The sequence below is a fragment of the Clarias gariepinus genome, chromosome 9 (genome assembly GCF_024256425.1).
Source record: "Clarias gariepinus isolate MV-2021 ecotype Netherlands chromosome 9, CGAR_prim_01v2, whole genome shotgun sequence".
NCBI lineage: Eukaryota > Metazoa > Chordata > Actinopteri > Siluriformes > Clariidae > Clarias > Clarias gariepinus.
Genome location: NC_071108.1, coordinates 18559550 through 18618308, shown reverse-complemented (window position 1 = coordinate 18618308; position 58759 = coordinate 18559550). Strand labels below are relative to the sequence as shown.

The 58759-nt window shown below is 36.1% G+C and overlaps 6 protein-coding genes across 13 annotated transcripts; 4 read left to right on the top strand and 2 right to left on the bottom strand.

The window, feature by feature from the left end:
* The first annotated feature begins 7233 nt into the window (after positions 1-7233).
* Positions 7234-8706, top strand: LOC128529704 (protein FAM240B). 2 transcript variants are annotated; one of them, XM_053503178.1, is made up of 3 exons: positions 7234-7258; positions 7632-7777; positions 8539-8706. In XM_053503178.1, the coding sequence occupies exons 2-3, from the start codon at positions 7656-7658 to the stop codon at positions 8648-8650; spliced, it is 234 nt and encodes a 77-aa protein (XP_053359153.1). In that variant the 5' UTR covers positions 7234-7258; positions 7632-7655; the 3' UTR covers positions 8651-8706. The 2 variants fall into 2 exon arrangements, with proteins under 2 accessions (XP_053359153.1, XP_053359152.1); XM_053503177.1 differs by lacking the exon at positions 7234-7258 and adding an exon at positions 7338-7426.
* Positions 8707-9786: 1080 nt separating this feature from the next.
* Positions 9787-17151, bottom strand: srp19 (signal recognition particle 19). Of its 5 annotated transcripts, XM_053504707.1 has the most exons (6): positions 16997-17151; positions 15830-15905; positions 15082-15153; positions 14823-14931; positions 10334-10382; positions 9787-10234 (listed from the first exon to the last, which is right to left on the bottom strand). In XM_053504707.1, the coding sequence occupies exons 1-6, from the start codon at positions 17032-17034 to the stop codon at positions 10207-10209; spliced, it is 372 nt and encodes a 123-aa protein (XP_053360682.1). In that variant the 5' UTR covers positions 17035-17151; the 3' UTR covers positions 9787-10206. The 5 variants fall into 5 exon arrangements, with proteins under 5 accessions (XP_053360682.1, XP_053360685.1, XP_053360680.1 ...); XM_053504710.1 differs by lacking the exon at positions 10334-10382 and having other exon boundaries at positions 14819-14931; positions 16997-17150; XM_053504705.1 differs by lacking the exon at positions 10334-10382 and having other exon boundaries at positions 16997-17150.
* A 15-nt stretch (positions 17152-17166) lies between these two features.
* zgc:101664 (uncharacterized protein LOC450064 homolog) lies at positions 17167-18629 on the top strand. Its single transcript, XM_053504704.1, has 2 exons — positions 17167-17311; positions 17542-18629. Exon 2 carries the CDS (start codon positions 17595-17597, stop codon positions 18321-18323), a length of 729 nt encoding a protein of 242 aa, XP_053360679.1. The 5' UTR covers positions 17167-17311; positions 17542-17594; the 3' UTR covers positions 18324-18629.
* Positions 18630-21065: 2436 nt separating this feature from the next.
* Positions 21066-34826, top strand: LOC128529865 (interleukin-31 receptor subunit alpha). The gene is made up of 15 exons (XM_053503433.1): positions 21066-21115; positions 21964-22080; positions 22163-22277; positions 22701-22834; positions 22965-23098; positions 23339-23498; positions 23579-23664; positions 28905-29127; positions 29624-29800; positions 30925-31026; positions 31701-31841; positions 31936-32076; positions 32168-32252; positions 33079-33160; positions 33604-34826. Exons 2-15 carry the CDS (start codon positions 22002-22004, stop codon positions 33862-33864), a joined length of 1920 nt encoding a protein of 639 aa, XP_053359408.1. The 5' UTR covers positions 21066-21115; positions 21964-22001; the 3' UTR covers positions 33865-34826.
* Positions 34827-40257: 5431 nt separating this feature from the next.
* On the bottom strand, positions 40258-46793 carry nudt12 (nudix (nucleoside diphosphate linked moiety X)-type motif 12). Of its 3 annotated transcripts, none has more exons than XM_053504744.1 (7): positions 46736-46793; positions 45906-46121; positions 44995-45563; positions 44637-44804; positions 44434-44547; positions 43888-44087; positions 40258-41819 (listed from the first exon to the last, which is right to left on the bottom strand). In XM_053504744.1, exons 2-7 carry the CDS (start codon positions 46109-46111, stop codon positions 41709-41711), a joined length of 1368 nt encoding a protein of 455 aa, XP_053360719.1. In that variant the 5' UTR covers positions 46112-46121; positions 46736-46793; the 3' UTR covers positions 40258-41708. The 3 variants fall into 3 exon arrangements, with proteins under 3 accessions (XP_053360719.1, XP_053360718.1, XP_053360720.1); XM_053504743.1 differs by lacking the exon at positions 46736-46793 and adding an exon at positions 46319-46721; XM_053504745.1 differs by lacking the exon at positions 46736-46793 and adding an exon at positions 46319-46720 and having other exon boundaries at positions 45906-46046.
* A 2015-nt stretch (positions 46794-48808) lies between these two features.
* On the top strand, positions 48809-53867 carry LOC128530686 (GRAM domain-containing protein 2B). The gene is made up of 13 exons (XM_053504746.1): positions 48809-48945; positions 49432-49551; positions 49682-49769; positions 49898-49967; positions 50145-50248; positions 50612-50707; positions 50785-50856; positions 50954-51031; positions 51125-51239; positions 52798-52879; positions 53018-53122; positions 53209-53284; positions 53408-53867. Exons 1-13 carry the CDS (start codon positions 48836-48838, stop codon positions 53447-53449), a joined length of 1158 nt encoding a protein of 385 aa, XP_053360721.1. The 5' UTR covers positions 48809-48835; the 3' UTR covers positions 53450-53867.
* The last annotated feature ends 4892 nt before the right edge of the window (positions 53868-58759 follow it).

The following is a 58759-nucleotide window of genomic DNA, read 5'->3' as shown; positions in this document are numbered from 1 at the left end:
CCCAACGTCCAAAGATATGCAGGTTCGGCTAATTGGCGTTCCCAAATTGCCTGTAGTATGTGTGTGACCTGCAATGGATTGGCACCCTGTTTAGGGTGTACCCTGCCTCGTGCTCTAAGTCTCCTGGGATAGGCTCCAGGTCACCGCAACCCTGAATACAGGATAAAGCGGTATAGAAAATGAGTAAGTGAGTGGCTCCAACCAAACAATCGATTGGATGAAAAGCAATAGAAGTCACGTTGTGGAGATAATCATCTTATGTACAGTCACACCCAGGCGCTGTGGAGATCAACCAAAGAAACAAGGCTTCTGTTATTTAAACCTTTAAATCTATATACACCTTTTTGTGCATAAAATTTCAATTATTATATTTGTAGGTTTAAACCTTCCATCTGTATAGTCTCATATCCATAAATCAGTAAGGAAATATTAGTGGTTTGTTCATGCTAAGCTAATTAAACATATTTGTTATCCTAAAGGCTTCTAATAACTCTCATGGCAAATTGAGAAGAGCCGCTTATTTCTTGTCCCCTGCTTTTTCCAGTCATGCTTTTCAGTCAGGTTGTTATGGTGTGGTTATGTAATTAGTAATAAATATCTAAATTAGACATATGTCTGACATTATGACTTGTTTTGTAGACTACTGAAGTGTATTAAATACAAGACTTTAAATACTTGTTCTTTACACTATCCATGATCTGTGAGGCTGAAGTAGAGTGAATGTGTCATTTGGCACAGCTTATACACATAAACCATATACACGGCCCAAAAAGGTAGTCTTTGAATTTAAATAAGCTTGTCAAAAAAATTATGCACCTTTGGACAGAAATCAATGCTGTGATGTTGCATAAGGTTGTTAAAACAATGCTACAGTGAGTCTGTGCCATATTGAACCAAAATTGAAGGCGGCCTAGTGAACCACTGTATTACAGTGTGAGCCTTTTTTTGGCTTGGCAACGTATCAGCATTTAGATATCTTATAGGAACCCCAAAAATATTGAAGTGGCAGAATGTAAACAAAATATGTTAATGGACTGGAAAACCTATAAGTATTGATAATTTAATTCATTTGAGTTAATGGAAAAAATCAAGAGCAGTTCAGAATATGAAAAGACAATGTCGAAAAGCTGATTGTACAGTATGTGGCGTGCTTTCAATGTGGAACTAGGCACAGCTAGACAGACCGTCTTCTCAAACATTATAAACAGCAACATAAACAACACTCGCACTCTTTTTGCTACTGTTGAGAGACTGACAAACCCAACAAGTCAGATCCCCATTGAAATGCTCTCCGACAGCAAATGCAATGAGTTTGCTTCCTTTTTCTATGAGAAAGTTGTGCAGAGATCTTATTTGTACAGTTTGTTTATTTTACTAGTTTATTACTACTTATTTTCTTTTGTATTTCATTTCTTTTTATTAATATTTATTCCTTATATATAGTTTTTATTTTCTTTTTAAGGTCACCGGCGGTCGTACACGCATTTCACTGCATATCGTACTATGTATGACTGTGTATGTGACAAATAAAATTTGAATTTGATTTGAGATCAGAAAAACTCAAACACAACCTCAAAAAAACAGTTACTATGTGTGTCTTTCAAGCAATTGAAAGCAAAATCTGCTTTGAAAGAAGCAGTACAGCACCTCAAATTGTCAAACTGTGACCTTGACACACTTCCCACATCTTTTCTCAAAAGTGTGTTAAACTGTTTGGAAACAGATCTATTAGAAGTGGTGAACACCTCACTGGGACTTTATCAAACTCTCTGAAAACTGCTTGATAATTTCATATTAAATAACTACAGACCAATATAAAATCTTCCTTTTATAGGCAAGATTATTGAAAAGGTTGTCTTTCATCAGGTGAACAACCACTTCAACTCAAATGGATACCTGGACAGTTTTCAATCTGGTTTCCGAGCGCATCACAGTACAGAGATAGCGCTCATAAAGATAATAAATGATATTATGACTCTGGAAAAATATCATTGTTGGTACTGCGTTTGACACTGTCAATCATAACATACTAATAGAAAGACTGGAAAACTGGGTCTGGCTTTCTAGGATGGTACTCAAATGGTTCAGGTCATACTTAGAAGGGAGAGGTTATCATGTAAGTATAGGAGAGCAAGTCTAAGTGGACGTCCATGACATGCGCAGTCCCACAAGGCTCAATTCTTGCACCGCTCCTGTTTAGCCTGTATATGCTCCCACTAAGTCAAATAATGAAAAAGAACCAAATTGCCTATCACAACTATGCTGATGATACCCAGCTTTACCTAGCTTTATCTCCAAATGATTATAGCCCCATAGACTCCCTCTGCCAATGCATTGATGAAATTAACAGTTGCATGTGCCAAAATTTTCTCCAGTTAAACAAGGAGAAAACTGAAGTCATTGCATTCGGAAACAAAGATGAAGCTATGCATACCTTCACTGTAGGGGTCAGATAACTAAAAATCAAGTCAAGAATCACTTGGGGTGATTCTGGAGACAGACCTTAGTTTCAGTAACCATGTCAAAGAAGTAACTAACTCAGCATACTATCATCTCAAAAACACTGCAAGAATTAGACGTTTTGTTTTCAATCAAGACTTGGAGAAACTTGTCCATGCCTTTATCACCAGCAGGGTGGATTATTGGAATGGCCTCCTCACCGGCCTTCCCAAGAAGACCATTAGTCAGCTGCAGCTTATCCAGAACGCTGCTGCCAGGATTCTGACTAGAACCAGAAAATCTGAGCACATCACACCATTCCTCAGGTTTTTTTTTTATCCCTTTTAGGATATTATATATTAGGATTTTTTTTTTTTACTGATGCCTGACAATTTTACTTTCTCTACTTCTTTCAGGGGCTGCAGCACAATGTTTCCTGTAGTGTTGCTGCTTTTCTGCAGCAGACAATGCCGCCATTTCCTAAAAGATACATACTACTTAAACTACATAAAGCTTGTAAATAAATAAATATATTAAAATAGATCAAATAAAAATAAATATAAGCTGATTAGTAATCTGCTCAATATACATAGGCAGTGTATTTTGGATATTCATTGTGCTCAATTGCCGAACATTTATTTTATGATTACGCTGTCTGAGATAAAATAGTCACAAGTGCCAGTGAATTTTGCTCAGGGTTATCCTTCCCTCCCTGCTGGACGACTAAAAAACATTTCGCTTTTCTTTTTGTTAGTAAAAACCTGATGAAACTGTCTCAAATGTTTTTGGCCTTACCATCATAAACCCTCACAAAGATTTTCTGACAGAATAGTGGCATCGAGTCTGACATCACATGTTAGTAGGGTTAGGGTTATTATAACATTAGTATAGTGAAACACAACATTTATTATAGTTTTTTACTTTAACAGCTAAGACGTTAAATATTCCTATTCCTTAAAAACCCATAATGATGCTAAAAAAATATGAGCAAAGGTACAAAAGGTTGATCAACTGAGACAACAAAACAAGTGCATTGCCTATAGATTTCTTTTTCATTTACCAGAGTGACTGACCTTTAGTTTTGCTGTGGTTTTGCCTTAGTGTTGATGACTGAGTCGTGACCTTCTACAGGAGCTTGCAAGCCTTGAGAGGTACATAATGATTGAGACAGTGAGATGTGTAAGAAAATATAAAACTGTTAAGGATATTTGAGCAGTATGACTTATGTTCAAGTTCAAATGCTTGTGCTTTTATGTCCTTGTTTTTGGTCAGTATATGTAACCTTTAGATTCGCCACTGCTTCTTTCATAGTGTTTACCACTGAGGTAAAACTGGAGTCTTTCAGTCTTTCATGTTATAAAATACCACCACAACAGAAGTCAACTTGAGGTTTTATTTCCCACTGACTGAATGATCTTAAATAAACAATAATCAGAAATAAACATAGTAAAACATCATACCTTTACCTTTTTTGATTGGCTCCATTGTTCTCTGCTTCGGTCTTTCTTTTAGCAGCTAGTATCCTTCATCAATGTGTGCATTAGTTTATATTGTAAACATTTATTTTTCATTAGAATAAGGTACATTTCATGGTGTTTGTTAGGTAGTTAAATATATTGTTTTAACTAGATAATGTATTGTTGTCAAAGGTTTTATTCATAACCAGCACTAGTTCAATATATTTGGACAGGCTAAAAGTCTCATGAAATTATAATACTAACCTAACCGAAATTAACCCTTGGTTTACCATGAGTGACATGTTTTAAAGCATAGTTAGTTTGCTTTCTAATTAACATTAGACAGAAACTTCACTGCACAGCCAAAGAAAAAAATCATCACCTGGATTTAACTAAGCAAACAGTTAAGAGTCTTCCACTGGATAATTTCTGCAGTGATTTAACATGGTTCAGCTGGCAATAACTTACTCAACCCTAACTGATGCAGTGAGTAGCTTCTCTTTTTTAAAACAACCATGGCAGAAGACATATCCTGTGGTCATGGCAAATATATTACTCAGTTTTAAAAGGTTTAAATTACTGGCCTGCAACAAGAAAAAAAAACAAGGTGATTGCTGAAAGTACTAAAATTGGATTATGCCTGCCTAACACATTATTAAACCTGGTTGGGTAGTGGTGAACCATCAATTTTAAGGAAGAAATGTAATTAGAAAAACATCCTAAATGAGCATGATGGGAGATCACTTCAATGCTTAGTGAAATCAAATCGTTAAAATAAAAATCAACAGTAGAACTTAGCTGTGTTTAATAAAAATAAGAACATTCCCACGTGTACAGTGTAAAGACAACGTAAGCAATTAGGGCCACTGACTTTTGAAGTTGGCTAGGGAGCATATGAATTGACTGTGGAGCATTGGAAAACGGTCATGTGGTACGATGAGTCCAGATTTACCCTGTCCCACCATGTCTAGTGACTGCAGGGGCAGTGTTATGATCTGGGGTTGCTTGCGAAATGACAATGCCAGGATTTATCTGGCTCAATTTGTGAAAGACTAGTTTAGGGAAAATAAGACCCAATTATCACACAGATTGGCCATTACAGAGTCCAGACCTTAACCCCACTGAGAGTCTTTGGAATGTGCTGGAGAAGGCTTTACACAGCAGTCAGCCTCTCCCATTATCAGTATTAATACAAGAAATTAATTAGACTCTACTAAATTGGACTGAAATAAATGTTGTGACATCACGTAAGCTTATCAGTATAATTCCACAGCCGTAATCAAAACAAAAGGCAATCCAACAAATTATTAAAGTGTGTGACTTTTTTGGCCGGGAGGTGTAGAATGCAGCCAGAAAGGATATATTCCACAGGATATCTGGGTCATGAGTTTTAAGGTGATATGATATTGAAGTGATTATTATTAGTAGTAGTAGTATCTCAGTGTCACTAAGTACTCTGAAAGGCACTTAGAATAAATTCTTAAACCTATTTGATTGATGCAGGTCTTAGTATATTTGGCAAACCACAACTTCAGACAAACAACAGCATATAACATTTTTCAACGTGCCATTATTTATTTAACAAAAATTAAGCCGAAAAGGAAAAAATAAAAATAAAAAAACATGACTCAGTAGTCTGTAGACTCACCTGTAGCAGCAATAACTTGAATTAATTGTTTCCTTCACTTTATCTGTCTCTTCCATATGATTATGGGGGGATTTTGGCCTATTCTTTCTTCCAAACCTCAGTGACATTGACTAGGCCATTCCTAAACCTTGATTTTTTCAGCCATTCTGATGTAGATTTACTAGTGCTTATAATCATTGTCCTGTTGCATGACCCAATTTTGATTTAGCCGTTGGACACATTTGCCTCTAGAATACTCAGAGGAAGAGTTGATTGACTCAATGACTGCAAGGTGCCCAGGTCCCATGGCTTATACCCATGTTTGAAGGTGGGTATAAGGTTTTTTTTTCTTTCTATAAAGCTTTTTGGTTTTCCTTGAACATGGTGCTGGGCATTAAGGCCAAACAACTCCACTTTGGTCTCATCTGTCTATAGGATGGCGTTCTAGAATTTATTCAGCAGTAGGACAATAATAACCCAAAACATACAGTCTATGTCATTAAGGATTATCTTTAGCATAGAGAAGAACAAGGTGACCTGGAAGTGATGGTGTGGCCCCTTACAGAGCCCTGATCTCAACATTTTCAAGTCTGTCTGGGATTAAACAGAGTGATGTTAAAGATGTAATAAACTGGTAACAATTCTATTTTTAAAGCATTCTTATTTATTATAATCGTATCTAACTTTACAGCATTTTTTACATCTGCCTAAAACTTTTCCACAGTTCCATATACTGTGCATATATACAGTATGATATATATTCATGAGTCTTCACCTCAGTGTTGCCTTAAGTTCTAATTAATATTAGGATCATTCAAGAGCACTGCTCAAGAATAATAAAAATAGAACACGTTAATCTCTGTTGACCTCTAGTTAATGCTCAGGACTTATGACATCGTATGCTCTAAGGAAACGAAATGTCAAGCATGTGCTAACAGATTTGTATGGCACTCCATATTTTCCAGAATACTGTTGGCCGTTTCCACTGAGATGATCCTAGTGATAATGTGACTTAGATCAATGTCAAATACAATCTCAGACAACTCCCCAGTGGGTCTCCTCAATAAAGACTCAGTTATCGTATATGGTTATTTGCCTACTGCTTGATTGAGTTTCTACGGTAATCCTAATGTAAACCTTTTAGTCACAAATTAGGGCTTAAAGGGCTTAAGTACTATTATTGTTTGTGGTCTTCTATTACAGTATATTGTTATAATCTTATATTCCTATAAAAGTATGCACCATCCGCAAAGTGACAAACTGGTCTCATCTAAATAACACCATAGGTTCAGGAAGTGGCGGGATAGTGAATGATTGGCTGCAGACAACAACCTGATATAGACATCAGTTGTTCAGCGTTAGTAATAAGATCCACGGCTGCCAGTGTTGCTTTGCTGTTTGTGTATTCTCATTTGTCCTGCCAGCTTCTTTTGACATGATGTATGTGTACATTAAAAGCTGATATTAAAAATCTCCTGTGACACTTAACAGAACGTGCAATGCTAGCACCCTGATACTGTACAGTGTGCATAACTTTGTGGCACCTGTTGAGTACCGTAATACCGTTATAGGCTTTCACTAAACTAAGTATCAATGAATGTAACACACCGCACACCGGGAATTGTAGCACAATTCCACTGAGGTTTCCAAAATTATCTCAGTCATTTTAGTCCTTTGCACAGTTAATTCCCTGCACAGTCAATAAATAACCTTCTCTGAGCAAAGAGCTTTAAAGGTAATCTTCAACTTTAGATATAGTATTGTTTTCAGTATTAAAAATTTGTGACTACGAGAGAGAGAGAGAGAGAGAGAGAGAGAGAGCGACAGAAAGAGAGAGAGAGAGAGCGACAGAAAGAGAGAGAGAGAGAGAGAGAGAGAGAGAGAGAGAGAGACGCTTCATAAGGTTCACAATCTCATTATATGTTACTGCTGATTTTAAACCAGCAATAGTGTTTTATGCTAATATTCGGAGATTACATAGATAATGATTTATACTTACTATCTAGCGAACTGGACATGCGTGAATATTTTCTATAGCTTAGTGGTTTGTTTTCACTCGTCTTGATTTTAATTTCTTACATTATTTTTGTTTTTCCTCTTTGCTTTAGGAGTGCAAGAGCTCTAAATTGGACATGAATGCAGCACTAATCCATGACAAATTATTTATCAAGTCATTCTGGGAGAAAAGAATTTCAAATCACACCCAGATGACAGACGGTGAGGAAATAAGGATGAAGAACAGTGCTCTGTCAAAGTAAGAATGAGACTTTCTTATTTATTTATTTATGTTGTATAAAAAAACCTTTTAACCTAAACATTTTAATTTCACATTGACATGTTTAATAAAACATTTTAAAAATTAAAGTGTTTGAAAAGACTAGAACAAACGATTTGGAAATGGCAGTTTAATAATCTATGTGCCATTCTGCTTTCTCTTTATAACTAAAATTTTAGAACCTTATCAGATGTATTTTTTCTGAGTATGAGAATTTTTTTTAATTACATGCTACTTATTATTATTAGAATTATATATTTTTGCTTTTGGTCAACATTAAAATGCAACAACTAAAATGCTGCACTGGATTTTTAGGTGCAGGCTTTTTTTTTCTTCTTTTTTTTAGAAAACCACTTGAAACATTGTGATTTGTTTGATTATGATTGTTGTTTGGTTACTTTTGATGACTTGTGCTCTGCTGGTCACAGTTCCAGTGGAATCCAGTGCATTGCAGATGGGAACAGACAATTATTATTATTATTATTATTATTATATTTATTTTTATATTTAGTTTGATTATTATTACACATTATTGGACGAAAATAATTAAAATATTAAAGGACAATGATTACTGTAATGTTTATAATAAAATTTATTTTCAAATAGTTTCAATTGGCTATACATAGCATTTGGCAGCTAGAAAACTGGCTAACAGTCGATATTTCCAGTTAACATCATATGTTCCTAGATACATGTGACACCATGACCTAAATGTTTCTTTTTATTTGTTTTTTTCATAGGCTCCGTGATGAATGGATAATAAGACTTGAAAGTCGAACAAAACATATCAAGAACTTGAATGACAGAAATGCCATAATGTCAAGAGAGGTCAAGCAAACTGATCAGGCCTGAGGTTTCACATATGTATAATCTGTGTTTTCTTTTGTCATTTGGATTCTAAAGCAATATAGAAAATGTATTAAATATAAATAAAATATATTAATACAGAAATGTTAAGTATATTTTATTGATTTAATATTAATGTGTTATTTATTTTAATTGATGCATTTTTTATACATTATTTTCTTTTTCTGATTTTTGCCATAAATGGCTATCAATCAAACCTGTCACATTTAGTTTTTGCAATGAATGGCTATCAAACTTGTCACGTTTAGTTAGTTTATTATTATCTCATTCCGTTAAGATGATTATTGTGATTACACAGAGTGACTGTATATAGCTTGGTTTAGCACTGGCTGCTATGTATAAGTAATATACAGGACTATACAGCAGCACTATTCATCATGACAATCTCTCTATTACAGTTAAATTTCTTTTACTGCATTAGACTTTTACATAATGTGTACAAGGTTACTTTTACTTTCCTAAGCTCTGAAAGATTTAAAGGTTTGTTAATCTTATATTTCTAACTTAATATATTCCAGTTTAGATGTTAGAACTGTTTTCCAGTTTTAACTGTTAAAAAAAAAAAAGACAAAGATTAGATTAATATACATTAGGTTCACCTACACATAACTAATAAACATTCTCAGACTGATGTTAATGATCCATCACACAATTACTGTATATGTCAAATTATGTAATCACAAAACTTAAAGGATGTTTACTGAGCTTAATTCCTGTTTATTTTTTCCATAACAGATGCCATAATTTAAACTAAAGAAATTAGTAAGTGTTTATGTTTCACAAAAGGCCCAAGCTTTAGGTGTTAAACAAAAACATTTGTCATTTCCATTATTTTTTTTTTTTTACCTTACAGCAAATAAATTAAAGAAAAGAAAAAAAAAACATAAATTTGAAAATACTGTTATTACAATTCCCCCCGAAAATTTGACTGTTATGCCACATGTCAAAGAAAATCTAAATATTGCAGAATTAAATGAAGGGCATTAACACTAACTGTTAGAATAAGAAGACGTATAACCAAATGTCTTTATACACATTTTATATTAAGGTTTGTGGCTTCTGTTAGTACCTAAACACACTACTAAATAACTAAATAAAAGAATAACCACGCAAAACAAAAGCAAACGTAATGATGCATTTTAATTTTATTTGTTGCTGAAAAGGACAAATTTATTGAAATTTAATTAAAAAAAATTACTTTCCAAGCAAAGCCTTTCCAGACTGTTTGCAATCGTTACATCAACAACAAACAAAAACTTAAATCGCTTTTTTTCTGAAACAGGCCTAATACTGTATAACTAAAACAATATAAACATCAAAAGATTTTAAATAAAATTCATTTTCTGGTGTAGTATCTGGTTCTGTAGTATCAAGATGATCAAACTACAAAAATTAAAGTTCCAGTTTGTATGAATGGACTATCTTCATGGGCATAAAGCTACTTCTTCTTCTTCTTTCCTTTCTTCCCTCCCTCTCCTTGTTGTGCTCCAGTGTCACTTCCTCCACTTTTCTGCGTTCTTGTTTTTAACTTTGGAATCATCTCAGCCACATAGAACATAACATCTTTTTCTGCCAGAAAGAAAAAAAGAAGAAAAATAAAAAAAGTAAATACTCTAGAGTAACAAGTGTTGCAAACTATCTATAAATGGGTAAATGCTGTATTCATACTTTGAGTACATCTGAAATTCTTCTAGTTGGCACCCACCACAGGTTTGTCCTATAACCATCATAATAATCCTTTTAGACAATGATTTGGCCTTTATCTTATCTTTAACTAAGGACATCAAACACCTTGGCAAAACCTCATTATTTACCTTAAGAACAAAAGAAAGCTATGTCCCGCTCTCAGTTTTGCAGACAATGAAAAACTAGTCAATGCCTTTATTTTCTTTAGGCTAGACTACTGTAATGCATTCTTTAATGGATCTCTGGCCAGAGGCTTGTTTAACTCCAATACATGCAAAATAGTGCTGCAAGAATCCTGCTGAGAACAAAAGAATTTAAATCACAACTGTTCTGCAGTGTCGTCATTGGCTTACGGTTTCGTACACGATAGACTATAAAATTCTACTTCTGACCCATCAATGCATACATGGGGCTGCCCCCCTCTTTTTGAAAGAACTGCTATCTCTACTAAGCTCCAACAGCAATCGGCAAGTGCAAAACAGTTAGCTTTTCCATATCCCAAGGACTAAGCTATGTTCAAAGGGACCCTGTTGTGTCCTGCTGCTTCTCGTCTGTGAAAGTCTCTCCCAGACCATTTACGCTTCCTGCAGTCCCCATCTGCTTTTAAATCAGGCTTTAAAACTTACATGTTTCCTAAGACGTGTTTTTTTTTTTTTTTTTTTTTTTTGGGGGGGTGAATAAAGAAATAAAATTTATTATTAAATTTATGTTTTTATTTCCAATAAATTAAATGACAAAATGTATACAAATGATCACAAGGTCACTTAGTTGTGTTGTATTACTCTGACAGAGGCAGGTGATCCCTACTGTTGTTAATCTTTTACCAGTAACACTGAACATTCTAGTTTATTGCCAGATCATTAGTAAGTACACTGCATTTCCTCACCACTGGTAATAGGAGTGTGAATAGATTTAGTTTTGGTAGTGCAGATGTGTAATAATTAGAAGATCAAATATCTAAAAATAACACCTTATTTAGAACTCTGGAAAGAAGCCCATTTTGCACCCCGACACCCTCAGTCTGCCCGGCATGGATTTCACCAGATATTAGGTAAATATTCCACTTTTCTAGTCTATGTTAACATGAATGCATCACATCTTTGATTCGTCAGCTGAACATTCATACAGCCAACACCTGTTCTTCCTCATCGCAATGGTGTTTAGTACCAATGACTGAGAGGTTGCTGAAAAAAAGTTAACTCATCGTCATGGTACCATTTTAAAAATTACTTTTATTTCATGCAATGTGCATTATTATGCTGGAAGCAACTTCTGGATAGATGAATAAATTGTGGCCATGAAAAGACACACATGGTCAGCAATGAAACGCAAATAGGCAATGACATTCAAGCAATGCTCAACTCGTGTCAATGATGTGTGCCAAGAAAACATTCCCTAGACCATTACACCATCACCACCAGCTGAAACTGTTGACACAAGGCAGGCTGTATCCATGGATTATGCTGTCATCTTGATATTCATCTGACTAGATGACAGGCTGTACATTCTGAAACACCTTCCCTCTCACTCAAGTTGTTAAGAGCTTATTTGTATTCTATTTCAATGAAAGCAGGGATAGCTTGGGAAGTTGTAAACATAGCATCTGATAAAATGACATTAACTATCGAAAAAACGGTTAGGTAATTTAAAGATTACATATTTTTGTGCTAAAAGTATTGTAGCAAGCCCATAAAAAATAAAAAAAATAAGAAAATTATTGTTATACAAGCTGAACTACACAATAATAAGTTCCCATTTCAAATTCCCTAATTTCAAATTATTAGCCTGTATCAAACACTGAAAACTAAAGATATTTGAAATGACTGGAATTGTGTTAAGAACTGTCCAACACATTACTAAAGCCTGTAAGGACTGTGCTAAACCTTCACCTACGCCAGATGAAATGCGGTCACAAAAAAAAAAAACTGAATGAAGTTCAATTAAACACTTAGTAAAAACTGATGGTAGAAATCATAGCCATGTTTAGTATGAGCATTTCCACATGCACAATTCATGGCCTAAAAAAAAAAAAAAAAAAAAAAAAAAGAACTGTTAGTGAGATTATTCAAAAATGAACATGAAATAAATACATTTTTTTGGAATATTAAGATATAGACTTTGTAGTAACAAAGAAAGTGAAGCACACTGCACAGGGTGTTCAGCCATGTTACAGTAAGTGTGATTTCAAACCGCTGGGGGCGAAACTGCTCAGTTCAAAGGCATCATCATCATCATCATAGAGAACGTCATCATAGTAATAGGACAATAATTAATTTTTATTTTGTCAAGAAATCCCTGCCATTATATTGGCTAGTAATCTAGTAAAAAATAACTAAAGCTCTTTACATAATGTAAATAAATTATTAGATTAATTTACAAGTTATATGGATTTCAATTATGCTTAATAATGGTATCATGTTTCAATTATGCTTAATAGTGGTTTTTGTTTCAATAAATATTCAATATTTAATGTCCTTAATGTGAAATTTTCACAGCAGCAGCAACATGTATTTAAGGTGCTTATGTTACCATGGTAACAAGTGACGTCTGTGCTGTTACAGGGTGTTCCGAATGATGGAATTTTGTCGAGGGAATTTAACTTAACCAACATTCCCTGCACACGAAACAGAGAGCACCATGTGAAGTACACTTCAGAATGAAACACAGCTATACGCCAGAATTCAAATTGTGAAAGAATGGTTCTGGGAGAATTAAGAATGATTTTTACACATGAACTGGCCACCGTATTGTGGACTGAATGAAATATTAGAGTGTTGGACATTTCTTTGGGACACGTAGTGCAGCTAACTAATGTTGATACACACGCTTATTAATAAATTAGAATATCATTGAAAACTTGATTTATTAGTAATTTACTTCAAAAAGTGAAACTTTGTATATAAAGTCATTACACACATACTGACACAAAAAATCTTTTCTTTTAATTTAGATGGTTATTATTTACAGCTAATGAAAACCCAAAACTAAGTACTGTATCTGAGAAAATCTGAATATTACTTAAGACTAAAAATTTTAACACAGAAATGTTGGACTACTAAAAAATTATGAACATGTACAGCACTCAATACTTGGCCAGGTCTCTTTGCATGAACTCTGGCATGGAGGCAGTTAGTCTATGGCACTGCTGACATGTCATGGACGCCCAGGTTGCTCTTATGGTGGCATTAAGCTCTTCTACGTTGTTGGGTCTGGTGTCACGCATCTTCCTCTTTACAATACCTCATAGATACCCTAAGGGCTTTAGGTCGGGCGAGTTTGCTCGTCACTCATGCATAGAGATACCATGGTTCTTAAACCAGGTATAACTGCTTTCTGCTGTGTGCGCAGGTGCCAATTTCTGCTGGAAAATAAAATCAGCATCTCCATAAAGTTGGTCAGCAGAGTGAAGCATAAAGTGCTCTAACTTCCTTGTAGACAGCTGCACTGACCTTGGACTTGATAAAACACAGTGAACCAACACCAGCAAATGACATGTCTCCCCACATCAACACTCACTGTGCAACCTTTACACTGGACCTCAAGGCACTTCTGTGCCTCTCCTCTCTTCCTCCAGACTCAGGGATCTTGATTTCCAAATGAAATACAAAATTTACTTTTATCAGAAAAGAGGACTTTGGCCCACTGAGCAACAGTCCAGTACTTTTTGCCCATGCCCAGGTACGACGCCTCTTACATCGTTGCCGTTTCAAGAGTAGCTTGACATCAGGAATCCGTCAGTTGTAGCCCATGTCCTGAATACGTCTGTGCATGGTGGCTCTTGAAGCACAGACTCCAGCTGCTGTCCACTCCTTGTAAATCTTCCCCAAATTCTTGAGTGGCCTGCTGTTCACAATCCTCTAAAGGCTGCGGTTATTCCTCTTGCTTGTTCACCCTTTTCAACACATTTCCAACTTTCCATTAATGTCCAGCCTACTGAACCAGACTGAGAGACTATTTAAAAGCTCAGAAAAACATTGCAGATGTTTGGAGTTTGGAGATTTTTCTCTGTGGTTTTCGCCTTTCGTCCACACGCAAACACAGTTTTGGCCATTAAAAACTGAGCTTTTGGAAAACTCTGTTCAAAGTGAAGATTTTTCAAAACTCTATTTTCAGTGTTTATGAGGCTATTTTGTGCGTGCACATACACACGTAGTTACTCGCACATTAATGAACAGAGGTGCCTGTACTACTAAGCTCACTGCTGCAACATACTGTACAAAACTCTGACGACACAGATCTTGCAGACAGCGACGGCAGTTTCGGACGAGAATTCTCTATGGGCTTTAGGTTTTGCGAGTTTGCTAGCTACTTCTACAATGGAAATGACGTTTTGTCCAGGCTTCTGATTGGCCCCCTGTTGATTAAGGAGGCTCCTAACAGCACTTAACATGGTGTTTTGCCTCACTCCTATAGTCAATGGCTGGAAAATACAGTAAAAAAACTGTTTTAAAGAAGCTCCATGGACACTTACTTGAGGTAAATTTCTCCTGACAGAGACTTCCATCCTCTTGTTTGATTTGAACTCTCACTCTTCCTCTAAACTGTACATCTCTATTCCATTCCCTTGGATATAGTTTGTTCTGTATGAGAAAAGTCAAATGAAAATATATTTACATCTGATTACCGAATGCTTATATGAGTAAATATTTAAGAAATCAAGCTTTAAACCAAAAAACAGAAGCTTAGTAAATTGAATTAAAGATGAGTGACCGAAAAAGTTGAACACACACCTCAACTCTGACATTCATTCCTGCTGCAGTTAAAACATCCTTGATTTCAGCACATGAAGGGTTTTCCACAGCCTAAAAAAAAGGAATTTAGACAAAATTAAAATTCACTGAGGATGGTGCACAAAATGAGACCCGATGCAAAATTAAGTAAGGAACAGATCAAAAGTACAATATACAAAAAGACTGCTTATTCGGTTAACATGGGTTTTAAAAAATTTCAGTGGCCTATTACCTTAATCTTACACTCAAATATGACTGAAAAATAACTACTACTTGCAGTACTTTAAACAAAAACGACATGTAACAATTATCAGCATATCAGCACAAGGAGTTTTGAATTATAAACAAAATGTAAGTGAAGGATCACTTATATTTACATCTCAGTGAACATCTAAAAATAAATCTACTGAGACATTTCATTTGTCATTTGGTTAAATTGGAAAGACTCTACCTGAAAGAGCATAAGTGCATCTCACCCTATGCACTTTGAGAAGGGTGACAGAGAAAGACAGTTTTTTTTCTTCATAAAACAGTATCTTGGGGTCACCAGTTCTCTAATTCTACAGTCTGTTGCCATCCCCAAAACAAAATAAATCCTTTGGAAGGTATGCTAGAAAAACTCCCTAATCTTATGTGAGATTCTGTATTCTGGAGTAGTCTCTTAAATGAATTTATCATAAAGATATTTTTCAATGCCACCAATTATGACAATAATTCTGGAGCTGACTGCATTATTGTTTTGCCTCACCTTCTCAGTTGGTATTCTTCGACCCTCCGCTAATGTCTTTTTACTGTTAATGTAAGATGGATATATGCACAGGTACCTGTAAGAAGTAGAACAAATTTGCTCAGATTATTCATCTGGTGTCTGTGAAGATTCTGAGAGAAGTTATGTAAATTGGACTTCTTTTTTGTTGGGTAGATATGCTTCACTACTCATTCAAGCTACATTGAGTAGTGAAATGTTTCTAACTTGCATAAAAGAAGTCCAGTTAACATTACTTAACTCCCAGGTTATTCATGAGCACTAAGTGCCCAGAAACATGCCTGAGGGAGGTGTGGAGCAGACCAATAACTGCAAACAGAATAGTGTTAGTCTTTGTTATTTCTAATGTAAATTTTGTCCCCAAACTTTTGCACATCTGTATGGATTTCAATAAGATTTGTACAAAGATCTGCTTTAAAATTCTGTAAAATTCCCTCCTAGATCAATTACGCTCTCTTTTATATTCAGGCTTGAAAACTTAATTTCTTGTGTAAATTTCATGTTTATCTTGTTATTTAAGTGCTAAGAAATGTTTAACAAATGTACTTTTTATTTATAAACACACTTTATATAAGCAAATCTCTTTAACAAAATTAAGATTTGCACAAAGGGTGCTGTAACTTCTTCTGTAAGAAACATTTCAACTATTTAAACTGGTGGTTTTGGAAGACCCCCTACCCTGCACGATTCTGTGTTTTCTGTGCTTTAGTGATCCATCACACACACTTCAATTCAGAAAAAGGCTGTTAATTAGCTGATTGATTAAATCATGTGTGTCTGGTGTTGATATAACACTAGAATGTGCATGGGCTCTTCCAGGGCCAGGGTTGAGACCCACTGCTTTAACCAGCTGATCTCTGAAGTGATGATCAAAACTCAAAACATTTTCCCAATTCCTTTTACAGTCAAACGCGCACTCACAAATCAGTGTTATAACGCTAGCAGCTGTTCCACACGAACATTTTTTAATGACCGTAAAATCCATACAGACTTTAAAAACATTGAAAGAGACCCACTATGAAAAAACTGTAGTTTTCTACCAGCTTGTACGTTTCCCCAGCATTCTCTGTCTTAACAAATGAACAGACAAATGGGACTGCATATTGTCTAAGTAAGTTTTCTGGCTAAAAGCCCCTGAGCTACACTTACCTGTTTTCATCAGCAGGATTGGTTGTTAAATAAGCCATCTTCCGTTCTACGATTTTGCTCAAATAGAACACCCGATACTGAACAAATATGTTGCTAGTGTGACACGCTTACATTTACGAATAAGCTACATATACCTCATCCTTACAGAAACCGGAAGCAGCGGTACTGCTGCAGTCCCAAGCGTTTCCACGCCACAGCACCTCTACTGGACAGGAGGAAGTATTATACAAGGCTAGTCTGTGGCTAGCTAACACGATACTGTATAGCTAAAATATTTAACACTGGCACAGGAATTTAAAACGAATTAAACCGGGGGTAAGTTGAAATCGAATTGTTCTCAGTGCTCGCAAAATTAGTGTTGTGTCAGCAGTATGTGATTACAACAACTGACTAACCTTAATCAGCTAGTTAGCATGCTAGCTAATCTTAAGCAATGAATATGTTCTTATTGTTTTTATACTTTTTTTTTTTTTTAGAATACTTGAAATTGTTTCGTTAAAAATGTTATGTTGTTCAAAACTGTAATGTCTATTAATATTTAACAGATTTAAAGACGAGACGGTGGAAGATAAGAAGAAGAGAGCTGTATAATCACTGAATGGATGTGTGTTTACACTACAAAAGCGACCAGGATAAATCGGATGATTTGGTGTCTATATCCGAGAAAGCTCTAGAGGACTTTCCACGTCGTGTTTTGCCAACATTTACACCTTGGTTTCCTTCTAGCATTGACGGATTTTATCCAATCAAACCTAAAAAGCCTCCTCCAGTCATTTTATTTAATCAGCAGAAAAGTTCAGAGTTTCCCCCACAAGCACCAGAGTTTGTTTTTCCTTCAAGTTGCTGTACAGATGATCAAGAGAACTTTGTAAAAAACAGTAAGAGGAAATCAATAGCAGTTTCTGAACCTGATGATGAACACTCAAAGGCAGATTTGGAGAATGTCCCAAAGAAATGTAAACGCTCCTGGAGTGCCTTTCCACCAAAAACGAAAACACCTCCAAGAACACAATGCATCTCTAGACATTTCCACAAAACTGTACAGAAATATGGACTTGACTTGCAACAGAGAGCGAAATGGGTCATTTCTGAGCTGAACTGTGCGCCACAAAGCATTGAGGAGGTTTGGTGCAAGCTCAGCCATGCTATTAAGCACTCTAGGCTTCCAACATGCAATGCCAATTATCAAAGAAACTTGACCCAAATCTGGGTGTACTCTGACATATCTTACTGTGAATATATTGGAAAGTTCATGCGGGAAAATTTCCAGCTCTCAGGGGAGCTCACTTTAGCAGTCCATAAACTAGGAGACATATTTAAAATGTGAGGAGTAGATAGTCGGATGTCAATATTAGTAAGTGAGGGCACAATATCTGTTGAATTTAGTCGATAAAAGGTGATGAAATCGCTAACATATCTTCACGTGTGCATAAATTGAAATATGTAAATATGTTGAGTTTTAAATGGTCTTTTACTTTTTAAAATAAGAATATATGAGGCAAAATCTCAATGTTTTTTAAGCAGGCTTTATTTAAGGATTTAAGATTTTAGTACATTGTCTGACATGAATTGTAAATAACTTTCATTAAACAGAAAACCTGAAGTTTTATGAACCACGTCCACCTTCTGACTTTTTGAAAACGTGACAAGTCTGAGATGAGTTAAACTATTAACTCTGTTCTTGTGAGGTCATAGCTTTGAGACAAAGACTGCTTTGGCTGCCAGTCATCTTGCAAAATTAAAACATCAAACAAATTTGGAAAATAAACTTCTTTTGATTTCTGGGTCAAGATGGCAAAAAAGTGAAAAAAGAGGTAATTGTAAACACTGTCGACTAGAGGTCATAACTTAATTTTAAACTAGGAAACAAAACAGAAACATGAGAGAATGCCTCTCAATTTGGAATCGCTGAGGTCAGGATGGTGTTCTCAACTCTGATTTCAGTAACTGAAACAATAGTATACTAGTTATTAGTTCAGTAATTGATGTCTAATCAACAAGGCTGTACACAGCATCAACAGTAAACATAATATTTTAAACTTTTAAATGCTGTAAATTAAATGCATGTTATCAGCATATTATAAGCATGTTATATTAGCTAGTTAAAGAGGAAGTAATTAATTCTGTAGGGAAAAAAATGTTAATAATTAAACTTAGCCAAACAAATGTGATGAAGGTAATGTTAACTAGCAGAACATTTAGAATTATGCATCAGTCCAAATAATCCCACTGTGATAAACTTGTGTTTTTAGGCCAGCCTGGCTATAAATTTCTTCACAAATGTTAATGGACAAAGCCCATGTTATTGGATGTAATTTAACAAACATTAGCTAGGTTGCACTTTAGCAAACTGTTGCCAAGTTAACATTTGAGTAAGGAAGAGAGAGGCCTTTCAGCATTAATTTGTTTTTTTTAAGTGTAAATTGTACAAATAATGTAGGAATTAAACTCCTTATTTTTAAGGCACCAAAAATAAATAGATATACATTATCAAGGATTAAATAATATTTTTAAAAATAATTTGAAAATCTTTTGCAGTCAGTGACTATCTGAGGTCTGCAACCCACAGACATCACCAGACCCTACTTATCTTTATGAGATGTCGGGCTTTCAGTTCTTGTCTTCAGAAACTGCAATGCCTGCTCAGGTGGACTCAGGTAAAGTGACCTATGGGTTTTGAAGCTGAAGCTGAGCAGATAATATATACTTCAAAATTCATGTTGCTGCTTTGTCACTTTTCATATCATCATCATCAGTAAATACAAAGGAATCAGTTCAGTCTGCAGACATGCATGCCCACACTGTAAAATAACTAAGCATGCCTCACATTATGAGCAGTTTCTTCCCTTCTGTATAGAGTTGGCATCATTCTGGTACAAGTTGAAGGTTAAATGCAGCAGGAGGTTAACAGGAGAGACATCAGTAAAAAGCTTAATATTTGTGGTTGTAAACACATATGTAATGATTCTCTTGAATTAAAACATTATCTAAGGAAAAAAGAAAAACTTTTCTTCAGCTGATGGAGAATGTGCTTAGACTGTCAGCAAGAAGATCCTATCACCACCTGCACAGAGTGATATGAAAGAGCTGCAGTGTATAAAGTACTCTTTAAAAAGACAAATGGCCATTTGTGAATTCTATGGCACAAAACAGCACTGCTCTGTAGAGATATGGCACAGTGTTATGACACCAGTTAAAAAAAGTCAGACATCCTTCACCATACAGTAGCAAAAAAATATAGATTTGTTGCACAATTTATGGACCTGGCAGTATGACTATTTAGCTTGTTTGATTTGTTTTAGATTTCACATCATACATTTCATTGAAACTTGATTTTAAAGAAATTTAAGAAATTGTGCTTTCATTCAACTGACACACATGCAATACATTTCTTTCAGTCATGATAAATGTCAGTTGCATGTTACAGGAACTGGGTACTAAAACAACAAGTCATGATCTTGATGCAAAATTCTCTCTCTAATGGAACATGTAATTCACACTGATTGAGTAACTCTCTAACCGTGTTAACCACTGAAAATTTTTCAGGCGCTTTTTAAAAAACTGGTTCATAACAGATGCCCACTTCTTGGGTGTGCCACTCCAAATGCTGGATCATAAGTAGGGTAAGTAATAGGTTTCTTCCCACAAATTTTATATTAGACTGTTTTCTATAGCATTTTATACAGAACATTTAAATATGATGCAGTTGGTTGTTGTTTCATACAGAAAATACAAATGTCTGCAAATCATTTTCTTGCATTTGTTTTTATTTTTGTCCCTCTGAAGGATTTCAATCTAGTTCTAAATGTTAATAAGTAAACGCTATTTTTGGAAGGAGCAGTCTAACTTTAGAAGTAACATATGCTCCCAATTCAGCTACTATGAATATCTTAACCGCATGTTGAAATGTTTATAATGTACCACTTTTTTTCTAACAGGATGATGAGGTCACTTTTCTGGATTTTCTTTTTCTGCCATTGTAAGTAATACAGTGCTGAAACTGATAAAAAAATATGGGGGTAAATATTTTAATTGTAATTTTTGTTCATTTGTAATAAATAGATGGGGTTTCCTTAAAATGGCATGGAAAGGAACTTCCAAGAAGTTACAGATATACAGGTAGGCATTTAACAAGACAGTGCTTTAAACACTATTAATTAACATTTTAAATAGAATAGAAGCATTCAGAATAACCTTTAAAAAGTGTTCTAAAAACTGAAGCCCAATTTAAATAGTCGAAGTAGTGTCCTGTTGTTATCTCAAATAATTCCTAGTATCTTAAATACTGAGAAACAAACTTTTGAAATGGGGTGACTAAATGACAATGATGCAACAAAAAAACACAACACAGTTACTGGTGTTCACAAGTACAAGACCAAGAGCAGTGTGACAGAATAAACACAAATTAATACAATACACACAAATTGAAAAAAGAAAAAAAAAAAATTCTGTAAGTCATTTAAAGTTGAAACCCCAAAAGGGAATAAAACTGAACAGAGGATGCAAAAAATCAGAGCTGCTCTGGAAGATGTTCGGGTCGAATTCCAACTCTGCTAGTGTGCCAAAATGAGGTTTAGAACTGTTTCCTTTATACTTAGTCAATATTTTTCCTAACTTGTAAATAATTTGGGGGAAAATATTTGACTTATAAATTACAGCAACTTTTGTTATAGAATAGGCTTAGCATTTTTTATGCCTGGGGGCATTTTGATCAGATGATTAACACTTAGTTCGGCTACAAAATTCTTGAAAAGATTATTTATTGCTTACCAATCATTGCTTAGCCAATGCTTAGCTGCATATTGTAATGTTTTAACAAATTATGCTGTATGGATAATTAGTGTGCCATCTGTGATTGCATTTTTCCTAAAAAAAAAAAAAAAAATATATATATATATATATATATATATATATATATATGGGAAATACTATGTAATACTAACATGTTATATTTTCATGATTAAAAGAATCACTCACAATTACTGTAAGTGGTGAGGACCTGGTTATGTGTGAGAGCCGTAGAAATGTGTGTGTCATGGACAAAAGAGACTGTGATTCGAAACTATCTCATGTGCAGAGTAAAGGTATATATTATTCTTATCTATTACTGGACTGTTGTCTTTATGCATAATCACTAATGTCACAGTGTATTTTCGTTCCTCACAGACAGATTTTTAAACACAACATGTCGTTATCATGTTCTACAGAGAACTTTTGCATGCAAATGGATTTATTTAAGTAATATCAGAGCCAAAACAACAAACTCATTCATTTTCAGTCAGTAAGTATGTACTTTGTTGTTTAAGTTCTAAACATGCCTCCTTGAAAGGTAATCTTCAGTTATAATTGATAAATGTGTGCGATTTATATATTTTTACTTGTCAAATAGTCTACCATGTCATGCAATGTGCAATAAATACATGTGAGCTAAGACTGTTTTTCAGATTGAAAAAAGTAAAGAAAATTTTTCTTAACCTATCTACTTTTAAAAACATTGATAGATTTGAGATAACTTTAAATATTCTGTACATTAACAGACATTCTTCATACAACAGTTTATGCTGGGAAGCTTCCTTTTACTATGTGACCCTCATCAACATTTATTTTATCAATATTAGTATTTTTTTAAGTTGTCTACAACCAAAATTATAAATTGCTGAGCTAACCAAAATTTCTGAGTACAAAACTATTTGGCTTGTTTCAGACAAGAAGACTTTAGACATTGCCCTACCATTTTGAATCCAGTTGCTGCTTTTAATTTAAATATAATATCAAAGGATATCATCAACAATGTAGCGGTAATTTCAGAAGACTATACACTATCGTTGAAAGCAATAAGTAAGTTTACAGTTTTCATTGATTTTTGCAAAGATCATAATTTATACATGACTAAATGTTATTTTATTTAACTATTTCTCATTATTTATTTATTTATGTTGAATCAATATATAACAAATTTATATTTTAGGCCAACCTCCTCGTCCAGTCATCTTATCAGTGAATGCAACAGAAACATCCTTAAATGTTACATGGACTAGACGTCACTGGCACAGCACAAAATGTCAAATCTGTTACAAAGCCTCCACTACAGAACAATGCACAGTGGGAAAATGTTTACTACAAAAGATAGATTTGGTGTTTAGCATGAGAGGAATGCTATAAATGTAGTTGGTTGTTCAGAAAAAAAAAAAAAAAATACAAGCTGCTCAGTTTTTGCCAAGAATGCTTTGTATAACTGTAATACTACACTTTTCTAATATAGTGTTTATGGTAATGTTATTAAGAGACAGCAAATTTAAAAATCTTAGTCGTATGTGTTGATATACTCCAATTACATTTCAGGTTTTGCCTATCCCTGAGGAAGAAGAGGAATTGGAGATTTTGCATGTAATTGATGGCCTAAAGCCTTTTAGCCAGTACAGGCTTACTGTTGCCTGTAGTGGGAATGAAGGTGTATGGAGTGACTGGAGTGAAGAATTTCAAGGGATGACATTAGAGGCTAGTGAGTAGAAAGAAAAGTTTTTAAACCAAAATTGAATGTGGCTAATGTGCTCTAAACACATTGTTGATTTATGGTTTTAGTTCCCACTGCACCACCTTACGTCAGTTTTTATGTTGAGCCTTCTGACAACAGATCCAAGCCTCAAAAGATAATACTTATCTGGAGGGTAAGTTTAAAGTACATTGGTGTCAAATCAACTTGTCTGTTAAAAATAATAACAATACATTATTTATATACACTCATCTAAAGGATTATTAGGAACACCTGTTCAATTTCTCACTAATGCAATTATCTAATCAACCAATCACATGGCAGTTGCTTCAATGCATTTAGGGGTGTGGTCCTGGTCAAGACAATCTCCTGAACTCTCCTAAACTGAATGTCAGAATGGGAAAGAAAGGTGATTTAAGCAATTTTGAGCGTGGCATGGTTGTTGGTGCCAGACGGGCACGTCTGAGTATTTCACAATCTGCTTAGTTACTGGGATTTTCACGCACAACCATTTCTAGGGTTTACAAAGAACGGTGTAAAAACATCCATTATGCGGCAGTCCTGTGGGCGAAAATGCCTTTTTGATGCTAGAGGTCAGAGGAGAATGGGCCGACTAATTCAAGCTGATAGAAGAGCAACTTTGACTGAAATAACCACTCAGTATAACCGAGGTATGCAGCAAAGCATTTGTGAAGCCACAACACGCACAACCTTGAGGCGGATGGGCTACAACATCAGAAGACCCCACCGAGTACCACTCATCTCCACTACAAATAGGCAAAAGATGCTACAATTTGCACAAGCTCACCAAAATTAGACAGTTGAAGACTGGAAAAATGTTGCCTGGTCTGATGAGTCTCGATTTCTGTTGAGACATTCAAATTGTAGAGTCAGAATTTGGCGTAAACAGAATGAGAACATGGATTCATCATGACTTGTTACACTGTGCAGGTTGGTGGTGGTGGTGTAATGGTGTGGGGGATGTTTTCTTGCCACACTTTAGGCCCCTTAGTGCCAATTGGGCATCGTATAAATGCCACGGGCAACCTGAGCATTGTTTCTGACCATGTCCATCCCTTTATGACCACCTCGTACCCATCCTCTGATGGCTACTTCCAGCAGGATAATGCACCATGTCACAAAGCTCGAATCATTTCAAATTGGTTTCCTGAACATGACAATGAGTTCAATATACTAAAATGGCCCCCACAGTCACCAGATCTCAACCCAATAGAGCATCTTTGGGATGTGGTGGAACAGGAGCTTCATGCCCTGGATGTGCATCCCACAAATCTCCATCAACTGCAAGATGCTATCCTATCAATATGGGCCAACATTTCTAAAGAATGCTTTCAGCACCTTGTTGAATCGATGCCACGTAGAATTAAGGCAGATCTGAAGGCAAAAGGGGGTCAAGCACCGTATTACTATGGTGTTCCTAATAATCCACAGTACAGTATATATACACACATACATACAGTGAGGTCAATAAGTATTTGATCACCCTGTGATTTTACAAATCATGGAGGGGTCTACAATTTTCAGCATAAGATGCATTTCCACTGTGAGAGACAGAATCTAAAAAGAAAAATCCGCAAATTCAATTCAATTCAATTCAATTTTATTTGTATAGCGCTTTTAGCAATTTTCATTGCCGCAAAGCAGCTTTACATAGTCAAAAGAATTATTTAAGTTTGTATGAAATGTGAATTTGTATGAATCAAAATGGTCAGTTTGTCCCTGGTGAGCAAGCCGAGGGCGACAGTGGCAAGGAAAAACTCCCTGAGATGGTAATAGGAAGAAACCTTGAGAGGAACCAGACTCAACAGGGAACCCATCCTCATTTGGGTGAAACAGAAAGCAGTAAATGATCTGCATTTATACAGTGTGTAGGGTGGGAGGCAGTTCAGCTATAATAGCTGATGTTAATTGATGTTAATATGGAGTCCAGGTAGTTATTGAAGACCCAGGTAGACTTGTAAGAAGTTCCAGTCATGAACTATCGAACTGTCAAGTCCCCAGAGAAACAGTTGCCAACACCAGTCAAGGCCAGAACCATTTTCTAGGTAGAGAGAATCATTCCCAGACACCAGACGCATCCCAGAGAGACACACGGGGCATCCATGTGACGAGATCTTCAACCGGAAGCGGGGCACCAGGATGGGTCAGACAGGTCCGGAGGGCAGAGGGAGTCTGGATCACTGGCAGCTCAGGAACGACATGTGTAGCTCGACAGAGAGAGAGAGAAAGAGTGAAAGGGGGGGACAGGAGGAGAGAGGAAAAAGAAAGAGGGGGGAAAGAGAAGAAGAGGAGAGATGGCAGTTAGGTATGGTCACAGTCACACAATGTATAATGTGAATGTATATTAACTGTAAAGTGCAAGCAGAGACTCCGGCAGGACTAACTATGACAGCATAACTAAAAGGGAGAGCCAGAAGGAAACACAAACATGAGGGCTTCCTGACATGTAAAGCAAACAATCACCTCACCGTCAGCAAACCTGAGTGATCAATGAGAGTGAGGAAGACTGCATCCAAACATACCAGTTCACCATAATACTCTACGTCCATGAGTCCACCAGATCTGCTCCTTTACCTATGGCAAATCTATTTATAAAATGCTTGGCTAAATTAATAGGTTTTTAGCCTGGACTTAAACACTGAGACTGTGTCTGAGTCCCGAACACTATTTGGAAGACTATTCCATAACTTTGGGGCTTTATAAGAAAAAGCTCTGCCCCCAGCTGTATTTTTCATAATACGCGGTACTATTCACGCGGCAAATCACATTGTATGATTTTTTTAACAATTTATTTGTGAATTACTGTGTCAAATAAGTATTTAATCACTTGCTTATCAGCCAGATTTAACTTAAGCAGGGGAACCTTCAGTGCGATGCAAGATTCTAAACCATGACGTCTTAGTGTGTTACTGATAGTAGCCTTGGAAACGATAGTCCCAGCTCTTTTCACGGCATTGATCAGCTTCTCCCGTGTAGTTCTGGGCTGATTTTTCACCATTCTTAGCATCATTGATCAAACAGGTGCTACTAATTTAGAATCATGAGCAGAGTGTAGCTGGACTATTTAAAAGCAAAATAACAGGTCTTTGAGGGTCAGAAATCTGTCTGATAAGCAAGTGATCAAATACTTATTTGACACAGTAATTCACAAATAAATTGTTAAAAAAAAATCATACAGCAGCCTCCGAGTGGCGCAGTGGTAAAGCGCTCGCCCTATCATCCCTGATTCGAACCCCGGGTGATGCTGTTTTCCTCTCACAGCCGGAGGCACAGAGAGAGCTGATTGGCCGAGCTCTCTCAGGGGGGAGGGATGAGAGGTACTTGCGCTCCCACATTAATCACAGCTCTACAGCCAATCAGGGGCGTCTGTGAGCTCGCACACGCGGAAGGAGCGGCTAGCGCTTTCCTCCGAGTGTGTTACTCCGCCCCTAACAGTGCGTGAGCAAGCAGTTCGAAAAGATGCGGTCGGCTGACGTCACGTGCTTTGGAGGAAACACGGGATAGTCTTCGCCCTCCCGACTGAGTGGTTTCTGTCGGGAGGTCTCGACTTTAGATTCTGTCTCTCACAGTGGAAATCCACCTATGCTGAAAATTGTAGACCCCTCCATGATTTGTAAGTAAGAGAACTTGCAAAATCACAGGGTGATTAAAAACTTTTTACCCTCACTGTACAGTATATATATATATATACTGTATATAAATTGTCACATTGTCTCGTTTATATTTTTTTGTAAATTTTTATTTAATAAACGAGCAATGTCTTTATATAGAAGTACTGTAGTACGCATGCGCTTTGTCTGCTGAGTGTCACATGATCACAACTGAGCTAATGGTTCCTCCCTCGTGTGCGCACTGCGGGATTATTGGGTAATTGTTTCCTATGCTTAGTCTTAGTGTGCGTGCATAAAGGAAAAGCAAGTATCATTAGAGAGGTTCCTTATTAAAGAAGTTTCCAGACAGAGCAATGTTTCCGTTTGTGTGCGTGTGAAAGTTTCCCTCCCTCCTCCTCTTGTCTTACTTAAGCTTTGCTACACATTATATAGTATATTGATATACTGGATGTGTCTGCGACTTTGTTCATGTGATACCTAATTACTCACCAGTGCGTTTTAAAAAATGTACATCTGTTGAATTTTTAATTTAACAAAAATGTAACATATTACCGTGAAATTTGCGGAATAAAGGTATGATATATATCTACACACACACTCAACCATCTTAATCTTAAATATAAAAGGTATAGATGCAAACCAACATATCCCTAAATTAAGACCAATATGATTAGTCATTAATTTAAGACGAAAGAAATGCTTCCCAATGACTAGGGCAATGGTTCAGAGTTGTAGTCGGAAGTGTACGTCCACTTAAAGTTTTTTTTTAATCGCTCCACAGATTTCAAATTAACAGACTGTGTAATGGGCCATTTGGTTTGGGCAATTACTTTATTTTTACATTTTTAGTTTTAAAGTGTTAACAGATGATATTATTTCACTTATTAATACTCATTCACTATAGGGAAGTGGTAGCTCAGACGGCTAGGTCTCTAAGTTGTTGGTTTGGGTATCTAATGATTCGTATTTAAGCCCCACCATCGGTGGGTTGTCACATCCCATACTACCCAGCCACTGCATGCAGTGTCAGTCCCAAGCCCAGATAAAATGGAAGGGTTGCGTCAGTCAGGGCATCCGGTGTAAAACCTGTGCCAATTGTTCTACCAATTGTTGTGCAGATTGATGATCTGCTGTGGTGAACCTTGATGGAAGCAGCTAAACAACTAACAACAACACTTTATTACAAATCCAGTTGGTCAAAAGTTTAGGTACGCTTATTTAACTTTGCCTTTAAACAGCTTAGAAAATTCCTTGAAAGCAAAGTCAGCCTTAGAAGCTTCTGATAATTTAATCATATCAGTGGCCCTTCTGTCAGTCACTGAGAAGCTCCATGCTGCTAGATCAGCTAAACTATCATCTGTCCTCATCCTCCTGGATTTTGACACAGTAAACCACACTATTCTATTATCTATTTTTACAAGCCTTGGAATCTGTGGAACATCATGTCAGTGGTTTGCTTCTTACCTATTTTTAGGTGCTGTTACTCTGCTAAATATCACTTTTTGGCATATATGTAACTCAACGTAGTTTACCAATTATTTTGCCCTTTATTTTTCAATTAAAGAATTCTGAGGTTTTACTGTGAATACACAATGTTAGTTATCAAAATGTACATTATTATTATTTATAATATTTATAATAATATGGTTTAGCATATGGGAAAAAAAATCACAAAACATTACAACAAGAATGATCAAAGAGGTCTATCTGTTTGTGTAGAAGAGATAATTAAAGACATTAATTTTGCAACTTCAATGTATATTTAACTATCCATGTACACTAGGCTTTGGAGGCAAAGGAGGCCAGAGGAGTCATTCTTGGATATAAAGTGACCTGCACACCTACCAAACAGCCAGGTTTGAATAGAACAATTCATACTCAGGATCAGAAAGCTATCCTGGAAGTGACTGCAGGAGACTGTCCCTATGACCTGACAGTAATGGCCTACAACACTGCTGGACTGTCTCCCCCAACTTACCTTCAAGTCAGTGCAGGTGTTTTTCAAAGTGAGTCTTTTTTCTCTTCTAACAATAATAAAAATAAAATAAAAAATCACAATTTGGTGCAAACTTTAGGCTACATTTCTCCTTCAGCAAAAGGATGTTAGATAAGATCTTTTATCTGTCTTTCAGAAGTAACAGCTCTTTCCTGTTTATGCAATGCTTTGCCACAAATGTCAAGTTTATGTGCCTTTTCATATGATGAGAAAATATGTCTGTGTTTATATTATGCTACATCATCTATTGTTGTCAGCCACATAATATGGGTGTAGCCAGTAAATAGTTTTGTTCAGAAATCTTTTCACTTTATTTATGGTATTATGTACTTAGCCACTGCAAAAATAAAACCAAGCTAGACAAGAATCAATCTGTGGTTAATGTATTATTATTATTATTATTATTATTATTATTATTATAAGATTATACAAGATTATTACAAATTATACACTAAAAACAGACAGAAACAACAATAAATAACCATATTTATTCATATTACTTATAGGTCTGCCCAAAGTAAAAGGACTTTGGGCCCACAGTGAAGCTTCTTCATTGATGATCCGATGGGAGACAGCAGCTGTGAATGTTAGCGAGTTTGCCATTGAGTGGTTCTCTACTAATGATGTTGCCTCTAAACAATGGAGAAGACTAAATGGTTCAACATTTTCAACTGTTCTCACAGGTAAATCATACAATTGGTTTTTAGGAGTACAACAAAAAATATGTGTAAAAAATAGTTCTCTATTTATGTAGATATTAGTTATGCCATTTATGTAATTAAAAGCATAAATGACAAAATAACATTGGAACCTTACAGTATATTACCTTGACATTTTTATGACTTAGCAAAGATTGGTGCAATTGGGTGTAGTTTTGCAAGTTGCTGCAAATCAAATCCACTTACTTTAAATACAGTGTGTAATGTGCCACTTCACAAGCATGAGCACAGGTGCCAATTTTGGAACACAAAAATAAGCACAGAACAAAAAAAGGAGAAAATTTGCTTACACCCATAGATGAAATAGAGCTGGACAAATCCTGAGTAACATCACCCCTAGGTTTTCTGAAGGCTGGTTTTGAAGCTCAAATGTGAGTGCTCTGGTCGTCACCATCTGGGAAGGAGGCCGACTGTGCCGAAACCCCAATTAACCCATAAATGGGGAAATGAGTGGAACAAACTGAGCCTGGCTGTTGTTTTTAACCTGCTTACCTAAATCGGTTATCACCTATAAGCTTTAACTAAAATGCCCTTGGTGGCTAAAATTAATTTATATGCCAATACTGGATATTGGATAGAACTCTGTCATTTATACCTTAGTGTCCAGTGTTAATACCCACATTTCCTGTCATCAGTTACTGTAAACTACAAGGATTCCAGTTAGATGATTAGCTAATGTGATGCATAGCAGATATAGCGGTTTCACACCTGCAGTGCAGCTGGCACTCAAAATGGACATGCCCCTAATTATTTTTATGGCTTAATATATTTTTACCTGACAGTTTACATAAAATAATATAGTTATTATATAGTTGTCATAAATAGAAAATGTAGCTTCTACCAGGCTGTGAAGACGTTTATTCTAGTTGTAAAGTTAGGCATTTTAACATAGGGGTCTATGGGTATTTGCTTGATTGAGGAGCCAGCCCCAGTGGACACTCAAGGAACTTTGCATTTTGGCACAGCGCTGGCTTCATTTTCCATAGACTATAATTACTAACTTGCCTACATTACATGCTTCATTTATTTCACAAGTTTGGCAACAGAAATAAGTTATATATCAGTTTCTGCCTCAACTTCTGTTTCAGGTGACATCAATCCCCTTAAGAACTACAGCATTACTGTTTATTCTCTATATGGAACTTTGTGTGCACCCCCAGAAACGATTCAAGCCAGTTTAGAGCATGGCAGTATGTATATTTTCTTTATTTTGTATATACAATGGTATATTTTTTAAAGATAATGACATTAAACATAAAACTAAACCTACAGTTCCATCAATAGATTATTGAAAGTGACTGCAAAAAATGTGATCTATTTTATTTAATCAAAATAATATATAGAGAAAATATCTTATACAGTGGAACCTTGAATTGCGAGTAACTTGGTTTGCAAAGTGTTTTGCAAGGCAATCATACGAGCTCTATATGAGTAGTACGCATGCGTTTTGTCTGCCGAGCTACACATACTTACAACTAAGCCAATGGTTCTTCTCCCGCGCGCCATGGGATTATGGGTAATCGTCTCCCATGCTCAGTCTCAGTGCGTACACATCACTCAGCACAACACACACACATACATGCATGTACGCACACAAACCAATATTTTTGGATTGTGGAACCAATCATCAAAGTTTCCATTATTTTGCATGGGGGAAATTTACTTTGATATACAAGTTTTTTGTTATATAAAGCTTGCTTCTGGAATGAATTATGCTCGAAATCCAAGGTTTGACTGTGATTTAATCTGACATTTTAAACCCTTAAAAAACTGTTTTCAGAATCATGAAACATATTCCAAAGGAATGCCCTGCAACTGGAAATAAACTATGCATGTGATATTCCAAAATCTTATGTTTTTTCAGCGCTTTTAGAAATTGTTCAGTTGCAACCTGTAAATGTGACAAAAGCATCCATTACAGTCCAGTGGGTTTGGCAAAAACAATCCTCAACTAGAAATGTTCTTCAATACAGACTTGTGTTAAGTGGAGCCCAAAAATCAAACTGTAAGTCTCTAAATGCAGTGCTTATTTTAAACTGTATTTTATTGTCATAACTGCATTGCGGTTTAAGATATATGTGACTTTTATTTTCATTAAGCATTAGTGGTTTTCCCACATCAGTGGCAGCACTCATTCCTCAACCTACAGACGAACACAAAGTACACTGTATCCATTTATGGCGAGACTACATCTGGGAACTTTTCAAAGGCCAATATTGAATTTACAACACTGCGTTTTGGTAAGTAATCCTCTAGAATATAATGCAAAGTTAATAAAACCAAGATATTATTTTAATAATTAAAGCTTAATTTTTTAATTTCTTTTTTCAGAAAGTGATGAAATAATAAAAGCTGCTGTTCCAGTAGTACTTCTTATTCTTGCATTCAGCATTTTCTCTGTTCTCAGCAGAACTGTGTAAGTTTCATATTTTTTCTCTCTCTCTTTTAAAACTGATCTGTTGGTTTTAAAATAATATTTGGCAACAACTGTGTAGAATATTACATATTCTAAAACAATAAGTTCTATCCACGAGTGGTGATGATGGACAGTAACAGCACTGGGATATTTAACTGTATAACTCCATGTTCCAAAAGTTTTACAATCCTTGTAGTAACCGTAAATCATCAGCATTGATAAAAGTAGATTGGTACGGTCCATCATACTGGGGAGAGAGCAGCAGCCAAAACCCACATTCAAAACCAGACATGGTCACACTTTTAATAAGAAAACACATCTAATAACGTTGTCATTTTAAACACTTTGTCTACTTAATAAGTCGCTACGAATTGCATCTGTGTTGTTTTATTTACAGCTATAAAGCTAAGAAGTGTCTAACACAAGGGTCCCTCTGTAACCACCAATCAAATACTCTACTTCGTATGTGGGACAAGAGATTGGTACACCCTGCATAAGGCACTAGCCTTAAATTTAATGCTGTTTGAGATTTAATCCCGGAACAACTTCCATGTTTTGTTCTCCTGAATACTTTCACCCCTGTTAACTACAAGTCATCAGCTCAGCCAGTCGCAGAAGGATAAGTTTTAGCAGAGCAAAATAACTGATTAAATAAAGAAGCAAACCAAAATCGATTGATAAATTGCTTTTATACAATAGTTGTGGAACTATTGTATAAAAGCAATATCACATTTGAGGTTTGAGGTACTTTTTATATATGCTTTTTATAGGTTCATATTATCAATGGTATTTGATACTCTATATAAACACACTTTTGATCTTACAGCTATAAGAACTACTTTTTTCCCAAAATCGCCAACCCTGGGCATAGTCTTATTGGACACTGGCTGCTAAATCCTTCATGTGAGGTAATGTCTAAAATGTATTCTCATGTTTTTACTTTCTCTTTTCCGAGTTTCATATACACAATTGCTTATATTTGTTTCCTTTTTTTGAGGAAATTGTACTTCTTTTTCATACATTTTCCATGAGTGGAGCAACTGCGATAAACAAAAATAGATTGTTGTTCTTAATAACAGAATGAGTTATTGTTATTAAAACACCATGGGTGTTATAAAAGAACAGAAATGTACAGGATAGAAAGTTTTGATTAAAATAAAAAACACTAACATACTTCTTGTGTAAGCACTGTAGGTAATGATAGTATTTCTGGTTTACCAACAGAAAATTTATACATGTTCTCTATTTTAATTCTTATAATATTTTCCAGTAACCAGTTCTTTGAGGCAAGTTTTTTTGTGGTTACAATTACAGTATTGTGATTTGTTTAATTACTATTTTTTGTTTACAGAGGGAGACAGTGTTGAATGTGCTAAAAATGGAGGATTTCTTGGTGAACAACCAATTCAGTGAAAAGAGTATCATTCACATAGAGCCCAAAATGTCCTTAGGTGGAGACAGTTGTGATAAATACATAACCATGTCAAATATGTCTCTTCATGATAATGAACCTAAAGAAAATGCAGACAGTTTGGAGAATTCTTTCACTCCACCTGGTTTTAGCGAGTATGTTGACCTGCCTCTACTTCATGCTAATTTTAGTTATGTTTAAAACACCTGAGCTACCTAACCTTTTTCCTTTTAAGTGAAAAAGTGACAAATAAGAGTAATCAGACACTTTTTAACTATTAAAGTAACTGTAACATTACTTTCTAAAAAGCTGTATTTATAATACAATCAATATAATTAAATCAATATTTACTGTAAATAGCATGCCATATAAATTTTATACATTATACATCCTAATATGTATAATATCCATTTGCAGTTAGATATCTTTCCCACATTGTTAATATATTGCATAATATTATTGTGTTTTAACTATACTTCCTTTTGATGCCGTTACCTTGTGCATACAATGAATAAAATGCAACGGAGCACGATGTTACTGTATATATGGAACTCCAAAGTGTTCAAAAATTAAATAAATAAATAGGACATGATGAAATAAATAACTCTATGAATAAATAAGACACATACTGTACATGTAATATGAGAATGATATTGTGAAATAATGGAAAATATTTTGAAAAAAAGCTTATTATTGTGAAATATATTGCACTCTGCAAATAAATTTTTCCAATAACCGAGATTATTGCAGGAGCATTTTATTTAATTCATGCTGTTTTTATTTCAAAATGTAATTTTTTCACGATGGTCGTTCTGTCCATCAGCGCCAGTAGGTTGGACCTGCGCGCCAATTGGCTGATCCTTTAACATCGATTAGTTTTCCTGAATACCTGCTCCGCGGACCGCCACTACAGCTAGCAATAACGTTTTGTAACGGCCACCACTATATTGTATATCACATCATGTATGTACAGTATGTTGCCCTTTAAGAGCTGCCGCGCGTGTCCGCTGAGGAAGTGTGCGCGTGAGGAGGAGAGAACGGAGCAGGAGCTCAGCTGTGCTGCTCCCCACCGAAACGCTCTATTGTTTTACCCTTTTCTTTACTTTTACTGTATGTTTTGTGTTATAACTTTGTGACGCTGATAAAGGTTTTGTGCTGAACGCCATTGTTGGCTCTGAGCTCTTTTTTCCCCGGCTATACGGCCCAAAGCGGCACAGTTTGTGTGCTGTGCATATGAATGTATTGTAAACCTATTCCATTACGTGTTCTGAAACCATGCCCCCTTTCACTTTAAATTTACAGAGGGAGAGATATGGATCATTTCTCGATACAGCAAAGAATTAATAATTGCCATGGATGAAAATTGAAAAAAAAAAAAAAAAAGGTGGAGCTGAAAATTTATGCGACAAGAAGAAAAAGCTTTAAAAGCAGATGCTGTGAAATTCTTCAAATTAGCAGATTCTGCCTTTTGCGTGAGGGGAAATAACAGTTCCACAGGCTCTGACAGCTCTAAAATTACGGTCAGGGACAGTGAGTCTGGATCCAGCAGCCTCAGGGTCAGTGATGATGATGACCAGCACCTCTCCCCTTCTGTACCCGAGCCAAGTGAAAATCAACTGAACAGATAAACTGGAATAAAATCAGAGGCAGCATTAGCTCGGGCTAGTAAACTAGTTACTCATTTTAATTATTACTGTAGACAATATTAATTTAAAATACGGCTGAGAAAATATTATTTTGAAATAATAGTGACTACAATAATAATTACTAGCATGAGCTGATGCTACTACTGATTTTATTCCAGCTTACCTGTTCAGTTTGATTGGCATCATTTTCACTCTGGTAGATCAGGGGAGAGGTGGTAGTCTTCATCAGCAGGCACTGGTTTATCATCACTGACCTGCTGCACTTGCAGCTTACACTGATTGGTGTATACTTGCTGATACACTGAGTGGTGTATCTTACACTGACTGCATCAAGATGATCCTCCCTGACCTGCAAAAAAATTTTGTCTTTATAGTTTTATATGTTGTTGGTCTTAATGTTCTTTCCTTTTTTTTTTTTTTTTTTTACAAATATGACCCAATATACACTACCGTTCAAAAGTTTGGGGTCACTTGCAAATTTCTTTGTTTTTGTTTAAGGATTTATTTTCTTCTACAACAATACTGGGGATTTCAATATAAATAACACATATGGAATTAGGTAATTATGTAACAACAAAAACAACAGTTAGTTGTTATTATAAGACACAGAGGTCAGCCTTTCTGTAATAGTTCTTGCAAGAACTGTATTCTCAAGTGCATTTGCAAAATCCGTCAAGCACCATAATGAAACTGGCTCTCATGAAGGCCATCCCAAGAGGGTGAGACCAAAACCTACCTCTGCCGCAGACGAGAAGTTCATTTAGAGTTATCAGCCTGAAAAATGACCAATTAACAGCACCTCAGATTAAAGGCGTTATGAAGTCTTTACAGAGCAGAAGTAGCAGACACATCTCACCATTAACTGTTCAAAGGAGATTAATGCATTTTTTGGATGCCTTCAGCATTCCTTTACAATGTAGAAAGAAATAAAAATCAGGAACGATCATGAAGTTAGAAAGTGACCCCAAACTTTTGAACGGTAGTGTATGTTTAGTGATACTTTAAATAATATACTTAAAAAGCATTTATTTATGTATTGAGTTATATTTTTATTCTAGTCAGTTGTGTGCTAAGTCAAAACTCATGGAAGATGGCAGACTGGTGTGAACTTCAGCCAGTTCTGGGGCCTCATGTACAAAGACTTGCGTTAAATTCATACTAAAACATTGCGTACAGACAAAGCTGTAAATGTGCGTACGCGGTAAAAAAAATCTGATGTATGAAACACTGCGTACGCGGAATCCCACGCATATTCTCTTTGTACATCCGAATTAACGTGAAATTGAGCGCACGTGCACGAGCGCAAAACCCCTCCGTATAAATATGTTAATGACTCCACTTTGGCAAAACCAAACGAAAAAGCAATGGCAAAAGCAAGCAAGAAGAAAAACTTCACAGAATGTGAATTGGAGGTCCTCCTATCGGAGGTAGACCGGAGAAAAACAGTTATTTGCAAGTTTGTCCTCCGGAATTAATAACAAAATAACAAAAAAAAACTTAGCTGGAATAATATCTTTAAATACATCACTCACCAAGAAGCCACCCATCGCACACCCTGCCACCTTGGAGCCTCATCCCAACCATGCTGTTTGTGAGGATGAATGTATCATGGGTTGTCCCAGGCCACCTTGCCACAATATTTGTTAGGCGCATTTGAGCATCACATATTATTTTCACATTTATTAATTGGAAATGTTTCCGATTCATGTATGCAAATTCGTCTTCAGATGGCGCCTTTATAGCAGTGTGGGTGTAGTCGATCGCTCCGATTACATTAGGAAAACCGGCGATCGCTGCAAATTTCGCTTTAATGTTTGGCTGGTCAACTGCATGGAAACCTTATATGATGATCCCATCCCATACAGCTGGCATTGCACGGCTCAAAGACGACTGGCTTAAAGGACGTCTGCCAGTTCCCTTTGGATAGAACCAGTTGACAGGAAACCAAGCGTTGTCAGCACCTGTAAGGGAACGGGTAATGCGTGGCTCCTTGCTGTCTCTCTTTCCAAATTTGGACCCAACTCAGCACAGAGCTTCAAGAGGATAGCTCTTGGAAATCTGAAACGGCTAATAAGCCAGTCATCATCGTGGGCCAGAGAATCAGTGTGATCCCTAAAAACGCGTTCCCTTCGGATTCGGCCACTGACAATGTCCTCTAATAAGGCCAACACTGCCATTGCCATATACAACAAGGGTTGTATACATTTGCAAATGCTTTTATATGTTCTAAATCAAATAATTGGTAGAAAAATAGTGTTAATTAACCCATTTTATCAATTATAAATAAATAGCAATGTTTTTCACGTGTTGGTGCAATACTTTGTAGTGTGTAATTTAACATAATTGCCTCTAGGAGTCGCCAACAGAAATAAAACAAAGACACACAAGAAATACACGTACGCCAGACATGAAGTTGGCGTGGAAGAACGCACATTCTCACGTTAATTTCACTGTTAGTAAGTCCGACCGTGAGCGTGAAAACTGGCGCAAGCAAAGTTTTTGTGCGTACGCAGCGTTGATACATGAGGCCCCTGGTCATTTTAGCTGATCAGATAGAGAGGGATAATTTACCAGTAGACACTGTACTACCACCTACTGCATAGAATACATATTGCACCATTAGACCTAACTCGATACTTCATGCGCTATTACTTACGTCTGAATAAAGGACCAACCAATCACGCAGCTGGCTCCACCCTATCGCTCTTGTTTGACAGAACGACTCATTCTGCTGAAAAGTCGCATTATGAAATAAATAGGCCATCGTGAAAAACGGGATTTTGAAATAAAAACTGACTTTAAAAAAATGACATTTTGAAATAAAAACAGCATGAATTAAATAAAATGCCTCTGCAATAATCTCTGTTATTGGGAAAAATAATTTGCAAAGTGCAATATACACTCACCTAAAGGATTATTAGGAACACCTGTTCAATTTCTCATTAATGCAATTATCTAATCAACCAATCACATGGCAGTTGCTTCAATGCATTAAGGGGTGTGGTCCTGGTCAAGACAATCTCCTGCTCAGTTACTGGGATTTTCACGCAAAACCATTTCTAGGGTTTACAAAGAATGGTGTGAAAAGGAAAAAAACATCCAATATGCGGCAGTCCTGTGGGCGAAAATGGCTTGTTGATGCTAGAGGTCAGAGAGGAATGGGTCGACTGATTCAAGCTGATAGAATAGTAACTTTGACTGAAATAACCACTCGTTACAACCGAGGTATGCAGCAAAGCATTTGTGAAGCCACAACACGCACAACCTTGAGGCGGATGGGCTACAACAGAAGAAGACCCCACCGGGTACCACTCATCTCCACTAAAAATAGGCAAAAGAGGCTACAATTTGCACGAGCTCACCAAAATTGGACAGTTATAGACTGGAAAAATATTGCCTGGTCTGATAAGTCTTGATTTCTGTTGAGACACTCAAATGGTAGAGCCAGACACACACACACACACACACACATATATATTTGTGTGTGTTTAACATTATTTACCATAGTACCACACTGCTGTTTTTTTTATGTTTGTTTTTTTACAATAGCATTGCTCTTTCAGAAGTGGCAGCTGTAAGGCAAATTTCAGTAATTTCTACCACACATATTATATAATATATATCGTAAAAAAATATGTAAACAAATAATTTCTGGCTAATTGCTGTGGATAAAAGTAAACTGGAACACATTGAGAGGTACTGTTATAGGATAACTGTCAGGGCTGTCCCCTGGAAGTTTTTGCGCACTGGTTCATGTTTCATAGTCTTTGATTCACAGGGTTCATTGTTTACTTCTGATTGTTATTTAAGCTTCTATTTCAGTTGTGTATTGTCTTGGATTTGTTGCATTATTGATTTCTCCTTTGCCATATTTCTGTCTGTGGTTCTGTTTTAATATGGCTATTTTTCATAGTTTTTTTTATTGTTATTTTTGTTTTATCCTGACTAAAGTTATGTCTGCATTTACTGTGTCGTGTTTTGCCTTCATCTGACAGAAACAATCAAGAATCATTTCCGTGGTATTAATGCCCCCTACTGCATAAGACCCTATAACAGCATACACTGTTATGTTTATTATACTTAAAAGTGTTAAACATACCTCATACTTTTCAACTTCTTTCATAAGTTATACACCACATGATTTTTATTACAGTGACACTACGTACATTTATATCCACTTAAAAAAAGGATTTGATGGAAAAAAGGTGGAAAAAAAACATTCTTTATACTGAGTTTGGAAGGATGTACTGTATAATTAAGGCTCTAGATAGTGAATGGCTCCTCTTTTGAACTAGTCATGTACTCCAGTTTGACCTTATATTGACCCAGTAGTTGTGTACAAAATGACTTTGCTACATCAGCCCCAATCGTTCAGAAATTCTTGTCACCCAAAGTGGTACTTCACTTAAAAATGGTCCACCTATAGTTACATGCATAATCTTTTGTTCTACTTCCATTCATTCCAGACAACTAGAGCAGTTTCCTTCTGTGTGAGCCTTAAAATTGTACATTAAATAGCATTTAATGGAATACAGTGTCTCTTGACCAGTATCCCTCACTGGACAAAGAATTAGACTTTCCCACGTGCAAGAGGAGGTCAATATATAAATGAGATTTATTATTAAACTAACATGTTAGGAATGAAATGCTTTATCTGGCTTTTTTAGGAGAAAACATTTAATTTGCCTGCAATGGGGATGGAGCCTGCACTCTCACAAGCGTGTGTGTGAACATATTAGATATGTTGGCCAAACCCATAATTGCTTGTGCTCTATGATGCAGGTACCCATTCAACGGGGACCACATTTCCAGCCTGATGAGTCAAAGCAGTGTTTCCCAAAGTTTTTTGTTGGTTTTTCTAGGGACCCTCATACTAAAAGTCCCAAACCACCATTGCCCAATTCACAACAGAATTTATCCATAAATCATGAGAAAAGTTTATATGTTCTTAAGTAAATGTTACTGATAATTTTTATTGCAATTAACACATCACTTTATTACCTTGAATGGTAAATCAGACACTGGTTTGGCAGACAGAGGGTACATATATACATGATAAATCACAGCTTCATACTGTAAGCATGTCTTATTGAAGCAATAAATCCAGACTGATTGATACCAAATAAATGCATTCATAGGTGGAGTTCACTGACTATCTGACTGTTTTTAGCTATTACTCTCTCTAATTTCACACTTACTACAGGCACAATTATGACAGAAACCTTACTAGTTTTCCAATGTGACTGAAAGGTGTACTGCAGACATAAATCATCAGTGGCAACCAAAATAAAATGTCCTGTGACCCACCTGTGGGTCGCAGCCTACTCTTTGGAAAGCCGTGAGTTAGAGGGCCTGAAGGGCCTACCAGTAACACACAGGAACTAGACAATCCGTTCAGCTAGAATAGGGTAACATTAGTAGACTGGATGCAATGCAGTATCTCACTTAAAGAGTCAGAAGCATGTATTAGAGACACTATTTAGTAAAGCAATGTATAAACTGTGTAGAAGGAGATGCAGTCACTTAATTTATATATGGGCACTCTTTGCAAGTTATTTTCACTTCATTGCTCTCTTGCATTTAAAGATATGTGCTCTTTTTCTTATGAGGGCCTGATCAGTTAAAAACATTAAAGCAGATCGACAATTGTCCTTTACCACTTTACGTTCCTGCTGGGCCAACTGAGCAAGGAGTTAATCTACTCATTTGATAGATTGAACTTATTAGCAAGAAGCGAGCAACTAGAGCCCTATACTTTTTACCTTCATTTTTTTGCGCATGTTGGGACATCTCTTCCTAAGCTGTTGACCATCCCTGGTATGTGTTAAGCCAGACCAAACTCACCCCATGCCGCCACCTGGTTTGTGGTTTCTGCATGGGTCCAACGATCCCAACATGTGGAAACCTTATTACAGAAACTGCAGTAAACACAGTGTCTGATATCACGACAGAATCTTATAAAGCTGGCCTGACAGAAGCCCTGTATTCATCATCCATCTCTCCAAGTCACACTCTCAATTCTTTGACAAGATAAGGCTAAGAAAGAGGACGAGCAGGAAGATGTCATTCCTTTTATAAGCTACCTATTCTTAGTCAAAAGAAGACATGTTTGCTCTTGGTATTTTGGAAGAAATCAAACAAAGAGTACCAGTGCTGAAGGAATCCACTGTAGCATACTGGGATTAGAGGTACTAGAGTCGTGATTAGTATGATTGTCAGAATGACATTTTGTTCATTTTCATCTATTATCTACAGCAATATTACAATTTGTTTATTTTAAGTATAGCAACTGAACAAAGTTTCAGATTTCTGATGCAAGATACACTTTTAGAACCCAAAACACATTTCAGAGCAATTATAACCAACATGCTGTTATATTCTGGTTACATTCTGGTTAGTTCAAAGGTTTGAGTTCATACCGATCCAGTGTTTTACAAGATAGTGGGCAATAGCTTGTTTTGGAGGAATGAAAAATCCTGCTTGATTACTCTTCAGAAGAGCATCTATTACCTGCAAAATTAACAAAGATTTGACAAAATAATATGAAACTTCAACAAAATTCTCAACAAAACAAAAGATTACATGCATTGTGCAGCCAGGTCATTTTCATGTATACATCCAAAACTCTTTTTTTATTTGTGTTTGTCGTGGTGGAGGACAATATAATACAACAAAAGGGTAGGAAGCTTTTTTGTGTGTAAAAATATGGTTGTCACTCCTTAAGTAAATTCAAATGAAATCCACTGTTATGATAATTTAATTAGAAAAAGTTAAAAAAGATTAATGATAGTCTCAAGATAGTTGCTAATGCAATTAAGAGATTAATTGATTAAGAGAAGATGTTTTAAGAGTCGTTTGTTTGTTTCAATACACACGTAATATTTGCTTGATTTGACCAAGCCCACTTATTAGCTTAGTCTAGTTCGGTAAGTTGAAATAAATAAATTTCTCAATTAATGTACAGTGGGGGAAATAAGTATTTGTTTCCCTACAGATTTTCTAAGTTAAAAAGGAATGAAGGGTCTATAATTTTTATCATAGGTTTATGGTAAAGGATTGAGACAGAATATCAACCAAAAATCCAGAAAAAGCACATGATACAAATGTTATGAATTAAGTTGCATTTCAATAAGCGAAATAAGTATTTGATCCCCAAGCAAAACATGACTGAGTACTTGGAAGAGAAACCCTTGCTGGAAAGCACAGTGGGAAGATGTTTCTTGTAGTTGTTAACCAGATTTGCTCACATCTTGGGATACATTTTGATCCACTATTCTTACAGATTTTCTCTAAATGTTTAAGGTTTTTTGCCTGTTGCTTGTCAACTCGAAGTTACAGCTCTCTACGTGAATTTTCTATTGGATTAAATACTGGCTAGACCACTCCATGACCTTAATGTGCTTATTCTTGAGCCACTCCTTAGTTGCCTTGGCAGTATGTTTGGAGTCATTTTTATTCTGGAAGACCCATTCACAACACATCTTCAGGAGGTTTTCATCCAAAATTTTACAACACATGGCCTCATTCATTGGCCCCTCAGTGCAGCAAAGTCCATCTGTACCTTTAGCAGAGAAACAGCCCCAAAGCAAAATGTTTCCACCTCCGTGCTTGACTGTAGGGACTGTGGTGTTCTTAGTATCATAGTCAGCATTTTTCTTCCTTCAAAAACAGCATGTCGAGTTGATGACAAAGATCTCAATTTTGGTCTCATCTGACCACAGCAGTTTATTCCAATCTTTCTCTGTTCATTGGCAAACCTCAGGCGGGTCTGTACATGTGTCTTCTTGAGGAGGGGAAGTCTTGCTGCACTGAAGGATTTCAATCCATGCAGGCATATTGTGTTACCAATGGTTTGTTCGGTGACTGTGCTCCCAACTGCCTTGAGATCATTCACAAGCTCCTCCTGTGTAGTCCTGGGCTGATCCCTCATTTTTCTCATGATCATTCTTAGTCCATGGGGTGAAATCTTGCATATAGGGTCATTAATGGTTACTCTGTAGTTCTTCCATTTGTAAATAATCGCTCCAGGAGTTGTCTCCTCCTCACCAAGCTTCTAGCAGATGGTCTTGTAGCCCATTCCAGCCTAGTGTAGGTCCAAAATCTTGTCCCTGACTTGCTTTGACAGCTTTTTGGTCTAGCCGATGGTGGTGAGGTTTGAATGGAAGCTAGAGATTTTGTGGACAGGTGGCTTTTATACACATACCACATTGTTGTTAGGAGCACCTTCTTAAATGAATATGTGTACCACAAGAGCACATAACCAGTCTGTGAGAGGCAGAATTATTGTTGGTTGGTAGGGGATCAAACACTTATTTCCCTTATTGAAATGCAACTTAATTCATAACATGAACATTGTATCATGTGCTTTTTCTGGATTTTTGGTTGATATTCTGTCTCAATCCTTTACCATAAACCTATGATAAAAAATATAGACCCTTCATTTCTTTGTAAGTGGGCAAACTTAGAAAATCTGTAGGGGATCAAATACTTATTTCCCCCACTGTAAATACATGTAAATTTCTTGTTTATTTCGGAATGTTTTGTAGAACTGTAGAACAGCAAAAATGCAGGCCCTTACCTCTTGCCTAGTAAACCAGCGAGCATCTTCAATTTCATTTCCATCAACATTTATGTCTGTAGACACCGCTACTGCAAAGCAACCAATCATGAGCGATGAAGGCATTGGCCATGGCTGGCAGGAAACATATTGAACAGGGCCAATAGTAACTCCACTCTCTTCTAAAACCTCTCTCCTTACTGCATTTTCAATGGTCTCACCTGTTTCAACAAGCACAGCAGGTAATTCATTTACAAAACTCTGTAGATGTTGAAAGAATAAAAAGGAAACATAAATTAAATCATAGCTGTCCAGTTTGTCTACATAATAACACTCTTAGGGTTTCTCTGTAATTATATTAAGGCTAGACAGCTAGAAACATTAAAGTACTCTTCAGTAACTGCTGTTGCAGTGAATCTAAAAGCAGTCCTGGATGTCACGTCATCTGTGAGCACCATGCACGCACACATTTTACAATAATCAGCTGCTTTAAGTATTTATTCCATAAAAATCCTTACAACCCTACATTTACAAAGTACACAATTAAAATCTCCTAATTTTGTCTACCTGGTTCAATGAACCCAGCAAGGCATGAGAACATTCCTGGAGGAAATGTCTTCTTCCTTCCTAGTAAGCACCGATTCCCATCTGGGTGAAGCACCAGCATGATCACAACAGGATCTGTAGCACAAATAGTCCATAAATCTGGTTACATAATTCATTGATGAATTAGATCCTGATTTATAATAGACAGCAAAAAGGTTACTGACCAACTCTAGGGTAACAGGTATTGTGGATTCCTTGCAGACTCCTGCAGCCTTCTGTCAAGCAGATTCTTTTGTAACCTCCTTCATCCACTTTGGTCTTACCACCACAGGAAGGGCAGAAACTGTACCGGTTGTGCCATGCAAGTACAGATCTGGCTTGTGCAACAATACCTTTGCACATGAAAAGAAAAAAAATAATGTTACGCCGGTGTGGATAAATAGAGCAAACTGAATGCATGAGATTTATTTCTTTGGAGCAAAACTTGCTTCTACTGGGACATCCTTGATCATTCTTCATGAAACATAGGATATAAATATAGACATTTTTCACTGTTTAGACACAATTAAATGGATGTCCCACCTGCTTCATCTTCATTCAGCATTAGGAGCCTTGGCATTAGCCCTGTAAGGAAGAAGCTGTTTGGAGCTGTGACCTTAAGACTTTCTGTGGGATTCTCCTCTGTATTGAGAGCAAACCACGCAATGAGTCCATCCCTCTTTGGTGGTGAAGAAGGTGAACATTCCTGCTTTTCTACTCCCAGAAATATAACCACTGTGTCATTCTTTTCAAGTGCCACTTTCACAGAGTCCCATCCAAACCTGTATAATTTCAACTTAGGTTGAATATCATTTATTTCCTCTGGCTCTGTTGTAACAAAAGGGTTTAAGTTATGAAACATAATAAACACTGTTTCAGGAGAAGACTGTTTAGCTAAAAGCCATTCCGAATCAGTCCTTTTGTCACTCATTCTGTTGAGATATTCCCTACTGAAATATGTTTCATTCTCTGGAGATTTAGTGCTTGGAAGAATTCCAGGAAGTGTGACATCTCCAGTGCTTCCTAAGAAACGGGCAATGTGTCTGTGTCCCCAAAAATTTGCTATGTCACAAGCAGACTGGCCAGACTTATTCACCAAGTTTTTATTACACCTGTTGGCAAGAAAAGATTAATAAAAAAAAAACTTTACACATTCTTACTGGAAGGCATTGTACCAAATCAATCAGTTTAAAATTCACTTAATTTATTTATTCAGAATTTTTATTCAAACAATAGAAAAGAATAAAATCCACACACACTAAAGATCACGAGAGGATTCTCACACTTCATGATATGTATAGATAGATCTATACGGACGATGGATGGATGGATGAATGAGATAGATACAGTAGATAGATAGATAGATAGATAGATAGATAGATAGATAGATACTTTATTGAGCCTGATGGAAATTCCACGAAGATTGAACAATGTAGAAACACTCACACACTTACCCACTTGAAAGTAATGCTTTTACCACATCAAAATGTCCATTTCTTGCAGCCAACATTAAAGCTGTCCATCCTTGTTTTCCACTTTCATTGAGCAGTTGACTCGAGTGAGAGATCATAGTGGAAACTTTGTCCAAGTCCCCCCTGGAAGCACAATCCAGGAACTGTTCAACCATCTCATCCATAGCACTCATCTGAACACTTGTCATGTTTTAAATACTGAAATACAATAATAATAAAAAAACACTGTAACATACAGAAACTGATGAATGAACTGTATGTTTAAATGTATATATCTTCTAACATGTACGTAAACTATAGTTTACGTACATGCATGTAAGTCGATGGTATTGAAAAGGATTGGGTTTTAAAACTTAACATTCTGCAATACTTTTGTGTTGTAAAGTATGACTTACTTTTAAGTATCTGGCGGTAGTGTGTGATCACAGAACTTTCAGTTAGCAGAGATCAAACTGTTCTAAGCGTGTTTTTAGGTATAATATAATACGTTTAAAATGAATAAAACTTTAAAACGTTAGCTACAAGGACGCAAAGCGGCACTGCACTACTATTATTTAACATGCTGACAGAAGTAGGGTAGGAGTAAATAATTAACAGTCTCTCCGAAATGGTGCCCTACTCCCTAACCCCCTACACGGCATTACATGTGTTTTTTTACACTCTCAGGTTTATCTCTTGGACCCTACAGCTTTGTAGTGCAACGCAGTATTTAATGAATTCATCAGATATTCCCCTCACTGTATTAGTACGTGAATACGAATTAGTGCCAAATAGTACACTAAGTAGTGAGCAAGGTGGGATTTCAAACATACGTATACAACAAGGTCAGCCATCGCGTGTTGATGACGTAAGCGTCACGTGACACAATAGCCCGTTGACATTCGTTTCATTCCACAGTGTGGAATTTTGAAGTGTCCTTTCTGCTACATGTTGCGGGAATGCTAGTTGAAGGAACCTCTTTCAACAACATTCCTCCATTTGGAACACCCTGCGACGTCACCAACGCAGACGTCACTTCTCCGGTGCGTTACCCTGGCTGGCAACGCAAGCACCTCGGATACCTGTTCCTGCTTTTGACATACTGTAGCAATTTTACGCTACTGAAATAAAAAAAATATATATTTATTAAAGCAAAAAAAGTAAAAATAAATAATTATTACATTACAAAACATATATTATTTAAATGTATCCAAGTTGTGGATAAATGTGATTTAATTTATTTATAAGATGAACATTTTCATGTCTAAAGATACCATTATTATCATTTTTTTTTTTACATTAATAGCCTATTTAAGAACAATTATCTATTGTTGGTTATTTACAAAATATCATTATGGTATCTTAATATTATGTCGTCCTTTATACACGCTCCTGTAGTTGTTCTTTACGGTTTGGAATCTTAAGATGGCTGAACACCTTAAGATGTCCACTTCACAGGGAACTACCAGCCGATCGGAACACAGCCTATGTCGTTTAATGGTTCAAACGCGGACTCTAGTGGTTGAAACAGATTATACAGTCGAGTTCACCAGTGTGGTTTCTACTGTGGGTGACAAAAACTTTACAAAATCATTAGGAGTATACAAGTTATTTAAAATTAAAAGACTTTTAAAATGTCATTGTTGCTTAATATTGCCTTGTGAATGTGGAATTTAGCATGCTGTAGATTACCAGGAAAGAATTCACTCATAACAATCTTAATTAAATGGATAGAAGCAAAACTAAAAACATTTTTGTTGTCAAAAAAAGGGAGCTGCCAAAATCGCGCCAGTAATCTGTATGTTTGGTGTGAGTGGGTTAAAAAAATGGGTTAAAAAATTTGGCATACATTAAGAATGTAATTTATTTGAAATACTGACACATTAGAAAGAATGACTCGAATTCGACACATGCAAGAATACAATGAAGTTATGTTCTTCACATATCCCAATTTCATAGGAAGTTGTGGACAGTCATGATAGACCTTTCACCAGGTAGGGCTCATGACCTGGCCCAACAGTATAAATTTGGCGGTGCCGGAGCATGACCCCTGACCTTACTCTCAGTGTGCAAAAAAATAGATTTTTACCTCCAAGTATGTCACAATTCAAAGATTTATTGATTTAACTGATTGTTCCTGGTGCTATAGTGAAGAAAATCATCAAATAAACATGTCTGTGCCCTGTTCCAGCACTTTGAGGGCATTTGTTTTCCACCTTTGAGAACTGTTGTTTTTCTTTTTTTCTGCTTTCGTTAAGGATTACCAAAGCAGATTATCCAAACTACATATTTTTGGCACAGCTTTTATGTTGGATGCATTTCCTTACCCAAACCTCCCTATTTCGTCGTCAGCACAGAGACTGCACCACTGTGGCTGGGTTCCGTGTCAGTAGTTTGATTCCCGGTTTCTGTAAGACAGGGCTTAAATGTAACTGTTAAATAGATAAATATAATTAATTGTTTATAATAAACAAAAATGTTAAACATTGGCTAGTTGCTTTTTGGTATAAGAGGAACAAAACAACTCAAGAACGTGATGTTTATAAACTTTATAAAACTTTGTTAAGTTTGCAACTGCCCTCTATTTCGCATCATGTAATTTCTTTACATATTTTATGCACTGTATTTACTTTACATTATATATTTTAAATATTAAAGGCTTATATTCCTTAATACATTCATTAATACATTCCTTTTCTCTACATGTACCAATGTACAAACAGAGAATTTTGTATGCTGAAAATGCATTGCAGAATTGTAACCTTTACCCACAGAAAGCACATCAGTGTTGGTAGTTTTAGAGAAGCAAACAAATCACTTATTTACTCACCATCATAAGGTCAGCGACCTCGAACAGACTAAAATCTGACAACACGGATGGGTCGTTGCAAACAAGTTAATCAAGAGAAGAGAATCATTTTAGACTTTTGGAGATGGAAAACCTTTTTACTGGCGATGACTCAGTCCCCAGAAGCACGACTAATGCAGTCAGACCAACATGTTCAGTTTTACCCAGTCAACAGGATGAGCATCTGTTACAATGGTAAGTTAATATAATGTGTTCAGTTATGCATATCTGTTTTCTTATAAGTGTATTGAGTGAAAACTACCCATGTTCATGGGGCAAAACTAACATACCAATCGATAAAAAATTAAATATGCTCTATAAATAGGTCTTGCTGTAAAACAATATCTTGGAGTTGCATTCAAAGAGCATACAGAGCAATTCAGACCATTGTATTTGTTTCCTGAAATACTAATGTACTAATACTAATACAAATACTACATGGCCTACATGAGCTAAATTTGTTATGAGGGGTTGTTGGATATTTTGCCTTCTAAAATATTAGTGTAATTAAATGACAAATAACCATTGAAATAATGTGCACAATAAATCTTTTATCTTTACAATTCAAATGTAAGTTTTTCAACTTTTACTCTTTTCAAACTTTTACATTTTTATATTTGTTTAACTTTTTTATCACATTTTAATCATAAATATCTTTGCATCATTTCTTTTACTTGTTAGTCATGATACTGAAATTGTGAGAGAAGAGAACTCAAAGAGAATAATAAAAACAAATGTGCCCATATCGATGGATACCGAATCGGAAATCTTGGACAGACGAGGAAAACTGACACGAATTAGGTAAAAGGTTGCATGGCTACATGACCATTTTAAGTAAGACAATATCCTTCCAAACTGGTTATGTATCATATTCTTTAAAAGCTTACATTCTATGACTTGTAATATGACTCTGTCTCCTTTCTTGTTGCAGGTCCAAAACTTTTGATCCCTCATTTTTATCACATGTCCAAAGTGACATTGAGTCAAAGTCTGAAAGGAAAAAGCAGCAGTGTTATCATGTTAGTGATGATGTGTCTAAATTATGGTGACATTTTGAAAAGCAGATTTATTTACTTCTTGTTGTTTTTGTCAAATACGTGTTGTTGGTTGAGCTGTTCAGATTAAGTGTTTTTATCTGATGTTTCAGTTTCCTCGAACAAATAATCAGTACCACAAAATTTTCAAAGACATTAGTGAGACTGAGCTGCTCAAGCAAAGTAAGCAAGCATTCACAGTGGTAGCTTATTAAATTCAACTGTATTGGATACAAAGTAAAGGACTTTATTTTGTCTTCAGTGTTTCCTTAGATTATTATGAATAAACTAATATATATTATAATATACTATTAGTAAAATAGTAACTTATTCACTCTCTATTATGTTTTGTGTCCACAGGTTACACATGTGCATTGCAGAAAGATATTCTTTATCAAGGGCGGCTTTTTGTGTCTGATAACTGGATCTGTTTCCATTCCAACGTCTTCGGGAAAGACATCAAGGTAATCAAATACTATTTACAGAAAAGTACAAATACTGTACCAAATGTTATTAAATGCTAGAATAGTTTGCATTAGTTTTTACATTCCGTTGGAAATTGAAAATGGTTAACCAACTGTAACATTTTTTCCTTAGGTGCTTTAATACTTATGCACAGTATTATGTTTAGCTTTTACACTTTTAAACATATTTCTTGTCTTAATATTTGTATTTTGGGGTAGTTGACATATATAGTTTTTGTTTGTTTTTTAGTTTGTGTTTGTAGATTGCATGATCTTACTGTTCATCTGTTTTATTTAATGTAAAGATGGTTTATTTATATTCGGTTTTATAATTAACCTTTCTTAGATCATTATATGTTCCAGATTATCATTCCAGTTATGTCTGTATCAGTAATAAAGAAAACCAAAACTGCCATCTTAGTACCAAATGCATTGATTATTGCCACAGCACACGAAAGGGTAAGCTTGATTTTATTTAACTGGTAAAGAACAACAAAGCAAGACATATTTTAATTAAGATTTGAATTGTTGTACAGTATGTTTTTGTGTCGTTCCTGTCCCGAGACACAACATACAAAATACTGATGTCAGTGTGCACCCATTTGGATGTGAGTGTTTGACCCAAAATTGTTTTTAAATTTTTATAGTACCTAGATTTAATATATCGCTAGTAATAGCTAACATCTCGTGTTTATTTGATAACAGGACAAGTGTCTGGCAAACAGTCCAACTAATTCCGCTGCAGATGGCAATTACACAGTGTCACCCTCCACACTTCCCATGGTAACAATAAACAGTTTTTGTCACTGGTCTAAATTCTATTGTGTATTTGTCAAATTAAATATCACACAGTTGTTATGTTTTCTTAATTGGCAGAATTTCTCAGCAGATCTGTCAGATGTCGATAGCCCAGTGGTTCAAAGGAGACAAAAATTAGGATATAGCAGTAGCTCAGACTCTCCAGATTCTCCAGAGTATGAGAAAATGAGAGGTTTGTTTATTTTCTTTAGTTTCAACATTTCAATTAAAAGTGTATTTTCTAATGCTTTTCACTCTGTATATATTGTATATGCAGTGGGACCCTGGATTGTGAGCATAATTTATGTTTATTAAAGCACTCATATATCAAAATTAATTTCCCCGCAAGAAATAATAAAAACATAGATGATTCGTTCCACTGCCCAAAAATATTCATATAAAAAGATTAATACAAATTTTAAAAGAAAAAAAAAATAACCTGCACTTTACCTTTAAAAAGAATCGTGACTGGTGTTAGACCAGAGAGCAGAAGCAGGAGCGGGGGGGCTACTGGGTAGGACAACCTCCACACACTCGGCACCCACACACACACACACACACACACACAAACACAACAGTCACTACACTTGGACACAAAATAAATGAAAACAAAATGCTTTACATGCAAAAACACACACATGGTCACAATGTTATAGTAAACAGTTCACACGCGCACAGTACTCACTCGTAAACGAGTGACGCATGCGCATTGAGACTGAGCATGGGAGATGATTACCCACAATTCCACAGTGAAAGAGAGAAGAACCATTGGCTCAGTTGTTTTCATGTGACGCTCGGCAGACAAAGCGCATGCGTACTACAGTTCTCATATATCAATACCTCGCTCATTTAACATGTTAAAATCTAGACACTTGTTAAAACACTATCACACCAAGTTACTTATATTCCAAGGTTCCACTATATACATACACTACCGTTCAAAAGTTTGGGGTCACTTGCAAATTTCTTTGTTTCTGTTTAGTGATTTATTTTCTACATTCTACAACAATACTGGGGATTTCAAAACTATAAAATAACACATATGGGATTAGGTAATTATGTAATAACAAAAACAACAGTTGGTTGTTTTTTTAAGATACAGAGGTCAGCCTTTCTGTAATAGTTCTTGCAAGAACAGTATTCTCAAGTGCATTTGCAAAATCCGTCATCTGTCCATGATCGTTCCTGATTTTAATTTCTTTCTACATTGTAAAGGAATGCTGAAAACGTCCAAAAAAATGCATTCATCTCCTTTGAACAGTTAATGGTGAGATCTGTCTGCTACTTCTGCTCTGTAAAGACTTCATAACGCCTCTAATCTGAGGTGCTGTTAATTGATCATTTTTCAGGCTGATAACTCTAAATGAACTTCTCGTCTGCAGCAGAGGTAGGTTTTGGTCTCGCCCTCCGGGGATGGCCTTCATAAGAGCCAGTTTCATTATGGTGCTTGACGGATTTTGCAAATGCACTTGACAATAAAGTTCTTGTAAGAACTATTACAGTAAGGCTGACCTCTGTGTCTTAAAATAACAACTAACTGTTGTTTTTCTTGTTGTTACATAATTACCTAATTCCATATGTGTTATTTTATAGTTTTAAAATCCCCAGTATTGTTGTAGAATGTAGGAAATAAATCACAAAGAAATTTGCAAGTGACCACAAACTTTTGAACAGTATATATATATATATATATATTCATTATACATATATACATTAGACCATTACACGCTATCTTTTGTTTCATCCATAAGAACATGGAAATCGAAATGTTTATGACAGAAAACCACTGAGACCAAGCTTGCTCAATGTTTTACTGATGGTGTACCTATTTGTGTGAGTATCTTTCCTAATTATTTAACTTATATATGCCCAAAAAGGATAATATCTAAAGATTACAAATATATAAAAAATTACAAAATTTACAAAATGAAAAGTTACATTTTTTAATTCTGTTTTGCTTTGCTCTTACAGAATCAGCATTTTGATTTTGTCTTCATGTTACATGGCTTTCAAAATCATATCTTTGGAAAAAAGATTGAACTCTCTGGGCTCTATGGCTGAATTTACTCATAATGGGTAAAATAAATCTATGAACGGCCAGTTATTTCCTAATGATAAAATAAAAGATTCTTAATCAGTTTAATGTTATGTGTCAATTATAGAGATGAATACAACAGCATATACTCTGAGGATAGGGTCTACTCTGCTGTGTCAATTAACCTTATGAAACTGGAAAAGGTACTTACTAGGCCTACTAAATAAAAAGTCCTTGCTTCTCCAGAAACTGTATGACATGTCAAACATATGAGAGTAGCAATGCAGCCCTTACTAACATAACTGATTTCTTTTTTTGCTCTACAGATTCAGAAAGGTCTACAGAGACTATTGGACAAAATCCATTGATGTTAAATAATTGCTTAGATCTAAGTAACCTGTTCAATCAATTTTTAATTCATATTTTTATGACATGTAAATTTAACTGCTGTTTCAGTATGTTGACTGCTTTACATCAGTGCCCAGAAAGAACATTCAAACTATATCTTCCAGAATACAACATACACCTACAACCACGGCCGATGTAAACATTATCCAGTACTTTTGGTTTCTATAACATTCCCTGTCACCATTCCTTTTACACATACCTAGACTTAATAATTAATCTTACCATAAATGCACATACATCTGAACAGATGTTTTATTTCTAAATCAAACTGTTTATACCTGTTCTTGCTTCCATCCATACTGCCTGAAATGAGAAAGAATTATACTGCTGTTGTCAGATTTAAATCTACTACACTATTTATTAAAATAAACCAAAAAAAAAAAAGAGTAATTCGGGTACATCTTTTTTTTTTTTCCCATACCGCTTATTCTGTGTAGCACTGCAAAGGGAACCTATCAAGGGCAACCTATCCAAATAAGGCACAAGGCTGAGGACACACTGAATGGAGCACAGGGCATAAGCACAACCTTACTCGCACTATACTGTAGGCAATTTGGAAATGCCAATCAGCCTACAAAGCATGCCTTTGGACTATGGGAGGGGGAAAACTCAGAGTTTTGTGAGTTCTCAGAGGAAACCCACAAAGCAGAGGGAGAACATCCCGTTTCCACGCACACACACACACACACACACACACACACACACACACACACACACACACATAAGCTGAAGTCTGAACCCCACATCCTGGAGAGTAGGTTAAACATGCTTACTGAACCACCATGTAATTTCAAGTTTAATTACTCAGAATTTCATCAACCAGGAGCTTTGATTTTTTTTTTTTTTTTTGGTGTTGATCTCCTGTCACTCATGGTTCTCTTCATCTAGGATCTTAGCTTATTACAAATACAATAATATCTTCACCACTGCTTTTAACTACCATGCCATACAATTGGAATCCTAGAAAATTAAGGACAACTTGTATGACTAATACTGTTTAACCTACCAAATCAAATCTAACTATCAGAGCACAAAATCTCTCCTTGAGAGATCAATATGGATAAAGCAAAATAAACACAATAGTGAATTGTACTGTACACAACTTGAGTTTTTTGTGGTTTCTTCTTAACCCACATGTTACACAAAAGTAATTAGGTTAGAGGCTGCCATGAAAGATTTTTTTAATCTTTGTTAATGCTTCCATATTACATCATCTTTGCTTGGCACAACCATTCATGCTGGAAGTACAGTACATGCCTTTGAATCCAATGTTAAATCACACACAGAGACAATGTAACAACTAACAGAAATCACTAGCCATCAAACAAATGAGCGCATCATGGGAGATATACAATAAGCCACTTTAGCAGACTCTGCTCTTGAACAGTGCTCTCTACAACATGGAAATGTGCCTACAACAATCTTTTAGAGTACTGCAATGGTTAAATACTAGTATTTCTGCTTTTTGTTTTACCCAAATGAGGATGGGTTCCCTGTTGAGTTTGGTTCCTCTGAAGGTTTCTTCCTATTACCATCTCAGGGAGTTTTTTCTTGCCACTGATGCCCTCGGCTTGCTCACCAGGAACTATCTGACCATTTTAATTCATACATATTAACATTCCATACAAACTTAAATTCAATTAAATTAAATTTTATTTGTATAGCGCTTTTAACAATTTACATCATCACAAAGCAGCTTTACACAATCAAAAGAATTAAGTTTGTATGAAATGTAAATGTGTATGAATCAAAATGATATGACTGTCCCTGATGAGCAAGCTAGACATGATGATGTATAGCTAGACAGGGAGATAGGTAGAGGAAAAAGGAGAGATGGAGAGAGAGCCATCACACGCATTCCAGGCAGACCACACAGGGCATCCATGTGATGGGTCTCCAACCAGAAGCAGGACTCCAGGATGAGTTAGAAAGGTCCAGAGGGCAGAGGAGGTCTGAATCACTGGCAGCTCAGGAGCGACATGTATAGCTCGACAGAGAGATAGGTATAGGAAAAAGGAGAGATGGAGAGAGAGAGAGGAGAGAGCAGAAAAGGAGAGAGCAAAAGAGATGGAGAGATAACAGTTAGGTATGGTCACAGTCGAACAATGTATAAGGTGAATGTATATTTACAGTAGTGCAGAGTGCAAGTAGGGACTCCGACGGGACTAACTATAACAGCATAACTAAAAGGGAGAGCCAGAGGGAAACACAGACATGAGGGCTTCCAGAGATGTAAAGCAACCAATCACCTCACCGTCAACAAACCTGAGTGATCAATGAGAGTGGGGAAGACAGCACCTAAACACACTAGTTCACCTAATACTCTACGTCCATGAGTCCCCCAGATCTGCTCCTTTACCTAAGGCAACACCATTTAATGCTTTATACGTCAAGAGTAGTATTTTAAAATCGATGCGAAATTTCCCAGGAAGCCAATGCAATGTGGATAAGATAGGGGTGATGTGCTCGTATCTTCTGGTTCTAGTGAGGACTCTAGCTGCTGCATTCTGGACTAATTGAAGCTTGTTTAAGCACCTTGTTGAACAACCAGACAGTAAGGCGTTACAATAATACAACCTAGACGTGATAAAACCATGAACTAGTTTTTCTGCATCATTTGTTGACAATATATTTCTTATCTTGGCAATATTTCTGAGGTGAAAGAATGCTATCCTGGTAATATTATCTACATGTGCTTCAAATGAAAGACTGCAATCTATAAACACACCGAGGTCTTTTACTGTTGCACTTGATGGAACAGAAAGGCCATTTAAAATCATAGTGAGATCAGAAAGATTACTTCTAGCTGCTTGTGGTCCTATGACTAGAACTTCTGTCTTTTAGATTAAGCAGAAGGAAATTAATTAACATCCAATCTCTTATGTCCTGCACACATTGCTCAACTTTAGTAAACTGGTTTTTCTCATCTGGTTTTGCTGAAACATATACTTGTGTGTCATCAGCATAACAATGAAAACTAATACCATGTTTACAAATTATGTGGCCCAGAAAGGGAAAAAAGCAGTGGGCCTAAAACAGAACCTTGTGGAACACCAAACTTAACTTGAGAACATGAGGAATGGTCATCATCTAAATCTACAAACTGATAACGATCAGTCAAATAGGATCTGAGCCATAAGAGGGCCGTTCCCTTAATTCCTACTACATTTTCTAATCTGTGGAGGAGAATACTATGATCAATAGTGTCAAAAGCTCCACTGAGGTCGAGTAACAAGTATAGTGACAACCCTGATCAGAGGCCAATAGGATGTCATTTACTACTTTAACGAGTGCTGTCGTGTGCTGTGATGAGGCCTAAATCCTGACTGATACAGTTCATGAATGCTATTTCTATGTAGATAAGAAACATAGCTGCTGTGATACTACCTTTTCTAGAATTTTAGAGATAAAGGGGAGGTTTGATATCGGCCTGTAATTGGAAAGCTGAAAGGGGTCAAGGTCAGGTTTCTTGATTAGTGGTTTAATAGCTGCTAATTTAAGGGACTTAGGAACATACCCACTGCTGAGTGAACAGTTAATTACTTTCAACAGGGGTTCTGTTATTGCTGGAACTATTGCTTAAGAAAATGTTTCGGTATAGGATCTAATTCACAGGTTGACGATTTTGAATAGGAGATAAGTGAAATTAGTTCTCTCGCTTCAAGGGGAGTAAAGTATTCTAGGTTCTGATGTGATGTGATTAATTTATCATCTGAATCACTTAAATTGTCTGGTTTTAAAGCCTGAATTTTTTGCCTAATATTTATGATTTTGTTATTGAATAAGTTCATGAAATCCTCACTACTGTATGTTGTTGTTGTGCAGATTTCTGCAGTGGTCATGTTTTTAGTTAATTTAGCTATGGTATTAAATAAAAATCTAGGATTATTTTTGTTATTTTCTATAAGAGTGGAGAGATACATTGATCTAGCAGCACTGAGAGCTCTTCTATAGTTCAGGATGCTCTCCTTCCATGCTCTTTGGAAAACTAACAATTTAGTTTGATGCCATTTGCGTTCTAATTACCAAGCAGTTTGTTTTAGAGTGCGTGTGTGGTCATTATACCAAGGAACGAGTTTCTTATCTCTAATCATTTTTCTTTTAACTGGAGCTTCATTATCTAAGCTATAACGAAGTTACCAGTTAGCCGAGGCTGGTGTATGTAGCTGTATCCAGGAGGACTAGCTTCATTTAGAGCTACATACTCATTTTCTTTAATCCAGGTTTCAGTTAAACATAATATATCAAACTCCTGGTCTGTGATAGTTTCGTTAATAATTACTGCTTTAGATGCTATATATCTAATATTTAACAGTCCTAGCTTCAGATCAGAGGTGCCAGCTGCGCATTCAGTATGACCCGAGTTTGTAATATCTTGTTAATTAATGTTAATTAAATTATTAAAACAGACTTTCTGAGTCTTTCTAAATTTTTGTTTAGCTCGGGGAACAGACACAGTCTCAATATAGTGAACCCTAAGTGACGACTCTATGCAGCTAGCAGACAGTTGTTTTAGCCTGTCTGTTTGTTTCTTGGCCTGGGCTCTGGATTGTCACTGGTTAACTAGGCCTCTTCTGAGACTATGAGCTATACTACAAGAAATGAGAGCAGCACCTTCCCGAGTGGGATGGACACCGTCCCGCCCTAACAGGCCAATTTTGCCCTCAAAGGTCTTCCAATTGTCAATGAAGCCCTCATTGTTTTCAGAGCACCACCTGGACATCCAGCGGTTTAGCAACCATAACCTGCTGTAAGCTATGTCGCCACGTCTCATTGGGATGGGACCAGAGCATACTATTTCATCGGACATCGCCTTCGCTAATTTAAACACCACTGAAAAGTTATTCTTACTAACCTCTGACTGACAAAGGCGTATATCATTAGCTCCAGCATGTACCACTATCTTAGAGAAACCCATGAGAACATGCAAACTCCACATACTGAGACCTCGAGTAGGAATTATACCCTGACCCTAGAGGAGCAAGGACACCGTGCTAATCACTGTCCTAGCCTCCTTTAAACAAAAGATGTGTTTTTCCAACGAGTGTTCAGATAATTTTTGGGGCAGAATATGTACAAAACTCTGTAATCAGTTACCTGTATCTATTACACCATTTCCTTGATTCTATAGATGGGGTATCCACAGATGTACCAATAGATTACTGGATAAAGTGAGCAAACATGGGTGGCAGCACATGTATGCATTCAGCAAGACAGCTGATGTCACAAGGCCCACGCCGATGTCAATGTTGTCCTCAGTTGTAATCTGG

What these genes read in the sequence shown, in the direction of transcription:
- srp19 (XM_053504705.1), bottom strand. Translation starts at nt 17,034, where the DNA reads ATGGCTTATTTAACAACCAATCCTGCTGATGAAAACAG. An exon ending in AATCCTGCTGATGAAAACAG is followed by an intron (nt 15,906 to 16,996) that starts GTAAGTGTAGCT and finishes TACTTCTTACAG; the next exon opens with GTACCTGTGCATATATCCAT. An exon ending in GAAGAATACCAACTGAGAAG is followed by an intron (nt 15,154 to 15,829) that starts GTGAGGCAAAAC and finishes CCTTTTTTTTAG; the next exon opens with GCTGTGGAAAACCCTTCATG.
- LOC128530686 (XM_053504746.1), top strand. Translation starts at nt 48,836, where the DNA reads ATGGAAAACCTTTTTACTGGCGATGACTCAGTCCCCAGAAGCACGACT. An exon ending in GATGAGCATCTGTTACAATG is followed by an intron (nt 48,946 to 49,431) that starts GTAAGTTAATAT and finishes TTTACTTGTTAG; the next exon opens with TCATGATACTGAAATTGTGA. An exon ending in CAGTGTGCACCCATTTGGAT is followed by an intron (nt 50,857 to 50,953) that starts GTGAGTGTTTGA and finishes ATTTGATAACAG; the next exon opens with GACAAGTGTCTGGCAAACAG.
- nudt12 (XM_053504744.1), bottom strand. Translation starts at nt 46,111, where the DNA reads ATGACAAGTGTTCAGATGAGTGCTATGGATGAGATGGTTGAACAGTTC. An exon ending in AAAGCATTACTTTCAAGTGG is followed by an intron (nt 45,564 to 45,905) that starts GTAAGTGTGTGA and finishes TCTTGCCAACAG; the next exon opens with GTGTAATAAAAACTTGGTGA. An exon ending in GCTGAATGAAGATGAAGCAG is followed by an intron (nt 44,805 to 44,994) that starts GTGGGACATCCA and finishes TCATGTGCAAAG; the next exon opens with GTATTGTTGCACAAGCCAGA.
- LOC128529865 (XM_053503433.1), top strand. Translation starts at nt 22,002, where the DNA reads ATGTGTGAGAGCCGTAGAAATGTGTGTGTCATGGACAAAAGAGACTGT. An exon ending in ACTATCGTTGAAAGCAATAA is followed by an intron (nt 22,835 to 22,964) that starts GTAAGTTTACAG and finishes TTTATATTTTAG; the next exon opens with GCCAACCTCCTCGTCCAGTC. An exon ending in ATTTTCAACTGTTCTCACAG is followed by an intron (nt 29,801 to 30,924) that starts GTAAATCATACA and finishes CTTCTGTTTCAG; the next exon opens with GTGACATCAATCCCCTTAAG.
- LOC128529704 (XM_053503178.1), top strand. Translation starts at nt 7,656, where the DNA reads ATGAATGCAGCACTAATCCATGACAAATTATTTATCAAGTCATTCTGG. An exon ending in AAGAACAGTGCTCTGTCAAA is followed by an intron (nt 7,778 to 8,538) that starts GTAAGAATGAGA and finishes TTTTTTTCATAG; the next exon opens with GCTCCGTGATGAATGGATAA.
- zgc:101664 (XM_053504704.1), top strand. Translation starts at nt 17,595, where the DNA reads ATGGATGTGTGTTTACACTACAAAAGCGACCAGGATAAATCGGATGAT.